The following is a 72,089-nucleotide window of genomic DNA, read 5'->3' as shown; positions in this document are numbered from 1 at the left end:
TGCCCCACCCCAAGGTCCCCCAGACCCACCTTGTCTTTTCCCAGTGCTCTACCCCTTTCCCATGTTAGTTGGCATGTTCCTGATATATTACATGAGAGTTGTGCTATTAAGTTGGCACTTTTCTAGGACCAAATCAGAGGAAAGGTGAAAGGGAGAAGTGGGTGGTCTTGCCCATATGTTAATATTTGGACACCCCAAAACAGCAGCCATGGGATAAGAGGACGTGTCCTTTGATGCTTCTTTAAACTAAGAACAGGAAGCAGAGAGTAGGAATAAATGGATAGTTCTTAAAATGCAGGGAAGTAAGGAGTGAGACCTTTTCAGGGATCTCCATTTGTACTAGTGCTGCTTAACTTATAAATTATCTGTAATCAATGGGGAGCAGTGAACTAGTCAAGTCTGCAAAAAACAACCCCAAATTATTCACAGTGAAGAAAACTCAAGCAGACTGTGAGCAACTCCAGAAAGTGTTTAAAGCTGTGGAAGTGTAAAATTATTCATTCACAATAGGCATTTATATATATATCTTAGCACCATACGGTAATATGCACTGCTGAGATGTGAACTTGCTATGGCTACCCCAGAAAGAGATCTTGGGGTCATGGGAATAGCTCAATAAAAACATCAACTCTTTGTGGAGTAGCGATGAAGCAGGCAAAGTCTATGTTAAGGATTACAAAAGGACTGAAAATAAAACTGACAGTATCACAATTCCGTATATAAATCTATGGTGTGGCATCACTTAGAATTATGTTTATAGTTCCGGTCACTCCATCTCGAGAAGGATATTGCCTACCTAGAAAGGTGTGAAGAGGGCAACCCAAATGGTCAAGGAGGTGACACGAAATCCCAATGAAAAAATGGCCATTTGCTGCTTTTTAATTTAGAAAGGAAGAAAGACTATTAAAGGAAGACATAATAGAGGTTTATAGAGGAACGGATAGTGTGGCAGTAGTTAGTAAGGAATTATTTATTATTTTCCCATCTCTCCGTAGCACTTGAGGTCACCAGTTGAGATTGATGGAAAGTACTGTTCAGAATAAGACAAAGGGAAGTTCTTATTTATGCAATGTATATTGCAAAAGTTTGTTGCGTCAAGATGTAGTGATGGCACCTGGCTTAGGTTGCGTATAGATGGGAATTGGTGCTGCTTGTGCACGCAATTATTATTTTTTTGCAGTATCATGGAATTGGAGGATAGGGCTACCAATGACTGCTAGCCATATTGACTGTGCTCAGCCTCTGCTGTCAAAGGCGGTATGCCTTTAAACACCAGTTGCTGAGAACTCAGGTCCTACTTGCAGGTTTACCATAAGAAACTTTTTGGCCACTATGGCAACGGGATGCTGCACTAGAAGGGCCTTTGCTGTGATTCAGGAAGGCTATTCTTACCTTCACACAGCGTCTTCATCAAAAAGCCAGCCCATGGTCTTTTTTTACATTTAATTTGGATTTTTATCACACTTATGCCATCCATAGGGCACTTCCAGGCTGTTTTGTGAGTTCACTTTTTTAAAAAAAGCATTTTTCCCTTTTTTGTAAATAATCTTTTATTGGTTTTACAATTTCAAAAAGGGGTGGGGGTGGGAATGAGAAACACAAAATATCCAACATATAAGAACTATAACATATAAGAATATAAGAACTAAAAAAAAAAAATCTTTTTGGAGGTTCTCTTTAACCTCCTGACTTCCCTCCCTTTCCTTTCCTGGTTCATTGAATATATATATATTTTCTGCATAATTATACTTAAATCTCTTTTTTCTAGGTTTTCTAGGTGGGCTAGGTGGGCAGGAGCTGGGACCGAGCAACGGGAGCTCACCCTGTCATGGGGATTCGAACCGCCGACCTTCTGATTGGCAAGCCCTAGGCTCTGTGGTTTAACCCACAGTGCCACCTGCGTCCACATCTGAATATATATACCTACACAAATTTAGGGTATGTAAGGAATCATTCACACACACACCTGTACACACACCACAACACACACCTGTACACATACCAATGAGTTTGATGGCATGTATGTCAAAGAAAGGGTAGGGATCCTGAGTCCAGGATCTTCCAAAACCACGAAATCTCTGAGTTGCCAGCTGCTGTGAAACAGTAACAATACCAGTGCTGGAGGGTGAGCCTAGCCCACCACACACTGCTGCATTCACACGCACCCAGCTGCTAGTTACTAAACAGAAAACAGAAAACCCTGCATCATGTTAATTGGACTCATGCTATTAATATCACATAGAGTTGTGAGGGATCCCCCCTCCTCACTGCTTTACCATCTGAGGCTCTCCCTGTGCTTCTCTACAAACAGAAGAAAACCTCGAGTGTCCAAATTGGACTTGTCTCCAGAGTACCTCAGGCGCTGCGTTCGAAACCTATGGCCACCAGTGGGAAGTCCCTCCCATGGACCCCTACGGCTACAGTGTGCCTCTCCCTTAGGCAACTATGTGGCTCCTTCAGCTTCGCTAACCAGCCCTTTGTATGACAGGAGAAAAGGCAAACAGTTTCCTCTTCCCCAGGAAAGCTTTGTTCTCCCCTCTTTGTCACACCTCTGAAGGTACTGAGACACTGCCGAGTCAGTGAACGTTTAAGCACATTTAACTTCAATATTTAACTTATAAACATGAGTTTCTTTGGTTCTTAAAAGCACATATCTTCTTTTTATTTAACACAGACTTGTTACTACAGCTCCTGCATCCCTCTCTTAACACTCCACTCCCCACCAACTCCCTAACTCCCAACTGCCAACCACCTAACTGACCAAACCGCTCCTCTCTCCTTTTAAACTGGGAACAGTCCCGCCCCCATCAGAATGTTATGTCAGTCAGGCTGGAGGTGGATTAACTCTTTTCCAGTCAGGTAGGAATAAATATTTCAAAACTGTGTCAATCCGTTACAAGAGTCTGGCACTGAACCTGGAAATTTTTCAGGAAAGAAATTACATCTTAAAACAAAAAACAAGCCCCTTAATGTGCATGGCAGACCACCAATAGCATGTCAACAGCAGAATTTGATGAAGCTCAGCAACCTGTAAAGTCGGGGCCTAAGAAACAGGAATGAATGACAACTTTCCATGCATTGCTTGCTTATGCAATAAGACATGAGCCCCATGTTGGGCAAAAGGTTCCTGCCTTGCAAGGGGTTGGACTAGATGAACTTTGTGCTCCCTCCCAACTCTACAATTCTATTATTCTCTGTTGCCCTAATGAAGGATGCTTCCAGACTGTCACTGTTTTGGGGTGAGATTCAATCACATGATGCTGGCATGTTCAGGCTGCCTGGTTATAGTTGGTTGGGAGTTCTTGTTCAACAAACATGCTCCCCCCCCCAAAAAAAAATACCGTAATAAACCACCCCACAAAAAGCAGACTTGTTACTTCAAGGAAAGTGTTGGGGAAATGTGTTGGAAAGTGTGGAATAATACTTGTTTGGTGTCACATCATATTAACTCCCCACAAGCAAATGAGAATGAATGCTCAATAAATAGCCAGTGTTGTCTAAGCTCCCTGCAAACTTTGTGCAAACAAAACTTCAGCCATTACAGAACACAGCAGGCCACCTCATTATCAGGTTCCGAGAGCATTCAGATACCTTTACTTGTGCAGCAAGAGATTTATTCTCCTTTCCTTTCTGATTCTGCCATCCATCCGCCTCCTAGGTAAAGGTAAAGGGACCTCTAACCATTAAGTCCAGTCACGGACGACTCTGGGGTTGCGGCGCTCATCTCGCTTTACTGCCCGAGGGAGCTGGCGTTTGTCTGCAGACAGCTTCTAGGTCATGTGGCCAGCATGACTAAGCTGCTTCTGGTGAACCAGAGCAGCGCACGGAAATGCCGTTTACCTTCCCGCTGGAGCGGTACCTATTTATCTACTTGCACTTGGACGTGCTTTCAAACTGCTCGGTTGGCAGGAGCTGGGACCGAACAACAGGAGCTCATCCCGCCGTGGGGATTTGAACCGCCAACCTTCTGATCGGCAAGCCCTAGGCTCTGTGGTTTAGACCACAGCGCCTCCCGCATCCCTTATCCTCCTCCTAGCTTCTTGTAATTTACCAGGGTTCCACTTATGCCACACAGCAAGCAGAGAAGTAGGGTTGGCAACAGAGCTAAGGAGGGTGCGTTGGCGAGAGAAACCATGGTGGGTTTTGAATGTAGACTTGCTAAGCACTATGTCTTTCCTCAAGCATCTGTCCTGTCTCCTACACAGAGTGTTCACACATTACCTTCAGTGAGTGTGCAATGTGTGTTTCTCTGCACAAAATGGTTGAGCTATAGACTTGTACACTTATTTGCATGCAATTCAACAAGTGTACAGTTTATGTACCTGTGCCCACAGCAGCTGAGCTCTACAAAATCAACAAGCATATCTTCTTTGACAGAAGCACATGTGTAGAGTCAGCTTGTACCTGTCTCCATTGCATCGTGTGGACAAATTTGCAGTGCTGCAGACCAAAGTGTGTATGCACACATGCATGTGCTGTTGTGTATCTGCGTGGCGGCAAAGATGAACAATTAATACTAACAATAATGTCTCAGCCACGTCAATGATCCCCGATGCTGATGTAGTTACACAGCACGCCAAACCGTTTAAGCACTAAATAAATGCACGCGCACACTCAAAAACCCATCTGTTTGAAATGAAAGTGAATCAGACATGCAGAGAAAGAAGCGGAATATTTGCGAAATGATTTAAACAAAACCAAAAACAAGAAGTAAATCCAGGGAATTACCTGCTTCCCCCCACCCCTCTCTGCCTCCAATATGATGTACTGTGTAGTTTACGAGGGAAGAAAAGTAAAGATCGATTCCTGGCAATATCTGATGTACTTCTGTGTAATAAACTGTCCCACAATTATATGAACAAGGTGGTGGAGAGAGTGGTGAGGGATATTTGTGTGTGCGTGTGCATGTGTCTCCAAATAAACTGAATTTGTTTCATCCTGTCAGGCCTGGTTCAATATTATGATACCGGAGTGTCTCTAGTGTTTATCCCTACAGGACAGTGAACTTATTTTCTTATCAAACCCTAAGGCAGGCATCAACATGGCGAAGACGTTTGCCTTTGTTTTTCTCCTTCAGCCCAGCAAGCTCCTTAGTATGCGAGGCCAGCGATTTTCCCTCCCAGGGTTCCTCCTCCCTCTATTTTCTTTACAAGGATGGTGGTGGTGTATCACACAAGGGAGATAAGTTGCAGCTCACTCCTCTCTCTCTCTCTCTCTCTCTCTCTCTCTCTCTCTCTCTCTCTCACACACACACACACACACACCCCTCCTCTCCCTCGCAAATGCAAACGAGCGAAATGTCTCACGCCTGTTCCAAAAGATGGCATTTTTATTACTGCACTGGATTAACCTGCACAAGTGCACACAAGGCTGAATCTGTCTCGGGGAGAATCTGACTCCCCATCTCCCTCCCCCTCCCGCCCTTCCCCTCCAGCCCTCCAGGCCTTGCCTAGCTAGCTACGCATTTATGCAACCCAGAGAACACAGGTTGATTGGAAAGGTCTCTCTCCTTGATAACAACAATTCAATGTGCCTTGACATTTTAATAGCCTGCCGACGTGGTGAACACAATCGAGCTGAGCAGTGAAGCAAAAATCATTAGATAAGCAAGATAATCTAAACGAAAAATCAGCCTTGACCAGGTTCCCATTTCGACGGGCACCTTGCTGACTGCATGGCTAGGTAGCATTATGGTTATTTATACAGCACTTTAACCGTGCAAAGTGCTCTACAATCTTTCATCTTTACCTGCCTCTTCAGGGAAGATGCACTTTGTATTATTCTGTTATACAGACTGAGAGTTGAGTCCCACTCTGCCATTTTAAGCTGTGTTTTAACCAGGGTTGAGGCCCGGGATCTCCTTCCAAAGTCTAGGTTCCGTCATGAAAATGTGAAGTGATCCTAGAAAACATCTCTGAGCGTATGAAGAATGTATTTTCCTCACTCCCATAATAGCAGCTGTATTCAGTCAGCACTCTGGGAGCAGAGGAAAGGCTTTCCGTAGTGAAGGACCTACCAAGGAGGCAGCTAGCATGCAAAAAGTCACAGATTAAAATCCTACTTAAAATGGCAATCTCGGGTAGCAAAACCAAGAACCACCGAAACCTGTGATCATGGAAAGGTCACTGAACCTAGGACTCTCTGCATGGAAAACAGATGTTACACCACTGAGCCAATTGATTCTTGTTGCTGGGGGAGAATTGTGGCTCAGTGGTGCAACATCTGTTTTCCATGCAGAGAGTCCTAGGTTCAGTTCCTGGCCTCTGCTTGATACCCTGGACCAGGCACCCCCAAACTTCGGCCCTCCAGATGTTTTGGTCTACAATTCCCATCATCCTTGACCACTGGTCCTCATAGCTAGGGATCATGGAAGTTGTAGGCCAAAACATCTGGAGGGCCGCAGTTTGGGGGTGCCTGCCCTGGACAATGGCTGCCGGTCAGTGTAGGCACTCCTGAACTAGATTGACCAATGGTCTGACTTGGTATGAGGACCCATGGCCCTATCACTATCCCATATCATTATAGGAAAAGAAAAGAACAAACACGGATCTGTTAATCGGATCACATGGCCTTTCGTCACCTTCGCCTTGAATGTAGGGATATTCATTGAGACTTTTCCTGGGATGCCTCAAGAGGCCAGCAAGCATCATATTCTTCCCAGGGGAGAGGAGGGGCAGCAAAGAAATGTCAGAGCTTTATTAAAAGAACGCAAACACACACACACACACAGAGAGAGAGAGAAACTTGAATGTACACACCCAGAGACACGCACACCAATCATAGACCTATGTCAATTTCTTAGTCCTCTCCGTCCCCCCCCCCAACTACCTCCCCACCTTTTCCATAGGAGTGAGATGCTGACTTTGCAGCCTATTCACTTTATGAATACGACCCTCAGAGGGAAGAAACCCTCTCGCAAGCCCAGAACTATGTTATCATCGTTATTAAGGAACTTAAAAAGGAGCGAGGAAGAGAAGACACCGCTGGAATTGCAGGCTGATTGTGATTGATGTGTTCCTATTAGCTCCTCAGTGTTATCTCTCTGGATGGCAAGAACAGCCACTGGCTTGTAACACAACAGATTACCTGCGTTTTCAGCCCTAGACGGATGTTTAAATAAAATATAGTCCCTTTTAGCGAGAAGCTCATTTTCTCACCGAGGCTCCCAGCCTATTTCATGTCAGCTCTGATTCGCTGCGGCTCTCCTCAGTAAACATGTCTTATCATTAATAATTCTTTACAAGCACAATTTCAGGGAGGCTCTTTGTGTGTGTGTGTGTGTGTGTGTGTGTGTGTGTGTGGACTGTGCATCTGTTGGTCTCTCCGCCGCATCTTGATATCAGTTTGGGAGCCCAAGGTGCTTCTCTTTCAGAATTTCACCTGCCTTGCCAAAAATGATTGATTACCCCTCGCAGACTGGGTGTCCAGCTATACCCAACAAATGACTTTGGCCCCTAACAGCAGGCCTTGGCCAGATAGAAATCAATATTTCACCATTAAAATCTATCAAATAAGAGTTAAGGCACCATCTGTCCCTGCCGCCTTTCCATGGTGTGTGAACATTAAATCCGACACTTGTAGTACATGAGTAATCAATATATAGTAGTTCACAGATCATTTGTGGTCCCCTTTTAGCAGTGATGGATGCTTGGAATAGTAGTGATTCATTTTGTCACACCATTAAACAAGATTCTGTCCAGTTCCTTCCTGATTTCATTTAGAGGATCATTCTTCACAGTTCATATGAGAGGAACGGTTTTACCAATCTGCCTCTATTTCAATAAGTCACTTTATAGAGATTTTGTGTCCTGCAGACTGTAAAAATTCTGGAGAGATAGTACAAACATACCTCTAAAACTATTCACTGCATGACATATGCATAAAGTGTGAAAAACTGAATGTAAATATGTTTACCTCTTTATCTACAAATATTGGTTTTAACTCTCCCTGCGCCGAGAGAGGCTGGAGGAATGTGCAGTCGAGAACTAGAGGCAGAATCTGAAGCCGGGAACGGCAAAATGATCAAAATAATGATTAAAATAATTGTCAGCTCAATTACACAGATTTATGGATAGCTTTTCCTTAAGCACTAAAAGTGGAGGATAGCATTTGTGTCTGTTTCTCTTGGCATTTTGTGCGCTTATAATTACTGTCTGTTTTCATGGAATATCTTGTACTGGCAAGCATACAAATGCCATTTATTTCTGCATGGATTTGCATTTTGGGCCCTCCCCATCCACAGGGCTCAAGACAGGTTAATTTATAGAAGTAAAGAGAATATGGATTTGAAAATCAGTTGAAACAAAATGGATGTTAACATTTTGCCCAATTATGAGCGTAGTCCTTGGCTAGGAAACACCAGGCAACATTTTGCAAATCCTTTTTTTAATGAGCTGCAGAGGGAGCGTGCAAGGCTAAGACTGACATCTTGTAGCCAAGGCTCAGCTTTAATCCATAAAAGCACACTTTAGCCCAGTTCAAACATAAATAATAATTGCTGTGGAATGGTCCTTACATTCAGACCATCTGAACCTTGTGTGGGAAGGCGTTTCTTTGAAAGAAAATCACAGCCACGTGTGACTGTGCCACACATTGTGGTCTCTTCCAGACTTCTGCTTGTCTGGGAAACTTTCTCCTGGGGAAACCTGATATTTACCACTGAATGGGAGCGAACACCAGTTGGCTTTTCCACAAATTGTTGTTCAATTGCTCCAATTCTGTGCTAAAAAAAAAAAGAGGTTTTTTCTAGCTAAAGTGGCTGGGCACACGAAAATCCACTCGGACTCATGCTTTCAAGGTACAGGACAAGTGGAATTGCGGGCAAGCCCCTGTTAGTGTTCAGGAGACCAACACTGGAAAGAGAGCCCCAATCACATTGGACTCCAAATGGAAGACTCTCCAAGTTACTTCAGCAAATAGGACATTTACTTGCAGATTGCCCAGCCTCAAACTACAGTAATGACTGCAGGGCAATGTCATTAATTCAGTGAGGACACTTGGAAGCAAGTCATTTGAGGACAGCCGCTGAAGGCTTTGCTAGACGTGCATCCATAACAAAATTTTACAAGGGCAAGACTAATCTCAGCCTTAAGAAAGGTTCCATTGCCTCTTTCTCATTTATTTCAGTAGAAGGGTCTAAATCTGCACATGCAAAGTCACGGGTGTGTAAATGGGCTTCCTCCATGGAAATGAATGGGTTCCAGTATACGATTGTACTCTGCCTAGCTGAATGGCAGAAAGTGTTACAACAATTTGTACGTTCACACAAGCCGTAAGGGCACCTAAATAGAATTCAAATCATCATCTGCTTACCTGGCCATTGTGGTGCAGTAGATAATAATTTCCACCCAGGTCACAAATGAAAGGGATTTTAATCTATATGTTCTGCATTTCAAAGCTGGAGAAACTCTTTTCCATATATCACGACGCAAGTCACCATCTTGGTTCTTTCCGTGGCTATATCCACACTGTGATTAAATTAGGAATGTTATAGACTTCTAGAATCTCATGGCCAGCCTCCATTGAACTTGGTCCAATCCTACCTCCTTGCAGTCCCCCTCCGCCACACCCTGAGTGTTTTCAGACTTGTTACTCTCTTTTGCTGACATCCTTGGTACATTATATTACAGTGGTACCTCGGTTTAAGTACACAATTGGTTCCGGAAGTCTGTACTTAACCTGAAGCAAACCTTCCCATTGAAAGTAATGGAAAGTGGATTAATCCGTTCCAGACGGGTCCGCGGAGTACTCAACCTGAAGTGTACTTAACCCGAGGTATGAGTGTAATTGGTTCCAGAAGTCTGTACTTAACCTGAAGCGTACTTAACCTGAAGTGAACCTTCCCATTGAAAGTAATAGAAAGTGGATTAATCCGTTCCAGATGGGTCCGTGGAGTACTTAAACTGAAAGTACTCAAACCAAGGCGTACTTAAACCAAGGTATGACTGTAGTTGCCCACCTTTATCTGGAAAATGGTAACATCCCTCTTGCCACAATGTTGACAAGAGCTGCACCTGCTGAATTTCTGCCTGCCTTGCAGCTGTTAAATCTTCCATCGGCAGGGCAGAAATCTTATTATATGGCCTTCAAGCCTTTATAAAACTGTTCCTGCTTAATGAGTTAACACCATTACTATTCTTATTGTAGCACCATCGATGTACCAGAGACAAACACATTCTCTGCAGTGCTGGTGACTATGCATGATAAATAGGAGCTGTGTTTAGAACTGTTTCACTCTGGTTTAGATGAGCCATAATTACAAAAAAAGAAAACTAAACTATTTATGTATGCCTCCTACTAAATGGCGCACACATTGTTTATCAGGAGCCATTTCACGACACCGAATTTCTCCAAATGATGCAGAAAGAATAGCCATTACCAGGCAATAAATGTGGTGAGCGTCAGGGCAAGTCCTGCCATTAGGCAGAGGGAAGCAGCTGACTCGGGTAGCTGATTGGAAGTGTCACGAAACCTGCTATTGTTATTACTAGGAGTGTAATTTCCCTGGTGCAGAGGAGGAGCAGAAAGAATGCACTTGTGGGATATTCTTCCTCAGAAGCCTAAAATAATCTGGCCAGCTTTGGATACCCTGCACTTTGACCTAAGGAGACGGAGCGGGGGCACAATTTTCTGCTCAGGCAGCAAAAAAGGGCTGGCCCTCATGAGCACCCAGCAGTCCTCTCCACAATTACTGCTGCTGGAAATACGACCATATTCATGGAGATTGTTGCCGGTTCACCACAAATGCTACCCAGCCCACAGTAACCTATGCAGTTGCATACAGAAATTCGCATTCACCCTCAGCGTTGTGAAGTGGCTCCTCATCGGCAAAGTATATCGCATCTGTAGCTGTCCCAAAGAGTTGGTGGAGCTCTTGCTTGGGGCATCTTCACCGTCTCCATATTGAATTTGACCAAAACCATTTCCCATAGACATTTCATCTGAAGCACCCCCAGTTGTTTAATGGAGAGGGTGCTATATCTGCATATGAGTTCCTCCTTCTGTTTCAAAGGATTGTGTTGCATTATGTTATATTTATCCTGTGGCTTGCTTGATTTCCACACTGAGTTCTTGTCAGCATTTCAGTTGTATCTGTCAGGACACATCCCAAGTGCTTCCACTTGCATTATCCACTTTCTTTATACTCATCCTCTGCTCTTCTTCAAATCATCTGGTACTATTACTTCTTGATGGGATCATATAGGTCATTTTTCATTCATTCAGCTTAAGTCCTGCTCTTCCCATTCCTTCATGCAGTTGGTGAAACATGTGTTTGATATCTCTTTCTTATTTGCCAAGAAGGGAAAATAGCTTGACATGAGTGTTTAACAAATATATTGCCAGGAAATGGGGTTTGTGGAATATGCCTTTGATCATCCACACAACTCATAATATTTGCTCCCGGATCATCCAAGATGGTCTATATCTCATTAATGAATTTCTGCTTTAAAAGAAATCCATACCAGTGGGACACTTTTTGTGAAGTTTTTTTTTTTTTTTTTTTACAAATCTGAAAATTATGGCAGAGGTGTGGAACCTCAAGCCAGCAGGTTGAATGTGGCCTTCATTGCCTTTCCATCTGGCCCTTGGGACTTTCCCCTAGCCACACCTCCTCTCTAGGCCACACCTCTTACAAGTCCTTCTTTGCACCCTCCTTGAGTGTCATTGGCTGAAACGTGCCCTTAAACTTTGAGTGCCCTTGAGCTTCCTGCTTGCATGTATGAAGGAGGGCACATGATATAGCTGAGAACTACATCATAGTAGAGAAATGTTCAAATGTGCCAGCAACAAGACCAATTCTTTCTACTTTATGTCAAAATGAAGATAGTCCCAGCAGCTCCAGAACATTTTTACCCCTGCCCCAGGAATCTTCCATTTGCAGCATTCTGTTCTGGAAAATCTATTTGTTATCCAGTGCTTCAGAGGAACGTGGGTGGCGCTGTGGTGTAAATCACTGAGCCTTGGGCTTGCCGATCAGAAGGTCAGTGGTTCAAATCCCCATGAGCTCCCATTGTTCAGTCCCAGCTCCTGTCCACCTAGCAGTTCGAAAGCACGCCAAAGTGCAAGTAGATAAATAGGTACCGTTCTGGTGGGAAGGTAAAGGGTGTTTCCATGTGCTTCTCTGGTTTTGCCAGAAGTGGCTTATTCATGTTGGCCACATGACCTGGAAGCTGTACTCCGGCTCCCTCGGCCAATAAAGCAAGATGAGTGCTGCAACCCGAGAGTCGTTTGCAACTGGACTTAACTGTCAGGGGTCCTTTACCTTTAAAGTGCTTCAGAACTTGTATTTTTTTTTATTTAAAAATGTAGGTCAGACATAGGACCAAACTAGATGATGAACATCTATGTTCATTCATTTACTGTGGTAAGGTAATTGCAGCACCAGGGAGGGAGGGCTGGGCAGTGTCAGGACCAGAGTTTAACAAGCTTTCTTAGCACCATTTAAGAAAAAGCAACTCAACACCCTCAAACTCACCCTGTGGTCCCACAGTTACTATTTATATTTTTTTAATCTAATTAACATTGTGTCTAGTTGGGCCCATAGCCTGAGATGTCATGGAGTAAGACTTGAGGACATATTTCCAGTGGTAAGGCTAAAGAGGACACCCTACAGACATGCTGTTAAACATAAGAACAGTGCAGGGATCCCAGGAGTGTGAGAGTGTAGGCTTGTCTGAACCTATACAAAGATGGGCTCCTCTTTTCAAATGTTGCACCAAGGGCATCAAGTGTCCGGGTGCAAATATCTCTAGAGATATACGCTCTGGTATACCAAGGCAGTCAACGATGATAAGAATGTCAGGCAGAGGTGAAAAGGTCCCAATTGCTTGGCTTATAACATGTACAATTGTATGTCTCTTAAGAATAAGTAGCTTCTAAGTGTGTTGGGAATAGGGCCAGCCCTACCATTAGGCAATTGCTTCAGATGGCAGACGCTAGGGGGGAGGGCAGCAGTAGCAGCCTGCCCGCCATTCCTTCTGACCCCCCTGGCTATTCTCCTTTGTTGGATATCAGAGCTGTGTTTGCCACAGGCTCGTCTTACACCCCTCAAACTATCTGGCTACCCTCAGCTGTGCTGGAAGAAGCTATCCCATTGCTAGTGTGGAAGTCAGCTGCTGGGCTGGGGTGCCATCTTGGCCTTGGCCCAGTTTACCTGAAGGAGTGTCTCCACCCCCATCATTCAGCCTGGATATTGAGGTCTAGCTCTGAGCACTGGCGGAGGAAGAGGAGTGGGGAGGAGTGGGGTGCCATCGCGGCTGTCCCCTGCCTGCACTGGGCGCCACTCCCCAGGACACATGCCATGCCCCCTGGGATACGCACCACGCCCCTGCGGGCAGTGCGCCCCGCCCCTGGGATGCACACCAGTCCCTCCCCGCCTGCTCTCCTCTCCCCCCCCTCCGGTGCTGGAGCATGACAGTCCGCCACTGGTTCTGAGAGCCTTTTGGTGGTTCTCTCCCTGCGAGAAGTGAAGCTACAGGGAACCAGGCAGAGGGCCTTCTCGGTAGTGGTGCCCGCCCTGTGGAATGCCCTCCCATCAGATGTCAAGGAAATAAACAACTATCTGACTTTTAGAAGGCACCTGATGGCAGCCCTGTTTAGGGAAGTTTTTTACTGTTTGAAGTTTTATCATGTTTTTAATATTGTGTTGGGAGCTGCCCAGAGTGGCTGGGGATACCCACCCAGATGGTCCTGGTATAAATAATAAATCATCATCATCATCATCACTTTGTGTCAGGCGACATAATGTCCTTGGCCAGCTCTGATTGGTCATAATTCAATGTCCTTTCCCCCTGCCAAGGGGGGAGGAGAGTTTCTGACAAATATAAGATGCTGCCATTTACTGAATCAGATCCTTGGCCCATCTGGCTCTGTGTTAGCTACTAAGCTGTGATCTAAGGACCACCAATGGTCCATGAACTTCACTTAGGTGGCCTGCAGCATGTCTGTGGATTTGTGATTGAAGACAGGAGATGGCATGTCCGTCACATGAAATATTCAAAATGGTTTTTATTGTATTTATTTATTGCTCCTTTTATTACTTATACTGTACTGCATTTATTGTATGGCAATTGTATTACAAATTGCAATGCAACGGAAGATGTGAGAAATAAAAGAGGTGAAAAAATGCAATTAAAAATCATACACCACCTGGCACAGCATATTGCAATGGCTACAACAGGCAGAAAAATAATTTAGTGGTCCACCAAGACCCTCAGCAACTTACAAGGGGTGTGTGTGTGTGTGTGTGTGTGTGTGTGAGAGAGAGAGAGAGAGAGAGAGAGAGAGAGAGAGAGAGAGAGATGGGGGACAGATTGGGAGCCACATGTTTGTCCTGACTACTGGTGGCTCTCCGGTGTTTCAGGCTCAAGGTCTTTCTCAGCCCTATCTGGAGAAAATGGGGGCCAAATCTGAGGCTATCTGCGTGTAGAGGAGAGGCTCTGTCCCTTCCCCAATTCCAGGAGGGGTGCACAGCCTGTCACTTGGTTCTTCTGCTTGCTGAGAACTGTCCTCCTGCAAGTTTAAAAACCATAGGTCTAGGCTGCCTGTTGGAAAAATATTGTGTGGCAACAACATAAAAGCCCTCTCTGTCCTCCTCCTCCTCCTCCTCCTCCTCCTCCTCCTTCTTCTTCTTCTTCATAACTTGGCAAGGAGTGCCACATTTAGGCACCCATGTGCTTACTAAGAACAAATACCTGCAATGATTTTTTTTGGCTACTGAACAGTGTAGCCTACAACTCCCTTGCTGTAAATCTTCCTGTAACTACAAAAGCCTGCTGGTGGTGCTGGTTGGAGAGGTTGCAAGGTAACAAGACTAATCAGGACTTCACTGTGAAAGCAAATACATCCAATTAACAGCTATTAAAGAAGAATTTTATGGCACCATGCACAGTGAAGGCCATTATATCTAGTGGAAATTAATCTTAATTATTTGTACCCGTGTACATACATGCAGAGGGAAGCAACACACATTAATCTACATTAAATGTAATACATCGTCGGTGTATTATCTATTCAGAGTCAGAATTGACTGCTGGGCCCTGCATATGTATCGACGGTGCTAAGCCACGTAATTGAAGTGCAGCATGTTCCAAAGACACAATTTGTTCCGTGCGTAATAAATCAACGCTTAGAATCTTTTACATAATTAAAAACAAAAGCTCCTCCAAAATACAACAGTATAGGCAAATCTCTTTCAGAAAGCTGAGAGGAGAAACAGATGTTATAGAGGTTCACGATACACTTTTAAGGAGGCCCTGAGCACATATAAATCTGTGTTTCTCGGAGGTTTTTAATAGCAGCAATTAGTAAGCCCAAAACATTGTGGTTCTATATATACCATGTGGCCGATATTGCTCAATCATGATAGCCAGGATTATAGGATTATCTGCTTGGCACTTTCCAGGGGGTTAGTTATGTTGTCTGCAAGCTGAGAGGCTATGTCACACACACACACACACACACGAAAAAATGAATGAGGTGTTTCTTGCTTTAGATTCTCACCTAATGATCAGACACATGCACAAACAGATGTTCAGGATTCAGAAGCCTGGGTAAATAGGATGCAATAAACTCCAGCTGTTTTGCTCTTCTGTTGCAATGTTCAAGGACATTCCTCTTACCAGGAAGTAGGCTTAGTGTTTACAGAGAACAAAAGACAAAATCAATTTTCATTGATTATTTCTTTGGAGGATAGTCTCTGATGCTACCGGTCCTCTCTCCTCCCCCTCCGCACGTCACACACAACATTGAAGATCATATTATATACCCAATCCCTAAAGTGCCAAACTGGTGAAAATGTCCTTTGTTGCAATAGAGCTTTCGCAAGCAAATGCTATGTAACAGGGACATAAGAAGAATCCTGACGAATCAGACCAAAGGTCTACCCAGTTGTGCATTCTGATTCCTAAAGTGGCCAATCAGAGGAGCATGCTATCAGGGTGCGACAGACAACAACCTTGTGGCTTGTTTCCAGAGGAATACTGCCTCTGGACTTGGTTTCCTTTAGCTATTGCGGCTAATAGCCATTGATAGACCCATCCTTCATCAATTCATCTACAGTGGAACCTCAGTTCTTGTTCATGTGAAGAGTGAAGGATCCTTGCAGTAAGTGAAGTATAAAGGTAAAGGTAAAGGGACCCCTGACCATTAGGTACAGTTGTGACCGACTCTGGGGTTGCGGCACTCATCTCGCGTTATTGGCCGAGGTAGCTGGTGTACAGCTTCCGGGTCATGTGGCCAGCATGACTAAGCCACATCTGGCGAACCTACTTACACTTTGACGTACTTTCGAACTGCTAGGTTGGCAGAAGCAGGGACCGAGCATTGGGAGCTCACCCCGTAGCGGGGATTCGAACCGCCGACCTTCTGATCGGCAAGCCCTAGGCTCAGTGGTTTAACCCACAGTGCCACCCACATCCCATGTGAAGTATACCTGTATAAAAATATAATTATTTGAACTTTCTCCTAAGTATATAAAGTATAGGCTTGCCCATGCAGAAATGAGTAAGAAAGCAAGATTCTTTACTTGCACTGAAGAAGTAAATAGGTCTGTGTGAGCAAAGGGAAGCAAACCTCAACCAGATTTAGCTGAAAATATCTCAATCCACTTAGATTAGTTTTGAAGAAATATCACTGCAGGAAGCTTTGTTGTACTTCAAGACTTTCTTTGCTTTGTTTGGTTCTTCTGTTCATATTTTTAAACACTTCAGTTTTCCTTTTTAACTGCAAAATCAATTGATGGTGATGATGCTTAGCACTTATTTACATAGTGCTTTTGGGTGTTTAGCGTGCTTTCTTTGTGTGCATTATCTGTAATCCTTTTGACAGTATTGTTATCCTTCTTTTGAAGATGAGGGCAGGAGGCAAAGGTTAAGAGAAAGAGTTTTTATGCACCTAAGGCCACATTTCTCTCTTTCTTAGGATTACCTGGTTAATTTTTAAGATCCTCCTAGGCAGACATTTTAAGCCTGAAAAAGAGGGTGTGTCCGGAAAATCCAGACATATGGCAACCCTAGGCAATCATAAACCTCTGTGCCAAAGATTACTTAAAACAGCCTTCCCAAACCTGATGCTCTCCATCATCCCTGATCAATTGGGGAAGACTGCTTTACAACATTGTGGGCTGTATTCATCAAAAATAAGGATTCAGTGCTTGCTTCCTATTTTTTTAAATAGAACTGGAGATATCAAAGACAGCCAGGTGGTGTTTTCTTACCCCTTTACAATACCCCTTTGTGTATTGTAAGCCAGTTGCAAGTAGGTAGAATTCAGACGTGTGTGTGTGTGTGTTTAATAGAACTACAAGATACACCAACTGGAGTTGGGTGCAAAATAGTGGGTCAGATGGGCAGAAGCATGCAAAGAATGAAGAAACAGGGTGTCTCTGAGCACATCCAAACCCTAGGAATTTGTGTCTATGTTAAAGGCGTTCCCATGAGGCCTTGCACACTAAAATCCAAGCATTATTTCTTTAGCAACTTATGTCACAAACAAGTGGGGTGGACTTTTTAGTTGTTGCTGGTCATCCAGAGATCTGCCAATAGATCCTGACCTACCTTCTGTGCAGCTCTGGTTTGAGAAAGGAACACAGCCTGTCCTGCAACTCAGGAACGCTTCAAAATGGAGGCTATATGCCCATTCCCTAAAACAATGGTGAAGCCAGTTTGAAGGTGAGCAGAGTTGTATTGTGGGATTCCTAATGAAGAAGAGAACTTGCAGTGTGGGAGAACAGGTGAATCTGCCCATAAAGAAGTGAAGGCTCAATATCAGCCTTCACCTTTCACTCAAGCTGCTCTGCTGCAGCTATCGTTTTTGGAAGCAGCAGCTGCTGCTACTACATTTCCCCATGAGGCTCCCCTTATTTAATCCTAGTTGAAAAGTAACTGAGCTAAGCCAATTGCATTGCGATCTGGAGGTTTCCACAGTGGTCTCTGGCAGCCACCAAATCCAGTTGTAGCAGGTACATGAGAAATCGGGGACCCTTGATAAGCAAGCTTGGCATTTCAGAGCACAGAAAAGCAATAGCTTGTACCAATTTCATAGGAAAGGGCAGGGCTGGTGAATTAAGAAAGAGAGGAAGTATAATTTCACCAGGCTCAAATGATCAGCATATGTCAGCTGCCCATACCTGATTGCAATCATGTAGTGATGTAGAAACCTAATTCCATAAACCTTTTTATGGTGATATTTGTTCTGCTACAAATCGATTGAAACCTCGTTATGGGTACAGACTGTCCATTGGGGCAAATGGTGCACTGCCCCACCAAGCTCAGCCTGCCCTTGGCCAGCCAAGACCTGCTTCCTTACACAGGCACTGGCTGTCAGTCTTCTCCGTAGTCTCAGGGTTGCTGTTGGAAAGCTCAGCAGGTAAAATGTAGGCTGGGCGAGTTTACTGTTAGGTGGATTTGTAGTTGATTGACTCAGTGAACCCAAAGAGTGCTCAGTAATGGTTCCTCATCATCCTGGAAAAAAGTGACAAGTGGGTTGCCACAACTAATCGGTGCAACAAATTGATAATAAAGCCAGAACCTTGACTTCAGAATTCCAGCAGGAAAAGTGAGTTAAGCCCTCCATTCTGACATCAACCTTGTACTAGTTACAAAGGTACTGTTCAGGGAGTGGGGAGGGGGAAAGAAGGTTTAAGTTTGTCAGCCCATCACCACCTCCTCAACCTGGCTCTGGTTGTTTGCCTACCCTGTTTGCAGGATGCTTCAGGGTTTAAAGATCTAATTCTCCCCTACAACACTGCAATTTGGGCTCGAGACCTCTGGATATTGGTCATGTGCCAGTTATGCTGCTCCCTCTCCAAATTATGCTTTAAATAAATGTTTGCAACAAACAAAGCCCAAACTCTCTCTCTCTCACACACACACACTATATTTCAATGTTATTTTCTTTAAATATGTAGATCCTCATTCTTTCCGCCGTAAACTATTTTGCCATTTTGACTGAAGTTCGTGGAAATTTGGCAAGACAGAGAGAATTTATTGGCCATAAATACACTTGGATTTTCTAAGCTTTCAGGCTGCACAAACCCCACTTTTACAAACTCCAGAAACTTGTCACTGCAAGCCAATCACCAAACCACTAAAGTTACTGACACAGAGTGTTAAAAGCCTCTGTAATTCATTACATTCCACAGAGCCACCGAAAGCTGGTCAGAAAGCTCTAAAGTGCTGATAGCCAAAGTTAAAGCCTTTCATAATTCATTTTATTACACCAGCGGTGTGTATTAGTGAAGCCATTTTTCATTTTAAAGTCATGTAAAACCTTGAGAACTTCCCGAAACTCTAAAAAGATCTCTGCGAGAGGAAGCTTATGTAGAGAAGCAGGAGGAGTGAATCTTGCAGAGACATGTATATAGAAACATCAATCTGCAGCGACAGAAAAGACCTTTCCCCATTCTTATTCCTGTTGAGCAGTGGCTGACAGCTACATTGGATGTTAGGCCAATCTTGGGCAAAGCACACTTCCCCCCACACCCCTCTCACTTGATAGCCACTGGCAGCATATTCATAAAAACTATGTGACTTGCTCTTCGCTGGATGCCTTCCCTTGGCAGGCAAAGAGAAGCTGCAGGAAAAATGTAGGTGGCAAAGCCTGTGGGTTTCTGGATGTTTCCTGTCCATCCATCTTTCAGTCGGGGAACATAAAGGCGCCATGCAGCGAGCACAAAGTTGTAGATGGATTGAGGGCCCACAGGCCAAATATAGCTCTTTGGCAAGGCACATGCTTTGGTTGCAGAACGTCCCGGGTTCAATCCTGGGCACCTTCTATTGAAAAGCCAGGTAGCATATAATGCCTGAGCCTGGAGAGCCGCTGCCAGTCAGAGGAGACCAGTGATTTTACTCAAAATGTGTTGGTGTCATTTGCTTGTAGATACATACTTCTGGTGGGCTTTAGGAGACACTTCTTTACAGTAGGAGGAGCATAGCTGCCAAGTTATCCCTTTTTTTAAGGGATTTTCCTTTATGCTGAATAGGCTTCCTCGCGAGAAAAGGGAAAACTTGGCAGCTATGAGGAGGAGTTCAGCCACGGAAGCAGTCAACTGGGGAACAGCTCACTCTTCCTTCAAGCAATGGCTGGACATCTATTGAGGATGCTCAAGCCCTGGATGTCAGGTATTGGCTAGAGGGGTTACAAGCTTGTATATAAGACATAGCCAACATAGAATCATAGAGTTGGAATAGACCACAAGGGCCATCCAGTCCAACCCCCTGCCAAGCAGGAAACACCATCAAAGCATTCCTGACAGATGGCTGTCAAGACTCCGCTTAAAGACCTCCAAAGAAGGAGACTCCACCACACTCCTTGGCAGCAAATTCCACTGCCAAACAGCTCTTACTGTCAGGAAGTTCTTCCTAAGGTTTAGGTGGAATCTTCTTTCTTGTACAGTAGTTTGAATCCATTGCTCCGTGTCCACTTCTCTGGAGCATCAGAAAACAACCTTTCTCCCCCCCTCTATATGGCATCCTTTAATATATTTGAACATGGCTATCATATCACCCCTTAACATGGTGCCCTTCAGATGTTGCTGAACTCCAGCTCCCACCATCCCTGGGCATTGGCCATACTGGTTGAGGATTATGGAAACTGGAAGTCCAACAACATCTGGGGAACACCCCATTGGTGATCCTTTCTCTATATTCAACAGGTCCAGTGGTACCTATTTTCCTGCCATGGTTATAAAACAATTTTTTTGCTTTAGATGCAGACATTCTAAACAAAGTGGTCACCACTTGCTATTGATGCTGTGTCAAAGATTTTCCTGCATGTCCCCTGCCCCCGCGGCATCCTGCACCAATTAATGAGAAAATAAATTGCATTCAGAAATGATCAAAGGGAAGGGGAAAGTTCGGTCAAATTCTTATGAGTGGAGTGTGTTTTTTTCTTTTCTTTTCTTGAGCAAGCTTACTTTCAGGATGGCTAAAGGGCTATTTGTGAGATTCCTTCCTTTCCTACTGCAAATCATCTCTCCAGTGGTCTGCACTCTGCAACCTTTCTGTCCTTGGATGGGCTTTTCTAAGAGCACAGGAAGGTGGGGAGGTTGTTTACAATATGCAACTGACTACTTTCCCCCTCCCCACCAGTCAATTTGCATCGGTTTTCTGTTGCATTGAAATGAAAGGAGTTGGGATAATGTAATGACAACATAACTTAGGTAATTTACATAATTATGTAATGCAATTTATGTAATTACACCACAGTGGACAGGGAGACAAATAATGTTTTTGGTGGAAGATGAACTGCAGTGCAGTGGAAACAGTGTTGCATGTGACAAATACAAGTCAGAATGGAAAATGATGTCTTCTTGCATCCCTACCTGCACCAAAGCAAGATAAAACTTCTCCCCTGTACTAAGTACAATTCCCCCCCCCCCCATTTGTATTGGTTTTCATATAAATACAAGAACAACATATAACTACAGTAACTTGTCCTGTGGTACATTAAGTTTCATATGCACTACACAGTACACAAGCAATATGTTTATTTATGCATTATCAGTTCAAGTATCCTCTCCACAGAGATTCTTGTGTTCTGGGTGGAATAAAAGTATCTTCTGTCTCATTTATAAAGTGCAATTTTAAATTGTTCTATGTGCACCACTTGGTTATTCTGCAGTTAAGTGGTTTATAAATTATTCTAAATAAATAAATACATTTCAGTGCTTTTGTTCATCTCCCGTGTGCTGTTCCACAAGCATATTGTCTCCTTGCTAACTTATTTACAAAAGCTGGTCAAATGTCTCAGCCGAAGTGTTTTTTTCCAGGAAGAACATTCCATTTGAATCATATGGTGAGCTACCATATTTAATCAATCAGAATGATTGACAAGAACAATAGCTAGATCTCCCAGCAGTTGCTTCTACTCTTTCATTCTTATTCCAGTTTCATTGCTCAATGAAATCCATATGGGGTGTGTTGGTGTGGGCGTTTAAAGAGACCTTTTTCTGTGCTTCCAGTGTAATGTAATAACACTTCAACTGAAACACACACCCTCAAACTACAATGGTGACGCCAAAGTGTGGGAAAAGTTGGTTTGAGGAGGAGAAATCATTCAAGGCGTGCAACAAATAATAAAGTTTTATGGAACATGTAGGTACAAGATAGCCTGTGGTGCAAAATAAGAATGCTTGAGGATTAGCACTGGAAGGTGGGGCTGGAATCGCTGTGCAGGGATACGGGTCAGTTGTGAATGCTTCAGGAAGTCAGAAATAGCTCAATTATACAGCACCAGGCTTTGCATGAATAAGGTCTCGGGTTCATTCCCTGGAATTTCCAGATCAATAAATTCAGATAAGGGTGCCAAAAGCAAAGAAGCTGCCTGACACCTTGGAGAGCTCCTACTAGTTAGGGGGAGATCATTGAGACAGGTGGTCTCAGGAGCATGCAAAAGATATGAAGACCTCTTCAAACTGGTGGTGGAGGAGAGTTTGCAGGTGTATTCTACCACATGCCATTGACCCAATAACAGTGCATCAGTGGTGGATTTATACCAAACTGCAAATAAAGCATCATTGTGCTTTATTTGTTTGGTTCAGGGAGTTCCACATAGGAAACGCCAGAATGCAATGGTCTGGCAACAATATCATCTGGGTTCTCTCTAAAAAGTAAGTGAACACAGGGCATCATTTCCAGGCTAAACAGTTAGTTCAAAGGCAACCTGAAAGAGAGAGGCAAATTAACATGGCTGCCCAACACACTGCCATGTTTTGCTGCATAACGGTGGCTGGCTCTTCATAGGATGGCCACATTCATGAGACAAAACAATGGGTCTTATTTCAGCTGGTCTGCATGATACACATATTAAAAAGACATCGGCCACAATGCTCCCCTCAGCTTTCTCTCATGCCTGAACACCGTGTTCAGACATTTACGTGACTAGTGCAATGGAGGGATTTTATGTATGAAAAGGCTTTTGTGGGTGCCCACTGTCTGGCCCAGCCATTTTATATGCATTCCTGACGCTGAGGGAGACCTCAGTGCTTCACACAAAAGGACCTGCCTTTAAGAACTTGTCGTAAAAGCACAGATACAGTTGAAAGAGACTTTACATGTCCTCGTTCAGCATGCTGGAACCACTAGACCTCAAACAGTCTCTGCCAAATGGAAGTCTAGCAAGAGGATTTCATAACTTTTCTAACGTTTGTTCAATTGCTCAACAGCTCCGGTAGCTAGAAAAAAGGCTCAGTTACCTCAAACTATCCTGTTTCTCCACTTTGTCTCTCCCAGCCCACCCTGTTTAAATACCCTGTTTCTCATATTTTAAGACATACCCATAAAATAAGCCATAGCAGGATTTTCAAGCATTCAAGGAATATAAGCCATACCCCGAAAATAAGACATAGTGATAGGCGCAGCAGCAATGCTGGCCGCGGCAGGAGGAGGAGGAAAAAAATAAGACATCCCTTGAAAATAAGCCATGGTGTGTTTTTTTGAGGAAAAAATAAATATAAGACATGTCTTATAATATGAGAAACACGGTAATACAGATTAGAGAAGCACAAACTGCCTGCAATATAACCTTCCATTGTTCTCCAGTGTGCCTTTCCTATGCTTGGCACTTAATGCTGTGTGCAGGATGCTGTCAGATGGCACTGAGGAGATTGCAGCTTCACTTTCTGAATCGCCAGCTGAATTTCTGCATTTTAGATTGCTGTTAAAGACAACCAAAGAGCAAAATAAAAAAGTCCCCTGCTTCTTCCGCTTCTTACAGTTGCCGCTTCCTGAGAAGGCTTCTTTACCTTTGAGGGTAAAGACGCACATAGAATTTTAAGAACCTAAGAAGAGCCTTGCAGGATCAGACCAAAGGCCTATCTAGTCCAGGATTCTGTTTTCCACAGTGGCCAACCTGCTACCACTGGGAAATCCAGCAATTGCCCTCCTCTACTGTCTAGGAACATGGGTGGTGCTGTGGGTTAAACCACAGAGCCTAGGGCTTGCCAATAAGAAGGTCAGCAGTTCAAATCCCCGTGATGGGGTGAGCTCTCATTTCTTGGTCCCTGCTCCTGCCAACCTAGCAGTTTGAAAGCATGTCAAAGTGCAAGTAGATAAATAGATGTGTATTAGTGAAGGTAAGGTAAACGGCGTTTCCGTGTGCTGCTCTGGTTCGCCAGAAGTGGCTTAGTCATGCTGGCCACATCAGGGTCGGCCCTACGGCCAGGCTGGGTGGCGCAGGGCACCACAGCACCAGCCCGCCAGGAGGGCGCTGCGAGCTGCGCCCGCCTGCTGGCCAGCCAGTCCGCCGGTCCGCCGTGCAGCTGCGCCCATGGCACCTCCGCTGTGCCTGCCCGCCCGCCGGGCAGCAGCACCTGTAGCAGCCGCACGGCGCACGGCGCACGGCGCACGGCGCACGGCGCACGGCGCCCACCCACCCACCACGCTAGGAAATGGGGTGGAAGGGCACCGGAGGGATCCGGCGCACCACGGCGCCAGGGGCACTTAAGACGGCCCTGGGCCACATGACCCGGAAGCTGTATGTCAGCTCCCTCGGCCAATAGAGCGAGATGAGCACCGCAACCCCAGAGTCAGTCATGGCTGGACCTAATGGTCAGGGGTCCCTTTACCTTTACCTTTACTGTTGCTTCCCACTGACTGCTATTTGGATCTTGGATATTGGAGGCAGTATGCTCTCTAGTAGCTACCGTATTGTTCTAGGAAAGGGTTTGGTTTGGAGGATGCCTGTGCGTCCCAAATATACCTGTGGTTTTCTGTCTACAAGAAGGAACTGCTGAACTGGTCAAACCAGTTTCTTAGTTAAGCCCATGGGCCCAGCTGGCCCAGCTAAGCTCCCCGATCTGCATCACTCCATCACTCAACTGAGTGATAATGCTATCCAGAAGGGGGGTGCAGGAATACAGAAATGCCCACAAGTAAAGAAGAGTCATTCCGTTGTCTGGAGAGGTCATTTCCTGGTTCTCATGGGAAAGCTGTTTTCAACGGAGTCCGGCGACAGGAGCACACGACTGTATTAAAGCAGCACCAGATGTCGGAATTTTGTGCCCCCTAAAAATTTGGTGCCCAGGACAACCCCCCCTGTGCTCCCCAAGATACACCACTGGCCACTGGCCTGAGCCAGTAGGGCTCTTCTTGTGTGACTTCATGGGAGCACACTGTTTCCCAGGCACCATTCCTCACCTGGAAAAACAGAGCTAATGATCACCTTTAAAAGGATTGAGATTAGATATTATTATTTGCACACAATGGCTGGAGTCCTAAGAATGGACACCTGAAATGAGTATCCTTGAAATCTGTGAAATCCTTGAAATTTAATAAAATGTAAATTTATTATATATCCCACCTTTCTTCAATCTTTCTTCAATCATAGAACTCAAGGCTGCTTCTTCTTCTTCTTCTTCTTCTTCTTCTTCTTCTTCTTCTTCCTCCTCCTCCTCCTCCTCCTCCTCCTCCTCCTCCTCCTCCTCCTCCTCCTCCTCCTCTTCTTCTTTGGCAATCACTCGTAGCTGAGTAAGATTGTCTTCCATAAACACGGTTTTAACAATCTAGGAGCTCCATTCGACCTTCCATTCAGACCCAGAGCCATTCATACACAGCGGCTTTCACCGACCTGGTGCCCTCCTGGACTCCAATTCCCACAGTCAATGGGCAGGGCTGATAGGAGATGTCCTGTACTCTGAAATATGAAGTATCCCTGCCTGGGGGAGGCTAAGCTACATCATATGCCTTCAAGCCATTCTGGAGCCATGATTGGTCTCTTGGGCTACAATACTTGGGAATAAAGCCCCATTGGACTCAGTGGAGTGTACTTCTGAGTAGACATGCAGAGGACTGACCTGCCAAGTTTTTATTGAAGATCAATCAACTTGATGAGCTGAAAACTCGGAAAAGAGAAGTACCACAGTCTAGAGGTGCTAATAGCATTTGCAATGGGGAACAGCACAGAGGCTTGTGGGTATAGTCAGGGGGGGAAACCCCAGCACTGTTTAAGATGAAAACAGTTATCTCAAGATGCCACATTTATCCCATGGGAGGCTGCAAGAGACAACACAGATGGAATGGAATGCCTGGGGTGGGTGGGGAGGGGGTCTTCCGAAAGCAGAAGCAGCAGGGAAACAGTGAGTCTGAACACACAGTGTTGGCCAAGAGTTTCTGAAAGTCTTGCAAGCCTCCTCAGCAACCCTATTGCTGTGGCGTTGCATCTGCTGTTTTCTTTGCCCTGGGCAGTTCTGAGGATTTGGCTACTATCACTATATGAGACTTTAATAAGACAGTTTTTCTCCTGCGACTTGAGCTGATCTTTGTTCCCGCAGCCTCCTGGCGATTTTCACAGATGATAGATGATGCTGTAAACGGAGTGTGCAGAAAAGAGCAACCTTCCTGTTGCAGACAAATTACTTTCTCGCTTCCATAGGCCGCATGCTTGTTATTTTTTCCTCTCCCCACCCTCCAACCTCCCTTTGCAATCTGTATCGGGGGTGAAACGTTACATAATAAGTGATTAAAGATCAATGATGACTAAGAAGGTAAGTGATCAAATATTTCACCGGATAGACACGTCCACATCATTTATCTCACTTTTCTCGGGGAAGAATTCATTCCAAATTCCTCAGCTATTAGTCGAAGGCAAATGCAATCTCAGATTCAATTAGTGATTTCCCCTCCACCTTAGGAGCTCCTCTGGGCTCAGTTTAAGCAAAGATTTGCAAAGCGTCGGCTCTAGAACCTATTTGCAATGCTAAGACGCTTTCGAAGCATTGGAACCGGGTACCTGAAAGAACACCATATGCAAAATGGGTTTTCCACCCTGAATAGCCAGAGTGATCTTTACCCATCTGGTATTATGGGACAGAAATTAAGAATCAGACTACAAGAAATGTTCTGTTTTTCTTTTAGAAAATTGCATTTTGTTGGTTGAAGAAATAGCTGAACTCAGTCAAAACACCGAGGTACTGGGGAAACATCTAAGTTGTCTTCATAACCTTCAGAATCAGTAGTTTAGCTAGGGCTGGACCTCCAGGCTGAAGTCTATCCCCCACCCTAAATGCCCACACAGAGAATGGCAGGTGATTGTTAATAAAAGGCTCCCTTAGGCAACCAAAACTAAGGAAGACTTCACAAGTATGCCAGGGCAACTGATGCCAGTCACCAGGATTTTTTCCCCCTTATCTTTCTTCTTCTTCTTTTTAATTTTACTGTACTGTTGGGGAGGGCAGCAAGGTATGTACATGCTCACTTTGTTATTTTTACTTAAAAATTTACTATCCTTTTTCCAACAAAATGGCCTTGATTTTCAAGTATGCCTATTTACACATTACAAACTTAAAACACACCTAACTTGTGCTTTTTCCTCAAAGCAGATCAAAGCTGGTTGGGGATACATCAAAATGCAGTATTCCCTAAGAAACGACTGGACAAATAATGATGTGTGTATACCACTTCCCAAACCAGCAGTGGGCATGAACTGGATACAAACCAAACGGGATGCAGAGCAAGCAGGAGTGTGCGCACAGTCTGGAGGTGTCTAGCACCAGGGCAGCAGAACCAAAACCCATTTTATTCCTCTAGTCATGATGGTACACTGATTTGTGGTGCTGTTATGATATGCAACTGCAGGCACTCAGAGTGAGTCCTTCCTTCCTTCCTTCCTTCCTTCCTTCCTTCCTTCCTTCCTTCCTTCCTTCCTTCCTTCCTTCCTTCCTTCCTTCCTTGGGATCCAAAGGGAGTCCAAAGGAGCTTGGTGGGGAAGGAAGTTTACAATCGCAAACAATTTAATTAGGAACCAAGAGAACCAGAAGTAAAGGTCATGGGCATGTACAGAGTGTGCCTCCCTTCCCAGTAAGAAGCTTCTGTATGGCATTGTTATTATGTTCACTATTTTTGCTTCCTTATTTTTTTATATTCTACGATTCCTATTAATGCTGATTGGTGATTTAAAAAACATGATTATATAGTGATATCTATTGACTTTCTTTCACTTACATCCCTAAGAATTTGGGCTGGTGTCAACGTCAATTTTGCAAGCTCATCCAGGGGTCAGTGAACTCAGAGGTTTGGAAAAACCCTGCTCAAAACATTTATTCAGCTTACTAGAGTTCGCTGGCACTGTAGTTCTCTAATGTTTATGGATGGCAGCAAGATGGCATTGGGACCTTATGCTTTTGCAGGGCTTAAAGGATCCTCACACACCCTGACAGTTCTGTAAATGCTCCAGTGAGTCTTCCCTAGATCACAGCTGACTTTAGCTGCTTAAAGGAGCTATCAGTGTGCCATATTTCGGCTCTGGTGTGAATACCTTGCAGGCGTAATGCAACAGTATCAGCCCAGCACCATGTTAAAAACTGCTTCTGGCTACATGTCAGCAGTAAAATAAAATAAAAAGCTACAGCAACAAGCTGTAGCATGTGCTTCCCAGATGCCTCAAATATTTGGATATCGCCTAGGCCTTAGAAGGATTGCAACAACTCCAATCACCGCTCTAAAATTTGGTCAGGAGGAAAAGAAAAGATGAAGTACACGGTGTTCTAAAAACATCACTAGCAAACACTCCCAGATATCTTTCCCCCCTGAAATATGTCCCCCTAAAGGCCTTTGCATATGAAAAATTAATAATGCTTTCATGTTATTATAAAGCACCTGAAGTTTCATTATTATATCTGACAGAACAGCAGGTGTTAACAGCTGGAAAGAACGAGAGTGTGGGGAGCTGAAAGGAACCAGATGTGGCATTCGCTTGGGTTTTGATGTTTATTTGAATAGGCCTTCAACTAATGTGCTCAATTTTGAAAGATCTCCTACCAGCTTTTGTTGGTTCCCTAATGCAGGGCATCAAATTGTATCCTTCCCCGCTAACTCTTTTTTTTTATTGTACTTCCACTTGTAAAAAGCACATTTGCTAATCTCTCGGGGAAACAGCATTTCTCATATAGCAAACTCAGGGGGCCATTGGAAAGCAATTCCAGCCAGTAGCTTCATCAAGGAATGTCTACAAACAGAAGGGTCCAGCAGGAGACTGGGTACCAAGTGCCTTTGCCCTTGCTTGGAAATGATGACAGCCAGGTCACATCCTCTACCTCCGACACTTAAAGGGCATTTAATGCCACTTTAACAACCATACCTTCCCCCTCAAAGAATCCCGGGAACTGTAGCTCACTCCTCACAGAGCTATGATTCCCAGCACTCTAGCAAAGTACAGTTCCCAGGATTTTAGAGGAAGGCATGAGGCTGTTGAGAGTTGGATAAGAGTGTTTTAAACACATAAACTGCCCCATGAGCCTTGGGTGAAGGGTGTATATAAATTTGATTGATTGATTGATTGATTTTTTGGGCTTTTTCTTGCTGGTTTATTTTTTTATTTTTGTATAATTTTCATTCAGTTTTCGTATTTTACATTTTAGAATATTTATTTGAACAACCTTAAAATACTGCCTTCCCTTCTTCTCCTTCATGGATCAATTTGCATGCCCTGCATATTTTACGTCAACTACTAAGCCATTCAGTATTCCATTTTCACATTCATCAAAACTTATTCACACTGTTGAATTTATCTTAATGCTGCCAGCGTTTTCAAATGTACCCAATTTTCACCCATATATTCATTAAATGTTTTCCAATCTTCTTTAAACATATATTATTCTTGTTCTCTTATTCTATAAATTAAGTTTGAGAGCTGCACGTAGTCCATCAGATTAAGTTGCCATTCTTCTTTAGTTGGGACCTCACTCGTTTTCCATTTTTGGGCTAACAAAACACAGGCCACAGAGGTAGCATACATAAATAGCCTTTTTTCAACACCTGGGAATTTCCATCTGAATTAATCAATTAAGCCTACGGAATGGATATGAAGACAGTCCAGGAGAGCAGGAGAAATGGTTATGACTCATGGGAGAAGCAAAACCCCATTTGGGCCAAATTCAACCAAGGGGTTCCCCAGTGGAACCCACATGGTAGACTTCCACTATCACAATGGTGCTCTCTCCGCACCCTCGTGCTTACCCTATGCTGATGGAATTTGGCTGTGCTCTGGGATGGGGTGGGGTAGGGGTGTCAGAAGAGTCCCCAGACAAGTGCATGGGGTGGGGGGAGATTGTTCCATAGGACAAGCAGAAATGTTTGCGCTGATGCAACATTTGGAAAAGCGTAACTCCCATTGGGTTGCATTTCTCTCGTTGGGTTTCATATATACAGGAAAGGGGTTCCTGAACATGTAGCATCCCAAGCCCACTTGAAAGTATATCTTGGATAAGGATTAACATTGATATCTACCGATTTAGTCAGTTGTTGCAAAAAAACAACAACCCAAAAACCCAAACCTTAGCAATCTTAGCAACAACTTCCTTGTTTATCTATTCTCTCTCTCTGAAATATTTTTATGTGGTTTTACAAATATACAATTAGAATCATACCACACACACATCCATAATTAAAAGATTCCTCTGAATCTCTGCACTTCCCACCTTCCCCTCCATGGGTTCTGTTGTCAAACCTTTTCTACTGCATCTTTTTCAGTAATCCGTGTTTTTTATAACGTCATTATCTCCATAGTACTCCTTACGATACAAGTGTTATTGAAATCCTGCTAATGTTTTCACCTGCTTACAGTGGTCTCCAAGATAAATTATTTTAAAAATCCCCCATTCCTTGTTGAAGTTTCGGTCTTCTTGGTTCCTGAGCTTTCCGGTCAATTGTGCCATTTCGGCATGGTCCAACAGTTCAATTTGCCGTTCTTCTCTGGCAGGGACTTTTATCTTCTTCCCATCTCTTGTTTATCTATTCTCATGGTGCAGTCGTGCCTCTGCTTTGCATCACTGGACAACCCTGCTTATTTTGCCCTAAGCCTAACCCTTTCCTATCATATGTAGCCCTGCCTGTTCTCCGCCTGTTTGCCCCAGGAGAGGGACGAGAAAAATGGCTGGACCTCGGGACCTAAGGTTGTACCCTCCTTAGGTACAACTCAAAGCATCTGCACAGGCAGAGGAAAGCATGACACCACAGCACCACATTGCACACAATTTCAGCCGGCCCTGTATTGCAGGAAGCTCCTTTGTGGCCACACCGAGAGAGAGAGAGAGAGGGGGGGGGGGAGAGGGAGAGAGAGAGAGAGATGGTCCATTGTAATGCCCCCCCTCCACCAGCTCTGAATGGAAGTAGGTGGATCTGGCTCATTGACTTCCCCTTCTCCAGAAAGCAAATGAAGAAGGCAGCAGATGGTTTCTTTGCAATAATTCCACATATGAGTAAATTGCTTTCCACGTTTCTCGTTCTGTACAAAATTCATATAAGGCGGTAAGAGTGTGAGTGTGTGTGTGTGTGTGTGTGTGTGTGTGTGTGTGTGTGAACCGGAACCAGAATTGATGGTGAGTGAATTTGGGTATGATATGACAGGGGCCATGTTGTAAGATAACAGATCCCCTTTTTTGCAGAAGAAAGCGGAGAAACACAATAAGCACGGTTCCCGCTATTCAATTAATTTCCATGAGAAAGTCCTGTTCATAAAGGGAAGAAATTCTCCAGGACAGATGGTGCTTCGCTCTCAATATCGCTGCTCAGAGCAGGGTAATCTTTGATACTGAGGCAATAAAACAGCCCCTTCGCTGTAAACAGAGTAACTGCGATTCTTATTTACAAAATCAATCAAGGCTTATTAAGGTTCAAAGCAGCCCTTAACCCCCAGCGTCTTAAAAAATGGCAGCCATTTCCCTGATAATTCAGCTGTCAATTATCTACTGCAATTTGTGCAGGTCCCTGTCTAACTACGTTACATTTTGCAAAGCGTTGCTATGGGGCCCTTGCTAACCCCAGAAAGAAGCTGCGGAAGTCTACCATCTCAGAGTTCCTTTGTCTTCCATGCCTTTAATTTCCTTGTTTTTATCGTTGCCAATTTCTTAACTGACTCGGTTCCTAACCTGCACCTCGATCAGCAACTGTGCCTGCAGAAATCAAACAGGTGAAGTGTTTCCAATGGCTGGTTCTCTGGTATCAGACTACCGGTACTTATAGCTTTGCAACTTTCCAACCTGCCAGCAGCAACTTCTGTTCCAGCACAAACCGCGCCGGGCCAAGGGGGGAGGTTGTTTTTTTAATCAGGATCACAGTGTAGGGAGGAAGGTGCAATGCTTCTTCTCTGGCACCAAAACCCCAGTCCTGAAAGGTTGTCTCCCAACCTCTCAATTTCTTCTTAAAAGACATGAAATGCAAGTATACATTTCTCATATCATCTTGCTTGGCCCTGAATATATTAGTTGCAAATCGAAGTTTTCTTTTCTTTCTTTTTTTTCAGATATTGCAAAGTCTAGAAAGTTATTGCATTCCCACGCTGAAGTTAAACTGCTTATTTTCCCAAACAGAATTTAGAATACTAAATAATAATATAATAAATAAATAATAAATAATATAATGGTAAATAAATCAATCAATAAATAATAAACACCTTCTTTGTTTTAATTGTACTGGATGAACAAAGGAAAAAATCTTTTGTCAATCCTGGAATTTTCTTCCTGAATGTATGAGCTGAAAATGTACATACAAGCTTGTTTTCAAGTGAGCATTACCTACATGGCAGAAGCCACTATTTAATAGTAGCTGAGATAGCGAGTTACTGGGCTTGGCATTGTGACAAAAATGGCTTTGAAAAGAAACCTCTTTTTTAAAGTTTGTCAAATAGGGACCCAAACCCGCATGATTTCCCTTCACTTGGATGTAGTAGAACTTTTGGAGGCTGTTTATTATTTTCTGGATGTATTAGTCGCTTTTCCTGCAAATAGTAGTTCAATGTGATTTGCAAACATACATTAAAACTGAGAAAAAACTAAAATAGAGTAAAAGCCAAACTTACTTTTGGACTTGCCTTGCTTATGAGTTGGCCAAGAGATGTTTGTGAGTTTCCTTTAACCTTACGCTACAGATCATTTCGCCAGTGGTCTGTACTTTACAGCTTTCTCAAGTGTGCGTGCGCCAATGAAATCTTTGGAGAAGATATTATAAGGTAACACCTCCCAGGACACTTTTTCAGACCAGGAAGAGTTGGCAGCCAAGGAAATGGCAAAGTGCTGGAGGAACATTTACAAGAAAGAAACACACACATAAGGTAAACTCAATACCTCACATTGACTTAAATTCTAAAGAATTTCTGAAATGCCCAGGAAATTGAGAAAGAAAAAAATGGACTCCCCCCCCCCCCCCCGAGGAATAAAAGCTTTGAGAAATCGGAGGATAGATTTTGGCACACTAGGAGAGGATCAGCAAGAGAGAGGGATGCTTAATTCTTTCACACATAATTTATCTACACACAACCCCATCTCAATTAACCTGCTTTTCCAGTCAAGGAGACAAAGAAATGAGCAGTGCTAAAGCAGGAAAGGGTCTGCCTCTAACCTCAGCCTCTGACTTTTAATGAGGATAAAATGTTAAGATGAATTATGGAATTGCCCAACTTGTGCAATTTGGTCTACACACCTATATGGTTCAAGAATGTGAACAACAAGCTATGACCTGTAATTAGCATCTTTCTTATTTTATGCTGTGTTGGAATGTTTTAATTTCTTACTCTCTGTGCCTTTGGGTAAAAAGGCACCAGAGTCAATTAGCTGACCGGCCAACTCACTTTGTGCTTATTTATGTACTTGCTCTGTTCATCTTCTCATCCGTTTCAGACATTTGTAGAAGTACAGCTTAAAAGGAAACTTTCCTTAGGATTTTTCCCCCCTATAGCAGCGTGAGAAACACCACAGAATGTGCCTCTAAGTAACACAAAAGAAATATTTCTTTGCCCAAAGATAGTTGCCCGTTCCTTGTATCCCGAGAGGGTTTTGTCTTCCTTCGCCATAATTTATTGCACACTGTCTCAGACTCTGCAGAAGTTTCATGAGGAAAACTTTTTACCATGAACAGCTACTACCCTTGAGAATACACTGACTTTATGGCAGCATTAGGTATCCCTGTCACCAGGATATACTGCCGAGAAGAATACATTTTAAAGATGGCAATATGCCATTCACTATCTATTTAATTCTTTTGGATTCTTAAATGGACCTATTCCCATGACCCCATTCTACCATAGTCCCCTTTCTAGCTATGGTACTTCAAGGGAGTCAAAGACTAAGGACATTTTTACAGGTAAGGTTAGGAATATTCTTTTAATGTAACACGTCACCCAAGGTTGTTCACGCAGGAGAGGCAGTGGTAGTGATGTGTGCTTTAAAAAAAACCTATATATAAGCTACAGTCTTCATCCAAACCACCTTATGTGAAAATCCTAGATTTAAGCAGGGCTTGTGAGAAGAGTCAAAAATCTTTGGCTGTTGATTGAAATCACATCCAACTTGCCTGCTTCGACAAAAGCACTTCAGGGAGAATTCACTTCTAGTGAGACATTGTGCAAACATCCATCCATAGGGGAATGTCGTAGGACAACAGATGCCACGCTCTACATACAGTCCCATACTTACTAGATGGATCTGCAATCACATATGTTGCTAACAACTTGGTAAAAGGTAAAGGGACCCCTGACCATTAGGTCCAGTCGCGACCGACTCTGGGGTTGCGCGCTCATCTCGCATTATTGGCCGAGGGAGCCGGCGTTTTAGCTTCCAGGTCATGTGGCCAGCATGACAAAACCGCTTCTGGCAAACCAGAGCAGCACATGGAAATGCCGTTTACCTTCCCGCTGTTGCGGTTCCTATTTATCTACTTGCATTTTGACGTGCTTTCGAACTGCTAGGTTGGCAGGAGCTGGGACCGAGCAACGGGAGCTCACCCCGTCACAGGGATTCGAACCGCCGACCTTCTGATCAGCAAGCCCTAGGCTCAGTGGTTTAACCACAGCGCCACCTGGGACCCTAACAACTTGGTACCACTACATTAAAAAAATGTTCAGTACAAATCCAGAGAGACGACAGACTTCCTCCAGGTTTAAGAGAGGACAAAAATGTCCTCTCTCTGATTTGTACTGAACATTTTTTTAATGTAGTGGTTCAGGTTGAATTGTACAAAGCTGTTTTAAACTACACAAATAATTTCATGGATAGTTGCGGAAGACAACACTGATATAGCACAATGGCTGAAAGTGGGACCTGTGGCCCTATAAGCCTCAAGTTCAGGGGCTGCTAACTCGTAGTGCTACAGATGTTGCTGGAACTCCAGCTTCCATCAGCCTCAACCAGCACGGCTAATGGTCAGGGAAGATGGGAGTTGTAGTACAGGCACACCAAACTAGAATGGCTGTTGATTCAAGGTTGCCTCAGCCATAACTTCATGAGCCAGCCTTCCTCCTCAGGCTTCACCCTCACCTTTGAATGGCAACATGGGAGTGACAATACTGACCTGTCTGAAAGGATGGTGTTGCTATTCCATATATAACTTATTTGAAGCCCTTTTACACTACAATAAACAAAATAACTGGAAATTAAAGTATCTCATAACAAATTATGACTCTGTTAGTCAAGATTTGGAAGAGGAAAGTAATTTTCTTTAGATGAACTTGTCCCGATATTCTTCATTCTTGCCTTTTCAATGTACCTTTTTTTTTTTAGTTAGTTTTGTTTCTTCACTTAATTCTCTCACATCCACTGCCCTCACCATAGTTGGAGGGTTTGGATCTTAAAAGGGCCAATGGTGCAGCAATCATCTTGACTCATGGCAATTTCTGATTTATGTGTATTAACGGGCTTGTTTCCTTGTAGCATTTCAGGTGTTCCATAACCATTAAGCCAGGATTCTAATTTGATCTTTGAAACAGGATAATTATCAATTATTGCTTCTTGAAAAACGAAAAAGAAACCGGTTCAACAAGGCTGTAATTATATTTAATACATGTTTTGCTTTTAACAGCAATTTGAAGTAAACATCGTCAACCTTTACAATTCACAACTAGTGAAGAGTTTATAGTGCTTATAAAGTTGTATCTAAAATATATCTTAGTCATCCTCTACAGAACATTTTGAAGACAGTCTAATATTATAATTACATATTATACAGTAGCTGCTTCTTCCCACCACTGTAATTAAGGCATTCCCATTACAAACCTCTCCTCCCAAAATTCTAGTACTGGCTAGTAGGTACATAAAAATCAACACATGTTTTGTTAAATGAAAAGCTACTCATCAACAGAAAAGCAGTAGTCCACAAGAATGACTTTGGGGTGACGTTGCATCATTGGCTGAAAGACATGGAAGAGTCGCTCAACTTATTCCAAGTGGCATTTTCAAACTGACCATGTGTTATCTCTCACTGACTGACACAACAGTGCAAGGCATGGTATACAAGGATGCCTGGTGAGTAGTTACAATATACAAAAGGTTCTATTCTCCATGTTCACGTTAATATACAAAGGATGAGATAAATATATGAAGATGTATGGAAGATTTAACACCACACTTGAACTTTTTCAGCAAGGTGGATGAAAACCTTCCCCATCCCCCTCATTACTGCTGGGTACAAAGAACACATGACACAAAAGCAAGCAAGATTTGTAAGTGGCAAATCTGTTAAGTCCTCCAAAGTTTGCAGAGTCTGTTACAGAATACAGTGGTATTCATAACATTCAATGAACATAGCCATGAACAGCCATCTTTTTTAGCTATTACATGCCATATTGTGAACTGAGGTGCCACACAATTGCTCCTCGTGCCTTCATAATTCTTTTCACATTTCGTGTCAACTAGATTTAAAAACTACAACAACTGTGGGAAACGAGAGACCTGCTGTACTCCCAAGGCCATCTACTCTCAACAAGAGTTGCCCTAGACTATACATGTGAAACAGAAGGTGATCTCCTTTATAACTACTAGCTCTCTGCTGATATGCTCCAAGCTCACCTATCTATGGGAAGGCCCTGGAGAATACAAGCAATGACTAGAAACTTCAAAGTAAGAGATCTCTTGTACAGTTCACATAAAAAGCTCCACATATCTTACTGGTCTGTTGCTTAATTTAGTCATGCTACTGTTTTCCAAGGGCCAAATTGCCAGATTTAAGACTTCAAAATATACTCATGCCACAATTTTAACAAACACTTTAAACAGTTGGGTTGACCCATAAATATTAATCAGCAGGATAACAGGTGCAGTTGCAAGCTATGCCGGAATACTTAGCTCTCTGTTGACTCAATTTTAAAGTATCTCCACAATCCCAAGTGACATTTGTACCATTCAAGGAAATGCTTCAAAATTAAATCATATAAAAATACACAAAGTGTTTGCATTTCAGTGTGGAGGAGGGCATATAAGGAGATACACTAAAGCGCAAGTGCTTTCTCCGTAACATTAAGTCCATATGATGACACTGGAAACATTTCAGTGCTGCGGTGGGAAGCTACAACACCAAGTGGGAAGTCTGAGCTACTGATATTTTGCATATTATTTGCTTTTGCGCTTTTTCTTTTCTTTCCTTTTTTCTTTAAGTCTTACTGATTGCACATTTTCCTTCCGACATCTTCTTGTCCCAAGCTTTCATTGCATATTCTTCATATATTAGCATGCAAGCCTTAAAAACGCTGCTTAGTTAGTTTCTCTGTTCCACATTTTTTTTCATGAACACAACAATATACATTATTAAAGAAAAACAAAACGTTTTGTCTAAACACATCAGTTCTTTGGACCAAGCCCTTTCGAGTCACTGTAACACATTTTCTAAAAAAAACAAAAAACTTTTACATAATATTTCTTTTAAAAGGAAAATGTTCTTTAAAAGAATACGAGCAGCTCTCTAAAGCTAAATGAACGACGATGATAGAAGTAATGAAACTGGTCAAGTTTAGAACAGATTCAACTTATGCTTTTTACTTAGAATCAACAACTTTAGGGCTTCATTACAAGTAAGGCATTTTCCCTTTCTGCCACACCCCCAACCTCAATGGACACCTCTAATAAGAGTGTGCCAAGGTTACATCATACTCTGGCCTTCTTCGAGTCTGTTTAACCAAGCACAATCTAATGCAGGGATGGGAAACAATTTCCATCATCCCTCACCACTGCCTACGCTAGCTGGGGCTGATGGAAGCTGGAGTCCAACAACACCTGAAGGGTAAGGGGCTCCCAATCCCTGAACTATTGGGATCCTTTCATGTTTGCTGTAGCATACAACAATTATCCACTCATCCATTCTTTTCAATGGGGCCTGCATAGGAGAAGTTCACAGCAGATTGTGTCTTCTATCATCAGAATGCATGCGAGAATCCAAGCTTATGCATATGGTGGAAGAGTGAAACCTCCAACAAGTAAACAGAGGCTGATTTCACTGAATTTATAGAAGTTCGGGTTTTCCTATCATCCACAGATGACTTATTTTCAGGTGGTGTCAGGAGCATCACTCCATCTCAGCCACGTCTGCACTCGCAGCAGTGTTACTGCTGGTGTTGCATGAAGAGTCCTACAACAGAATGCACCTATTTACTGAGGAACATGACAGGCATGGACAGCATGACTGCAGCAGAAGCCTCACCTGTACGTATGCAGAATAGTTTAGATTGGCTTTACATCCAATATACAATCAACCCCATGACACGGAACAAGTTGGTTGTGTATAACTGTACCTGACATACAACTAACCTGTTGATTTTTTGGGTGGGGTGGGGTAGGGAAAAGTGAAGTCACAGCCTTGAATTATATTTCTTATTTACTGTCCTTAATGCCTTTTCAGGCCACCTTTACATCACTCTGGCCTGAATAATAAAATAGAAACACTCTAATAACATTTAATCTCCCAAGTTGTCCAGGGAAAGGTAAAAAAAAAAAGGAATGCAACCAAAAGAGAGAGAGAGGGAGGGAGGGAGGGAGGGAGGGAGAGGGAGAGGGAGAGGGAGAGGGAGAGGGAGAGGGAGAGAGAGAGAGAGAGAGAGAGAGAGAGAGAGAGAGAGAGAGAGAGAGAGAGTTTGGTTTGGCACAGGAACATTATGCAAATAAGAGAATGGTATATGGCAAGACTAGCTTACTTTATAAAGTAAAGGCTCCTATCTAAAAACCAACACCTTGTCCAGCATGTTGCATTCCAGCAGAATTTCACACTGATCAGATACCAAGATGCCGGGATTTTCAAGTGAATTACAGACGTAGCAATCACAGATTGCAGTAAAAAGTGCCTTTTGCAGGTGGAACAGGCCAAGGGGGACAGCGAGTGAGAGCAGAAGAAGACACAAGGGAGGGTGACGGCTGTTTTGAAACACTATAAAGTACTCCTTGGTGCCAGTTCTTCCAGGTCTGTCATTCATCCTCCTTGAGAAAGGTATGCTTTGCTCTTTTTCAGTCCTGATGAGACTTTTCTGCAACAACTTTGCATTCGTACTACAAAATAAAAACACATAAGTTAAGTGGCAAGTGTCTCCAAGAATGACATGCACACAATAAAAATCGAGAACAAGAGATGCAAATGAGTGGAGCTCAGCATGGTCAATTTTCTGGGAGCCCAGCTTTCCACCTTATTCCTACAATCTGCAGGCTGAATCCAACGTTGTGTTGAGCCGACTTCCACTCACGCAGCAGGACTTCATGATCCTGTCATGCCCTCTGCAGCTTTCCCCACCCCCTACCAAACTTCTCTAGGTCTCCCAGCCATCCAGAGCAGGTTTTGAGGGCATGTTGTGGGGTAGGTTTACAGGGGTAGATGAGAAGATGAAGTCTCATTATGCAAGGGGGAGTTCTGCTCATGCACAGACAGCATCAGGTACACCCTGGGTTTTTTCCTACAAGGCACTGTGAACGGAATAGCGACTGTAGTTAAGTGGAGAACATGGCAGGGTTGGAAAGCACAGGTACTGCTTCCTGAACAGCAGTACAGTTATCTGGATGCGGCCTGCAAAGGATGGCTCACACATCTAAAGGTAGACAAGATTATTCACAAGTATGCTGCAAATAATCCCAGCACTGACAGACTTAACTTACCATTGCCAGCTGCCTGCCAATGTTCCCCATAGTTATTCCACCAGCAAAAAATATACAGGGTAACCAGGAACGCACATAAAGGAAGTCAGGAGATGTGTATCTAGGGAGAGACAGAGTCATGGTTAGGCCTGAAACAATGCACAAAGAAACAGGAAAACTCCGACACTCTGACGCTGTCGCCTGGGCTCAAGACTGCACTGGTACAAGTAACAGCTTGTGCTAATGCAACCGACACAGTCCCGTTTCTGAAAAATGAGGCACGGCCTGCTCACTGTGCATTGAAGCTTTGCAAAAAGACCCATAAGCAGCAATGCCCGGGACACCAGCCCTTGCCCAGCAGAGCTGATGGCAGATCTTCCACTGGAATCAGCACAACACCTTAAGTCCAGCCCACAATGCCAGAATGGGGCAGTGGAAGTCAATGCAGCCAGGCCCCTCCGCTTGTTCCCTGACCCCATGCTGCACCTCCATGTGACGCCAGGTTCCTTCCCTAGCTCCAAGTTTGAGATTGGAAAGGTAGCAATAGGGTTGTTGTTTTGGCCCTAGGCGCTTTGGCTAAGCTGCTCATAGGACATTGGCAATGAAACTGCCAAAACACCCCTAAGCTTTTCCCTTGACCTTGTAAGCTGGGAAGAGGGCAAGCACCTGCTGCAAGGTTGGGAACACAAGTGTGGGGTCCTGCTTGTGGTCATGCTGCTTGAACACCTCTCCCCTTCTATTTCTTCTTTTTAAACAGAGCAGGCCAGTGTAGAAGCACACAGTCCCAAAGCCAAAAGCATGCAAATTCCCGCACCTCAGATGCGATCTTGCACACCTCTGGGACATGTCCATTCTGTAGGGATTGATGCACGCTGGGCAAGGAGTCGGAATAGTTTTTTAGTATTTCATCGGCACCAACCCGATACCTCCTCTAATATCCTAGCATTACAATCGCCTTACTGAACAGAAAACACTTACTGATAAACTCCATTGTAGACGAGAAGCTGAGTCACCAATGTGGCAAGAAATGCAATTCCTATTCCCAGGCCGAAGCCACTTCGAGATCGATCGAACGTCCACCACAGCCCAATTGAAAGCGCAGCAAGTGTGAGGGACAACTGGATGTTGTTGGCAAAATCCACTTTCTGTGAGCGTCGTTAAGGAACAGTTTTGGAAGATCAGCGGAACACTGACTAATTGTTTTGGGGTTTTGCCTCAAAGGGATTGCCAGTAAGCATCACACAGCTCTGATTTTCCTGACACTGAACAGCTTTCCGAAAATCAGATCTAACTGGAACATCCCAGGCTGACCATTTGCAGCACTCTTAGGACTAGACCAAAGGCATGATGTTTCAAATGCATCTTTAGTAGGTATGCAATTACTCATGAGTGGGTGTTGTCTGGCAAAAGTACCTTCCTTGGGATAGCCACCTTGCTAAAAGTTTACATGCACCCTGTCATTAGCGAGAACTCCTGTGTCACGAGAATGTTATTTCTTAATACTTTATTGCTTCTCGCTGCTGTTTTATGGCCAAGCTTTCTTCAGCCACACTGGATTTTTTATTGTGTTTATTAAGTTATTTTAAACATGTAGCTTGAAACTGTTGTAAATCACCCTGAGTTAACAATGGAAGGGCAAATAATAAATTCACTGCCACGCCGGGGAGTGCACCAGGCATGCAATCCCAGTGAAGTGAGCAGGGCAGCTGTTGTTTAGCTTTTGGCCTCCTAGAAAAAAGTTTGGATGCGGCTGCCAACTTCATTACCATAGAGAAGGATACAGCACTGGCATGATTTATACCAACAAAGACCGCTACACACCGCATCACACTGGACCATTCCCTCTTAAATTTGTGTGGCTCTCCCAGGTGTCGATCCATGCAGGGGTACAATAACCCAATCACAGCTGTAAATAACAACAACAACAAAAGCGAAAGGAACAATTATGACTTCTGCCAAATTTGCCATTCGCTGACACTCCCTAAATTGGCTGATATCACACTGGAAACCATTCGTTACATTACTAGTTAATTTTATGAAACTGTATTTTTTTACAAATGGAAAGCTTTCCACAGATGGAAATACGCTAGCAAAAAAAAAAAAAATTCGCCACTGCCCGTGCCTTTAACCTTGTTGAATGCCCTCCAGATGCTTTGTACTAGAACTTCCATTAGCCCCAGGCAATGTGGGGAACCATTGTGCTGGTTTTGACCTATAAAGCCTCATGCAGCTCACTTTCAAGGATTACCTGTCCCCACATGAACCAAGTCAGACTGTGTTCATCACCTGAGGCCCTTCTCCATGTGCACCCACTGAGAGAGGTGCAGAGGGTGGAAACATGAAAGGAAGCCTTTTGACTGATAGCATCCTGCTTGTGAAACACTCTCCCCCAGGAGGCATGCCTGGCACCACTGCTATGTATTTTCAGGCACCAGGCAAAAACATCTCTTTGAACCCAGGCTTTAGCCCAGGCATCCCCAAACTTCGGCCCTCCAGATGTTTTGGACTACAATTCTCATCTTCCCCGACCACTGGTCCTGTTAGCTAGGGATCATGGGAGTTGTAGGCCAAAACATCTGGAGGGCCACAGTTTGGGGGTGCCTGCTTTAGCCCCTTAATTTGGAGGGTTTTAGCTATCTGTGGCCTCTTTTAGTGGGGTGGGGTGTTTGAGACATATATGGATGTGTTTTTAGGTTCTCATTCTCTTTGGTTCCTAATACAGTGGTACCTCGGGTTACGAACTTAATTCGTTCCGGAAGTCCGTTCTTAACCCGAAACTGTTCTTAACCTGAGGTGCGCTTTCTCTAATGGGGCCTTCGGCTGCTGCTGGCGAGCGATTTCCGTTCTCATCCTGGGGCAAAGTTTGCAACCGGTGGTAACTACTTCCGGGTTACTGGAGTTTGTAACCTGAAGCGTTTGTAACCTGAAGTGTTTGCAACCCGAGGTACCACTGTATCCAGTTTTAATGTTTGTACCATTTTTGCAAGCTGCTTCGAGTCACCTTTGTGGGAAAAGTGGCTAATAAAAGCAAACAACAACAACAACAACAACATCAAACAACAAACAACAACAACAAACAACAGTGTGGGATGCTAGGAGCTGTACTCTAAACCTCCAGAGGGACCAGGTTGGAGAAGGATGGCAAAAGACAATCAAGCCAAACAAATGCTTGTGTCTAGAATTGCCATTCTAGGTATAAAATAAAAATGAAGCAAATGGTGCAGGAAAATGCTCAAGGATTTCAGATGGGCAAAAAATATTTTTTTAAAAAAAGGAACGATGATAGGCAGGCAGTTTATAGAGATAAAACGAGTCTCTAACTGTGACCAAAATATTCCAAGCGCACAACCCCCCACCCCCACCCCCGGAGAAAAGAAAGCTAACACATTCAGACAATTTACACAGACAATTCCTTTCAAATCTGAATCCTCTGTGAAATCTGTGGTGTATTAACTCCATGAGAAGGTACAAAAGGAAGAAGTGTGGTATCTGAAGAAGTGTGCATGCACACGAAAGCTCATACCAAAATAAAAACTTAGTTGGTCTTTAAGGTGCTACTGAAGGAATTTTTTTATTTTACAAAAGGAAAGTAATTAGATGATGCAAGATACGTAGCCTTGAAGATTATCTTCAGCAGCAACAACAAAAATCTGTTTCCTAGACAATAGATAGGTTTATTGACCTGTATCAGAATCTGACAAGCAGCACCCCAGGAAAATATTGGCATATTATGGGAGGTTTACTGACAATAGAACCTTCCCCTAGTGTTGCCCCGACTCCACTGCCAAGAGGTTTCCGCTGATAAAAAGATCTTATGCAGCAACTGAATTCATTAAAGTATTGGCTGAATAAGTGGTAGGGAGACTGGAAAGGTATGTACCCTACCCTGCCACAGAAATCTAGATGCCATTGTACTACGGCAGCCTTACCCAACCTGAGGTTCTCCAGATGTTTTGGGCTATAACTCTCATCAGCCCCCACCAGCAGTTTGGCTTACAGAAATTCCGCTCATTCAAAAGAATTCAGCACACCATGCTACTTACTTAAGGCGAGCATTGCCTTGCAAAATTTAAGAACACTTCTACGATAAATCAGATTTTCAAAATGCATTTGGACCACCAAATGGGAATTGAAATCAGATATTATTATTTTTAAATGAAGTTGGATCACTGAATGGAAACTGACTGCCCATGACTGCTGTTTCTTTCCTAAACTGCAGCCATGGGAGGGGAGGTGAAATCCGGACTGGGACTGCGGAAGTGAAGTGTTGGCGTCCCCTCCCACCAGCCCTGGTCCAGATTAGCTAGGCCTCCCTCTCTGCCTAGGGCCAGTCATGTGGTTGATGCAGGGCCGGATTTAGGTTTGATGAGGCCCTAAGCTACTGAAGGTCATGGGGCCCTTTATATGTCCAGCTGTCCAGTTTGTCAACAACAAATTGTCGCTGTTTTTTGTCTTGAATATATGCTATATGGTAATTTATGGGCCTAATGGGTATCTAAAGCCATTTGCACATGTTGCCATGCAACCAGTCCATGCAGAATGTAGGCACCCTATATATAGGTAAAGGTAAAGTTACCCCTGACCATTAGGTCCAGGAGTGGACGCTCTGGGGTTGTGGCGCTCATCTCACTCTATAGGCCGAGGGAGCAGGTGTTTGTCTGCAGACAGCTTCCAGGTCATGTGGCCAGCATGACTAAGCCGCTTCTGGCAAACCAGAGCAGCGCACAGAAACGGTGTTTACCTTCCCGCCAGAGCGGTTCCTATTTATCTACTTGCACTCTGACGTGCTTTCGAACTGCTAGGTGGGCAGGAGCTGGGACTGAGCAATGGGAGCTCACCCCGTCGCGGGGATTCGAACCGCCGACCTTCTGATCAAGTCCTAGGCTCTGTGGTTTAGACCACACTACCACCTATATATAAATATGAGCAAACAAATGATATTTGAGGGAGCAAGCTAACAGGCAGGGCCTATTACTTACATCATAGGAGCCTATACAACACAAAACACTGTTGCTGTATGTAGGTTTTATTTTATGTTTTTTATCTTACATTTTGGAAATTTACATCCAGGTTTTATTCCCTTTAAATTTTTTTTTGGGGGGGGGGCAAAGAGAGTGGGGCCCTAAGCTATAGCTTGTTTAGCTTATACATAAATCTGGCACTGTCATTGGCTCATTAGAAGCAATGACAAATGGAGAATGCCTGGCACTCTTTCCTCTGCCAGAATCTAAGACATCCCAGCAAGCTAATCCCTACTAGCAGCAAGTAGGGGAGCTGTAACTGGGTAGCACAGTTGCATGAATCCAGCATCTGCATATTCTCCGATGTGCACGCATGAGTTCTCAGAACAGGGCCAGCTCTTCATAGCCCCCCGGTGGCGCATTGCACCATGGCGGGGGGCTGGTAAGGTGGGCGCCGGCTTGGCAAGGAGGGCCAATCGCGCCCTGCGAGGGCGGGGCGGGCGGCGGAGCGATCTCCGCCCCTCAGCACCAGGGCGCGCGATCTGCTCAAGACGGCCCTGTCTCAGAACATCAGGTTCCTATGTGGAAAGTCGGGGCTACATGATGCACCTCCCACATCCGTGACTCTCAGTCCACCTCATTCTCCATGGCTCAGCAGAGGAGACAGGGAAGTGCATAGAAGCAAAAGGTTCACCTAGACCTCATGTTCCTCGTAATGACCGTTGCCCGGTTCATGTCCACAGGTCTCTTGGAGGAAAGGAGGAAGAAACGCCAAATGGTGCTTCTGTGCACTGAATAAATCCCGTGATGTTTTCCCTGATAAGGTTTCCCTCTGGCTGCATTTGTTCCGACATACCTGATGCTGTTCCACAGCAAAGCGGTACCCACCAAGCCGAGGAGAAGACGCTGGTGATCACATCCGGTGGAAACAAGGTGACGTTTCTTTGAATTTGTAGCAAGTTTAATACTAGAGCAAGAAAGACACCAATTAAAAACAGGACTATTCCGCGGATCATCAAGTTCAGGCTGTGGCTGGTCACCGAAGAAATGTACGGACCGCACTTCTTTGGGATGGATGGCTGCGTATCATCGTCATCTGCCATGGCCGCCTGTACTTACAGCAAAATGCAACGCATATGTTGGGAGAGAAGGGAGGATGGCCAAGAAGCTTGAAGCAATACTATTTTTCTTAATTCAGGGTGTACTCCAATTCCTGTGCAAAACAAAACAAACAAACAATATAATTATGGAGCACCCACATATATTCGAAGAAGGCTGCGGCAGCATGGCATTAACTCATGAAGACTTATACTAGCCAAATTCTGCAGCTTTCAATCCTTGTGCTACTGTACAAGGAATAAGTGGCCGGTAGATTCAACCCATTCCAAAGATGCTTCTGAGCAGAAAACAAGCACAGCCGCTCTGGGTACGTGTCTCAGCCACTCACTAAAATACAGAGGCATCAGGTTCTGTAATGAATGCACACTAATGTGTGTGAGCAAGAAAGGCTTGAGAGCATATATATATGCTATAAAAATAAGTTGCTGATATAAAGATAAATGTAGCATCACCTTAAAACATGCATAAGGAGGTGCTTTTCTATATGAAAAAATTAACACCCAGATATTCAGCTTAATTGGGAAGTATTCACAGCTTTCATTTATTTTAGTACAATAAAATTCTACTCCTCATTTGTGAATAAAAGCTTTAAATCCTGGGGTGGTATGCACCCAGGTTTTATTCAGAGTAGACCTATTGACACCCATGGACCTAACTTACCCATGCTCATTTATTTCAATAGGTCTACTCTATGTAAGACTTTGCTGAGTAACAACCATAACCGCCATCTCCCTAGAAGGAAGTTGCAGAAAACAAAATGGGAATAAAATGATTTTTACTAAACTTTCTGGTTCATCACCACTGCTTCAGGAATTATTTATTCTTGACAAAACTGATACTAGGACTTTTGATCTCTATTGCTGAAAGATTCAAGACCCGTCTCCCCAAAAGATGAGAAATGAACATGGAATGTCACAGGCAGCCAAACATTCATAGGGTAATGGTGAATCACAGAAGTAGCATAGCCTGTTTTCTCTTCTTTTGTTTTCTTTTAGCCAAAGCCTGGCACACATCATGTTACTACAAACATAAACATACAAAGTAGATGTGGCAACGTCCCAAAGAGGTGCTTCCACAAATTTCTGTGATAATAAGTTATTGGAGATTGCATAATAAACTCCACAACCTACGGTAGCTTTAAGTTGAACTTATCAGGAATAGAATCAGAGTAGCTGCACAGATAGTACAATGGCTAGGGTGTCGCTTTGATGGGGAAAGAAGACGCAGCAGTGTCGCTCCTTAGAAGTCAATGGAATTGTGTGCCTGATAATCGAATGATGACAACTTCAGTAACTGACTTGGTTAGATCAATATGCAAACAAAAGAATGGAAACACACCCAGGCATTATTAGGTGTTGCTGTGTGCCTCTCCTCTCCCCACAAAAACATCATTGAGTAAAGGGGCTTTGAAAGGTGTCCTCGATGAAGTGTGCATGCACACGAAAGCTCATACCAAAATTAAAACTTAGTTGGTCTTTAAGGTGCTACTGAAGGAATTTTTTATTAGGTTTTGTTAAGACATACAGTGCTACGGTCAGGTGAGTTCAAGGGGTGCTTGCGCAACTTTCTTTGCACACTTAACGCCGCGCCAGAAGAACAGAATATGCAGAGAAAATGACTAAGGTATGCTTTGAAATCAGAAACCTGGCTGGGCAAACTTGCGTAACTCCAAAGCTGGTGCCCTATGTGGTAGAACAGAAAAAGGGAGCCTTTCAGTGAGTGTGCATGTATATCTGAAGCACTTCATAGGAATAGGGGAGCTGTCTTCCCGGATCAGACTAAAGAGATATCAATTCTAACATCCTATTTCCAACAGGAGCCAGCTAGGTGCTGACAAGCAGGACAGGGAATGAAACAGTCAACCCAAACCCTTTGGTGCTCAGTATTATTATGTTATTATTTCTTGTTTCATCTATGAGTCGCTTCCCATGAGGCATCCCAAAGTGATTCACAGTATAATAAAAACAAGTTTTAAATCTGATACAGAGGTAAAGATCTCTATTTTGAATGTTTGCTGAAACAGGAATGTCTTTAGCACTTACTGAATGACAACAGAGGAGTTGCCTCTCTGATATGTAGCAGACATAGATATGTCCCAAAGGGGAGATGCTCCCATCCTAATTCTGGCCCGATTCTGAAATGAACCTCTTTGATAGGGTGGTACCTGCAGGATTCCCTCTTTGGAAGGGCACAGTGATCAGTTGGTTACGTAGGGGATGAATCAATGTTTCAGTTATCCTTGTTTAGATAGCATCGTTCAGAAAACAGAACTCACTGTGTAGGTGGTGTCTTGAGCTCCATGGTGAGGTATGCTGCATGTATAGGCAAACCCCTCTCAAATTTTTGCAGCGTTTCTAAGCTTAACTCCATTCAATTGCTTGGAAAAGCAGAAGTCACCCACAGAAGCTTCAGCTGAGCCACACAATCAACTCTTACTCTGAACTCATAACCTAAGCCTTCAAAAAGCATTTCTTGTGCCCTTTTCTATATTTTGCCCCCAATGTCTTAGCCATCTGCCTTCCCTCAAGGCTTTTCATCCAACTGACCACAAGCTCTTCAAAATCAAAAATATTACCACCAAAAGATGGACCGCTGAAAGCATGGGTGCTGTGTTGACAATTGATGCATTCTTTCAGAACCTGCACACTAGATGTGGGCAAAGATCCACCACCACCTATTGCTTCCCACCTGCGTATCTGGTGCAAAGGGATCCCAAAGGATTCCATATACTGTAAGCTATACAGAACCTTGCTAGACTACCTTTGTGGAAGTGGGTTGAAGAGTGATTGCAACTTCCTTTTTTCATTTTTTACTATGCTCAGTTGGCAATTTGTTGGGTGCAGAAGTGCAGGCCAGCAGCAGTACTCCGCACCTGCAGGCAGTTCTGTGTGCTCCGAGAATCTGCTGAATAAGAGGTGGTATAGGAGAAACAAGCAGTCTCTTGCTGCTACATCTCCTCCACTTGCTTATGAATAAGCGCCATCAAAAGATGCAAACGATTGGCAGCTTCAGAATGTGCAAAACAACGCTTCTGGGGGAGGGTTTCCCCCTCCCTTTAACGTTCCAGTTGACTAAGCTGTCAGTCAAAATACTTGTTATACATGAATGTGACACTGGAACCATGTAGAACAAGGTATTTGATTGACAGGTTGGAAAAAGAGGTGTCTGAAAAAGGAATTCTGCCAGTCTGATCCAGAGGGTGTGTAGGGAGAGCTAGTGAGGAGTGTGGAATTTTCTTGAGTACCTGATGTAGAAGGCATAGAAGTAGGCCTTACTTATGTGATCATGTGGGTGGTTGTTTCTGTTTTGTTTCGAAGGCTGATTTCCCCACTCCCAACTCTGCAATTTATGCAGCCTAAGCTTTCCTCTGGTCCAGAATGACCTTGTCATAACATTCTTTGCTCTGGTGACCATCAGGTCTCACTTTTAGTTAATTGCCATCTCTGTGCAGACTTCCTATAGTAGTTCCCTATCACTTGCAGTTCTCTTCACAGTTCAATAGTCAGGTTGCCTACTGATCTAGGCAACCACAGGTACATTACAGTGTTTTGCTACAAAGCAGGAAACAGAGTTTTCAGACTCTGCTATTGGGTTTTGGAAGGTCCTCTATTGTTTGAAACCTGTGTACATTCAAGACTGCATCCAGAACCTCATTCTGGGTTTATAGTCAGACATCAAACGCAGTTCTGAGGCCATGTGCCAATGACATAAATAAGCGGGCAATGCCTTGGCCTGATGGCACAGTCCCCAATATAGGTAGAAAAATACCACAAAACAGCTATAAAATAAAAAGTTTTTTAAAAAGATCCAAGGGAAGCTACAACAGCAGTCCAAAAAAATTTTTTTTAACGCCAAATCAGTTAAAACCAATTCAAATATATTTGCAAGGGAGCTTGCAGGACAGAGGCCTGTATAAATAAAAATGTATTTTGCCTGCTCCTCGTCAATTGAAAGCTAAGCCAAGTGTTCGTTCCCCACCAACAATTTTTTGTAAATCCCCTAAAGCAGACATGACAAGGCCGTCAGTCATTTTTCAGTTATTTTACATATAAAACAGAACGGTCTTACATTTTCTGGGGGATTGTTGTTGTTGTTTAGTCGTGTCCAACTCTTCGTGACCCCATGGACCAGAGCACGCCAGGCACTCCTGTCTTTGCTGGGGGATAGGGGACACAATAAAGTATTTACAACAGCTCAATAGATTTCTGTGCAGAGACTATTGCCCAGGCAGGACCTTTTGTGGCTGCATATGGGGTCCTGTTTTCTGTGATGCCCACCTCCTTATCAACTCTCAACTTGGCTTCTTGCCACTGTGCTAGGTATAGTTACCCTCACATAAGAGTTATCTTCTCTCCAGAATGCCAGCAAGAAGAATTTTTCTATTTTGCGTGAGTAGCCTACATGCCAGAACCCTATATAAACGCAGGCCATCAGATAACTGAATGTGGTGCAGAGGAAGAGCTCTCATCACAGAGAATGGCTGGCTAAGCAGCAGCACACATGGCACCATGAAAGTGAAACAAGTAAAAGGTGTAGGGCAAGAAGGGAAAAGAGGGCTTAGATGCACTTGCAGAGATCCTCTCCGCATGCATATGGAAGGTTCTATGGACTAAGGAAGGACAAATTTGTATATTTCCTGCCTGGGTTAATTTTGCACATGTTCATTCACAAACTCATTCCTGCTTTAAAATGCTGTTGTTGTTGTTTAGTCATTTAGTCATGTCCGACTCTTCGTGACCCCATGGACCATAGCACCCCAGGCACTCCTGTCTTGCACTGCCTCCCGCAGTTTGGTCAAACTCATGTTCGTAGCTTCGCGAACACTGTCCAACCATCTCGTCCTCTGTCGTCCCCTTCTCCTAGTGCCCTCAATCTTTCCCAACATCAGGGTCTTTTAAAATGCTATTTGCTTTTAAACAATCTGCCAAACGTATTTGTATTAATTTATAGAATCATAGAGTTGGAAGAGACCACAAGGGCCACCCAGTCCAACCCCCTGCCAAGCAGGAAACACCATCAAAGCATTCCTGACATATTTTATCTCACTGTGTGCATTTCTAAACATGTTTTATCCTAAAATAACTCATTTGGTTTGTTGTTGTTGAGCCAAGAACTGCATCACAAAATTTGGAGAAATACAAACTCCAAAGGATAATTAGTCCAATCTGCAAGGAAACACAAATCAGGCCAGTTCACACTGGAATTCACAGAAACTGAATTGTAGCTGCACCCCGAGATACCTTTAATTTATAAATCAATTTCTCAAAAATGAGACTAAAGATGACTCGACTATTAACTATTACAATACTTAACTATATTAACTCTTCTTGAGCAATGCACCAGTATCACACAAATTTATGGTTAGGTGGCACATAAAGCAAGGTAAGAAAAGATCTCCTGTATTGAAGCAACTCTTGCAAAGCTCCCTTGTGAAGGTATTGCACCATCAGTGGCCTTGAAAAATGAAAGCATTTTCAAAAGAAATACTCAGTCTGGAATGTTCACAAATTATTCCAACCTTTTCTGAGACGATGGGGAGCAAATATCCTAAACAACAAGATTTAGCAGATTTCCTATTGATTTTAAATGAAATGATTTTAAATTGCATTCTGTATGAACAACACAAACACACCTCCTTTGTACAGTACCACAATAACTAGACTCACAAATATGAGTCTGCTTATTTTTGTTTGGTTTGTTATTTCAACCATTATTTGTGGTTGCCATGCCAGGTAGCACCATGCAAGGTATTTTCTCTTCCTGGTGAGGTTTGCTACGGCCTTTGGCCAGGAGCCAAGTGACTATCTTGTTCTCAGTGTACATTACAGGGGCACTGCAAGCAGATTTAGTGGATCCTATTTATACAGCCATTGACCACACAATAGCAGATTCAAAACAAATGCACAGATTGACCTGTATGGGCAGCTATCTGTAGGCAACCACTTCAATGAAATTGCCATTACCATGCTTCTACAACCCCTCAAGAAACTTGGTGATGGTACAACTCAGCTTGGTGAGTTCCAGAGAGGACACATAGCCATGTGGTAGCTTACCTCATGTGGTTCCATCTATAGTCACCTAGTAAGGCATGGTTGAAATGTAAGAGCAATAATGATGGACAAATAAAAATTGTCTAACACTGCAGGCCAACCCTGAGACAGGAACAATCTACATACGCACAGGAAGGACTTGAATATATTTCTACTGCCGCTGGTGATGCAGATTGACGTTGCTTTTAAATCCCTCAAGTTAATAAATAAAAAAACCTGAACAAACTCTCCCCCACCTCACTTTATTCTTAGATGGAATTGATAAGAGCTTGATATAAACCTTGTACATAATTATACATCCTTGAAGAAATAAAACTAGAATAAGTGTGTGTGTGTTTGGGGGGGGGGGAATGTGAAGATACCTTTTCAAAAAGCAGAAAATTTGTTGCATCAAAAAAACAGAAAACAAAGAAAGCGCCTGAATACTAAAACCCACACTACATCCACTCCCTGTTATGTCTTCTGTGACGTAGTCAGTGACCTGATGAAGGGCCTTGTCCTAAAGGGATGACCTCTACTGCAGGAAGCAATCTGGTGGACATTGTGTTGCAGTTAGTTGGGAGCACTGAGCTAGGACCAGGTTCAAACCTCCTTTCAGGCATGGACTCACTGGGTGGTGATGGGATGAAATTTGGGCAGGCAGGGGAAGTTTGGCAAAACGACATCATTTTGCCTTGCACTTCCTTTTATGCACACAGGTGGGATAGAAATAAAAACAGCACGCAAGAAGAAACCTTCATTTCTGGCTTCGATGTAGGCTAGCTACTTCCTGAACTGGATGGTCTTTGAACCAGCCAATTTGGGCTGTCCCAAGTTCAGGTTTGGCTGGTTAGAGCTACTGAAGATAATGGAGCCCTTTATATGTCCAGCTGTCCTTTGTCAACAACAAATTGCCGCTGTTTTTTGTGTTGAATATATGCTATAGCAGGCACCCCCAAACAGCAGCCCTCCAGACTTTTGGCCTACAACTCCCATGATCCCTAGCTAAGAAGACCAGTGGTCAGGGATGATGGGAATTGTAGTCCAAAACGACTGGAGGGCCGAAGTTTGGGGATGCCTGTGCTATAGGGTAATTTATGGACCTGATAGGTCCATACACAACACAATTTGTTTTTTATTTGTTTTTATTTGTTTTTATCTTATATTTTGGAAATGTACATCCAGTTGTTTTTTCCTTTAATTTTTTTTGGGGGGGTCCCAAGAGAGTGGGGCCCCTAAGCTATAGCTGGCTTAGCTTATCCGGCACTGGGTGTGGGTGTCTGGAAAGACAACAGGTTCCCTGCGCCTTGTCTTGGCTCTCGACCTGGCGATTCAGCTGCGATCCCTGGTTTGCAGGGGGTTGGACTAGATGACCCTTGGGGGAATCCCCTCCCAACCCTACAACTCTCTCTACGAAAACATGTGTCGTTCTCTCCGGCTTGACAGGAGGGCAAGGAGCAGCAAGCACCCTTTGCAAAAGTAGCGCCGTCTAGACGGGTGGTGGTGGTGGCGGCGGCATGACAATCACCCCTAAGGCTGACCGTCTGTCTGACTGTCTGTCTGTCTCCCTCTGACTGACAGGCGTCAGGAGCCGCTAAACTCCGTCACCTTAAACCAGGAGAGGCAGGAGGGGTGCGGGGAAGGCTCTACAGCTGCCTATTAGGTATAGATATACGTAGACATAGAGACATGTGGGAGCCCCCCGCCCCCTCTGCTGCGGCTGCTGCATCCCCTCCGAAGCGCCCTCCCCGCTCGCCGGCTGCAGCCCCGCGGCCGAGTCCCGCTCCCTCTCCGCCCGCCCCGCCGCCGCCACCGCCGCAAACACGCCGAGTTCTCTACTCACTCTGCCTCCGCCATCTTCTCCCTCCCCTGCCTGCCTGCCTGCTAGTCTCCGCCTCCCGCGTCTCCTCTAACCCGGCAGCGGGCTCGCCTTGCCGACGACGACGACGACACCTGACTCGGGGGAAAGCCGCTTCCGCCGAGCCGCGGAGGCTGCAGGGAAGTCCGGGGCCCGAGAGCCCGGGAGACCGGGCGTGGGGGTGGGGTTGGGCGCGGGTTGGTTTGCTTGCTTGAGCGGGGCGAGAGAAGAAATTCGAGTAAACTCTTCCATCATTATCATCATTATTATTAGACAGATATGCTAGCTTCAAAGTAGGAAAGAGTGGTTGTGTCTGCGTTTGGGTCCTGTCGCATTTTCTGAGCCATGCGAATTTAAATTGCTGCGCAGGGAAATACGCAGCGGGTTAGATTTATAACTGGTCGTCCGTTTTAAAACTTAATGTATATTTTTACCCGGATTTGGATGCAACAGAATTCGCTCCTTTGCCCATAGTGGTCAATCGTTGGACCATTAATTGTTTGCTAAAAGTAAAAGTTAGCAATGCTATTTATACTGTATTTAAAACTGAATGGTTATTGCACCCAATTCCATACAACACCTTTATTGGCATATAGGTTATTGCACCCAAAGCTAACAGCAGTGCTGTAGCCAACTCTCTCTTTTTTTTCCTTGGCAGACCCCTTGAGAGAAGTATGGTACTGTAGCTTTTCCTTCATCACATCAGCATCTTCACAAGCAAAATTGCTGCTTGGCCAGCAGTTGTTAAACTCCTAAGGGCCCTGCCTGGAAAATGAAACAAAATAGCAAGCCTAAAATGTTTACAATAAAAATTGAAATCGAAGTAAGTTGTATAATGTTCCTCCACAAAACTGCATTGTGCTGTATTTTTAAATTCATCAGAATAATAAAGAGCAACTGCCAATTGGATAATTGTTATTCATTACTTATTCTTTACACATGGAAAGAAACTTTACAGTTTCTTTAGAATATTATCCCATCCCAAGGACAACTGTTCAGTATTCCCCTTTTTAAAACAAAAACTAGGGCTGTAGGTTTTATTGATTGACAAATTAAATCAATTTAAAGAAATCTGCCATGCAAAAACAATTACTAATGGATGCCTACAATAGTGAAGATTGGGTATTTATGGTTCTGGCTACTATTTCATTTGACCTGTCAGATTTATTGCAGGATAAGAGAATTCCTTTCCTAAGGTGTAGTGACCTTTTCTGGTGAAGATAAGCTTTCTTGCACATCACTCCTGCCTGAGGCTAGAGACTCTCACATATGCAATAAGTATACAGTGGTACCTCTACTTACGAATGTTTCTACTTACGAATGGAGCTCCGTCCGCCATCTTGGATGCAGTTTAGATAGGATTTTTTCTACTTACGAATTTTTAGAATTTCTTCTCCCAATGTATTCATATGGGATTCAACTTACAAATTTTTTCGACTTACAAATGTGCGTTCGGAACGCATTAAATTCATAAGTAGAGGTACCACTGTACCTCAAAATCTTAATTCAGGAGATGTGTGTCTTTTCAAGGTACTGCTACTATTTCATTGCTTAACTGAGTGGAGTTACAGTGGAACAGTTGTCTTGGAGCCAGTTCACGGTGCTTCCCAGATGTGTACTTACCACAATTCCACAAATTTGTATATGAAGGAAGCATGTATCAAGGATGGGACACTATGGATTGCGCCAAGAAGAAGTGACTCTTGCCACAGCAAGTACTTGTGAATTCTGCCATGGACACCAGGACAAATAGGGCTGCCATATTTTCCCCTGCATGAAACACTTTGCTGCATAACATGCAGAAACCAACAGGTGCGACTTATTCTAGATTGTGATGGATTGCTGGAATACACTCCTGGTGAATTTTGCCTGTGTTGCATCTATTCAAGTAAAGTGGATGACAGCCTTACAAGTGTGAACAGCTTTTGTGAGAGTGTGGCTGGAGTAGATTTGGCACAGTTGGGTGTCATTCATCAGAGGGGCAGGCCGTTGGCTGAAGTGCAACACGTCTAAGGGTCAGGAGATCAAACTGAGTCAAGTTCAGTACTTAAAGAATGAAACATTCGGCATGGTAGCAGGTTTAAGGAACACAGCCAAACCCAGAAGATAGCAATAGAGCCTGCAGCAGCAGTCAGGCATCAAAAAAGTAGGGTGACGATGGTAACCACCCTCAAAGGCTTGTAGATTGCTGCAGTGACAGGCCCACTGTGGCACGATGCAAGTATTTTAACACTTCAGTGCTAGCTAATGGCTTTATAGCCCTCAATTCTTCAGTAAGCTAGGGGGTTTGGCCTCCCTGGCACACAGGGGCAGGTCGTCATGAACCAAGACACACTTGCAAAGGTGACCTAGCCATAGCTACCTCAATTTTGAGCAGGCCATTTTATCTGTCAATGACAAAATAATACATTTATATTTTCTGCCAGATTTTTAGACTGCCCTTCCAACATACATAATGACCTCACGATGATTTCCAAAAAAAACACAGATCCTATTTAACATAAAAGAACAGTAAGACTACTTCATAGAATCATAGAATCATAGAGTTGGAAGAGACCACAAGGGCCATCCAGTCCAACCCCCTGCCAAGCAGGAAACACCATCAAAGCATTCCTGACAGATGGCTGTCAAGCCTCTGCTTAAAGACCTCCAAAGAAGGAGACTCCACCACACTCCTTGGCAGCAAATTCCACTGCCGAACAGCTCTTACTGTCAGGAAGTTCTTCCTAATGTTTAGGTGGAATTTTCTTTCTTGTAGTTTGAATCCGTTGCTCCGTGTCCGCTTCTCTGGAGCAGCAGAAAACAACCTTTCTCCCTCCTCTATATGACATCCTTTTATATATTTGAACATGGTTATCATATCACCCCTTAACCTTCTCTTCTCCAGGCTAAAGATACCCAGCTCCCTAAGCCGTTCCTCATAAGGCATTGTTTCCAGGCCTTTGACCATTTTGGTTGCCCTCTTCTGGACACGTTCCAGCTTATCAGTATCCTTCTTGAACTGTGGTGCCCAGAACTGGACACAGTACTCCAGGTGAGGTCTGACCAGAGCAGAATACAGTGGTACTATTACTTCCCTTGATCTAGATGCTATACTCCTATTGATGCAGCCCAGAATTGCATTGGCTTTTTTAGCTGCTGCATCACACTGCTGACTCATGTCAAGTTTGTGGTCTACCAAGACTCCTAGATCCTTTTCACATGTACTGCTCTCAAGCCAGGTGTCTCCCATCCTGTATTTGTGCCTTTCATTTTTTTTGCCCAAGTGTAGTACTTTACATTTCTCCTTGTTAAAATTCATCTTGTTTGCTTTGGCCCAGTTGTCTAATCTGTTACGGTCATTCTGAAGTGTGATCCTGTCCTCTGGGGTGTTAGCCACCCCTCCCAATTTGGTGTCATCTGCAAACTTGCTCAGGATGCCCTCAAGCCCATCATCCAAGTCATTGATAAAGATGTTGAACAAGACTGGGCCCAAGACAGAACCCTGTGGCACCCCACTAGTCACTACTCTCCAGGATGAGGAGGAGCCATTGATGAGCACCCTTTGGGTTCGGTCAGTAAGCCAGTTACAAATCCACTGAATGGTAGCATTGTCTAGCCCACATTTTACCAGCTTCTTTACAAGAATATCATGGGGCACCTTGTCAAAGGCCTTGCTGAAATCAAGATAGGCTACATCCACAGCGTTCCCTTCATCTACCAGGCTTGTAATTCTGTCAAAAAATGAGATCAGATTAGTCTGACATGACTTATTTTTCAGGAACCCATGCTGACTTTTAGTGATCACAGAGTTTCTTTCTAGGTGCTCACAGACTGTTTGCTTAATGATCTGCTCTAGAATCTTTCCTGGTATTGATGTCAGGCTGACTGGGCGGTAATTGTTTGGGTCCTCTCTTTTCCCCTTTTTGAAAATAGGGACAACATTTGCCCTCCTCCAGTCTGCTGGAACTTCGCCTGTTCTCCAGGAATTTTCAAAGATTATTGCCAGTGGTTCTGAAATCACCTCTGCCAGTTCTTTTAATACTCTTGGATGTAGTTCATCTGGCCCTGGAGACTTGAATACATCTAAACTTGCCAAGTATTCTTGTACTACCTCCTTACTTATTCTGGGCTGTGTTTCCCCTGCTGAATCATCTGCTCCATATTCTTCAGGTTGAGCGTTTTTTTCTTTCTTGGAGAAGACTGAGGCAAAGAAGGCATTGAGGAGTTCTGCCCTTTCTCTGTCCCCTGTTTGCATTTCACCATCTTCTCCTCTGAGTGACCCCACTGTTTCCTTGTTTCCTTCAGCTGAGCCTAATCATTAGTAAAATGCAGCAGTGCAGGAAAAACCCCAAATCGTTAAAACACACATTTACTAATTTCCTCCAAAGGCTTGCAAGAACAAAGTTTTCCTGGTTACGCAACAGACTTTGGTAAAGTGGGTGCACTTGAGGCCCTTTTAAGTAGTCTATGTGAAATAACAGAATATAGTGTTTGGGGCAAGGGAGCTGAGATTGAGTGTGGGCACAGAAAATAGCAATGTGTTGATTTGGGGGAGAAGTGTCATTTCCAGTGAAACAGCATAGCACATTGACACAGAAGAAGAACAAGATACAGTAGTCTCTTTACACAGGCCACAGAATAAATAAAAGAAATGAAGGCAATAGTGGATTTGTTCCTGGGAAATAAACAGGTTTCTGGGTAAAGTAAACAAAGTTAGGTTAACTTTAGGCAAGATGAATGCCATACTGTATATTTGCAGGGACATCAGAGTTGTTCTGCCTTCAGCTCTACATGGGATTGCTGTGGCAAGGTTTCTACCTTTCCGCAGGATTATCCTTGGTAGCAGAGTGGTGCCTAAAAGACAATGGCTCAAAGCTATCCCCACACCCGTGAGGTTTCAGTGCCTCAAGAGTTCTGCTTCTAAGGGCGTTGGTGTGGTAGTATCTGATTGCATTTGGGGGCCTTCTGCATACTCCTCTTCAACAGACTGTTGGTCCCTTTCAGAGTGGGCCAGCTTCATTTGTACAAACTCTCACAGCTTATTTGCCATTGAAATTAGCTGCAGGTCAGCCCTCCTAAGACAATGTTTCAAAAATTGGGAGGGGAATGGGGTTGCTTGTGCTATCCCCACTACCAACCTCCACATGTTCAGATGAAAATCTGTGCGAAGCAGTGTTCTTCAGCCTTGAGTCCCCACATGTTGTTGGGACGATGGGAGTTGTAGTTCAACAATATCTGAGGAGGACCTATGGTTGAAAACCAGTGGCATAGACAGCTGGCAGGGTTGGCCCAATGACCCAAGACACTTAGCTACCTGAGGTGAAGGTAGTTGACTAGACTGCAGTATGAGTCACAACAGCACTCAGATCTAGGTAGGAGGAAGCTAGCTCTAGATTTGCAGTGTGGAATAATCAAAACGTGAAATCTACTATTTGCCTTCACCATACTTCATTGGGTATTGCATCATAATTATAAAAAGCATTTGTATGGTGTCAGTCAGACTTAAAAAGGGTCCCCAAGGCAGTTAACAATACAGTGGTACCTCAGGTTAAGTACTTAATTGCTTCCGGAAGTCCGTACTTAACCTGAAGCGTACTTAACCTGAAGCTAACTTTCCCATTGAAGAAGTGTGCATGCACACGAAAGCTCATACCTAAGACAAACTTATTTGGTCTCTAAGGTGCTACTGGAAGGATTTTTTTATTTTGTTTTGACTGCGTCAGACCAACACGGCTACCTACCTGTAACTTTCCCATTGAAAGTAATGGAAAGTGGATCAATCCGTTCCAGACGGGTCCGTGGTGTACTTATACTGAATGCAGCAAATGCTTGGCAGAATAAAAATGCCAGGTTACAACAATCCTAACCCCCCCCCCCCCAAAAAAATCTGCTGGCTGCAGGAGGTTAAGACTGAGCAGAGACACCTCTGGCAGCAGAGGAGAATGCATACAGATATCTCTATGGGCCTAATGATACCACTGATGTGGGACATTCCAGGGTGGGGTGGAGGCCCCTTCGTTTATGGGAATGGGCTCCCCCTGTACACCAGCCCAGAAGTGGCACAACTATTTCTTCCCTTACTAGAACAGGAGGGGGGGCATTAGAAAACACTCATGTACAAAGGGAAGGGAGCCAGATTCCTGCACACACACCTCCATTGCTTCCCCACCATGACCTGGTGTGGCTTTAGAAGTGACAGACAACCTGCCACTTCACACATGCTAAGCTACAATCCAATATATGTTTACCTGGGACCGATGGAACTTAATGGCACTTCTGAATAGACATGTATAATAGAACTGCACTGTTAACCCGGCACTTGTGGCCAATTATCGCCCAGTCTCAAATCTACCATTCTTGGGCAAGGTGATTGAGCGAGTGGTTGCTGAACAACTCCAAGCACGCCTGGGGGATGCAGACCATTTGGATCCCTTCCAATCGGGATCCAGGCCTCATCATGGGACTGAAACTGCCTTGGTCGCGCTGGTTGATGATCTCCGGCAGGCTAGGGACAAAGGTGAGAGCTGTTTCCTAGTTCTGCTGGATCTCTCAGCGGCCTTTGATACAATCGACCATAACATCCTTCTGGACCGTCTAGAGGGGTTGGGAGTTGGGGGGACTGTTATACAGTGGTTCCGCTCCTTCCTTCAGAAAGTGGTGGGGGGGATGAGTGTTCAGACCCCTGGGCTCTCACTTGTGGGCTACCTCAGGGTTCCGTCCTCTCCCCCATGCTTTTTAACATTTATATGAAGCCACTGGGAGAGATCATCAGGGAGTTTGGGCTGGGTGTTCATCAGTATGTGGATGACACCCAACTCTATCTCTCTTTTAAATCAGAACCAGTGAAGGCGGTGCATGCTCTAGTTATCTCCCGCTTGGACTACTGCAATGCGCTCTACATGGAGCTACCTTTGAAGATGACCCGGAAACTGCAATTAATCCAGAATGCGGCAGCTAGACTGGTAACTGGGAGTGGCCGCCGAGACCACATAACACCGGTCCTAAGAGACCTACATTGGCTCCCAGTACGTTTCTGAGCACAATTCAAAGTGTTGGTGCTGACCTTTAAAGCCCTAAATGGCCTCGGTCCAGTATACCTGAAGGAGCATCTCCACCCCCATCGTTTACCCCAGACACTGAGATCCAGCGCTGAGGGCCTTCTGGCGGTTCCCTCACTGCGAGAAGCAAAGCTACAGGGAGAGGGCCTTTTCGGTAGTGGCGCCCGCCCTGTGGAACGCCCTCCCATCGGAGGTCAAGGAGATAAACAACTACCTGACATTTAGAAAACACCTGAAGGCAGCCCTGTTTAGGGAAGTTTTTAATCTGTGATATTTTAATGTATTTTGGTATTGTTGGAAGCCGCCCAGAGTGGTGGGGGGAGACCCAACCAGATGGGTGGGGTAATAATAATAATAATAATAATAATAATAATAATAATAATAATAATAATCCTCCACCCCACCCCACCAGGAAAAAAAATCGCCAATGAAGGTGTCCTTATAACCTCCCTTCGAGAGGTGGTATCAGTCTGAATATTTTTACTTTTAGCCTATATACTGCTCTAAAGCCACACAGTTATTAAAATATCTATCCTTGTTCCTTTGAATAGCACCGTTTGAATATGTCATTCCTGTTGGATATTCAGAATTTGGCATACAACATGGGGGTGGGATACATGTGTTGCTTGTTTAAAAGCAGCTCTTGTAAACATTCAGCCTTTTAATTTCTGCCAAATCTTAAAGGAAACTGTAAGAACCAGAATAGCTGTTCCAACGCGTATGCAAAAGGGACGTAATAAAAGCTGGTAATGTCCAGTGTGTAGGAACATGGTTGTACATAAAGGGAGACAGCACACGGCTAACTGTTCCAGCAACTCGGCAAGAGTGCAGCCTACAAGAGATAAGTCATATAAAATTGGTTTTTCAACGAGGCTGACATGTTAGAGAGTAAAGATAAAGAAACAGCTGTAGCATCAAATCATCAGCTCACATCGCCAGCTATAGAGGCAGAATACACAATTTGAGTTGCATTGACTTATTTTATCATTTATGAAAGATTACCGGATAGTCAGTTGGAAAGACTAGAGTTCTTTGTTTATCTGTAGGCCAGGCATTAGTCATGCACAGCTCACCCTTTTCTGATCATGCAACCTGTGTTTAATTTCATATTTGGAATCCTCTCAAATCCACACCCATTAATTTTTATTTGTTAGTTTGTCTTGCTACTTACATCCTGCCTTTAGATAGATGATAGCTAGATAGATAGATAGATAGATAGATAGATAGATAGATATCAGGAAGCATAGGCAGGTTATTCACACAGGTTTAGCTGATGAATAAACAGGGCCAGCCAAAGATATTTTTTTGCACCTGAGGCAAACCACAATGGTGCTATCCCTCTGCATCAGGGAAAAAAGGGGTGAGTAATGATCTACATTGGGAACTACTGGGGAATAAAGATCTACATTGGGATCTACTGCCTGTGGTTCCTGGCGTCTGAGGCAGCTTGCCTCACGGGTAGGATGGCCCTGTGAATAAACATGCACCTGGCTTGGTCCATACCTCCCTAATCACAAAGAAATGTGTTAATGGGGCCCTCAGAGGTTCGGGGCGGGGTGACCCAGGAGAGGACATTCTTTGTGGTAGCCCTCAATTGTGGAATTCACTGCCCACAGTGGTGTTTCTTGTGTTTTTAATATTTTGTTGGGAGCCATTGAGAGTGCTTGTGGCAACCCAGTCAGATGTGCAGCATATAAATAAAATAATAATAATAATTCCTTCATTTACAGCTTTCCCTTTGTGCTCAAGTTGCACCTCTTTAGCCTGGCCTTTCATAGTTGAGAGATATATTTTTAGGAGACATGTGACTGCAATTTGTTTTAAACTGTTCTCAGTACTGCACTTTGTATTGCTATAGCCTGCCCTGCAACTTTCTGGTGAAGAGTAAGTAGCTAACAACAACAGCAGGAACAACAACAACTTGTTAACCAATGTAGGTGTACATGTGTCTAACACTGCATGGGATCAGGCTGCCTGCCTCCTGTAATCAAAACTTTAAAATAAATAAATACCAGCAAATGGAGCAAAGAAGCAAATGGGTGCTTCTTGAGTCTGCCATTCTAGGCTGAGCTGTGTCACAGCTGCACAATTTAATTTTTAATTAACCACTCTGGTTATCTGAATCAAAGAAGGTGGAACGATCTGAGGGGGGGGGGGACCAAGCTGAACATTCTGGGTGGTGCTCTTGCCCAATTCCCATTCACTGAAATCCAAGTTGCACAGGAGAACTTCCAGCAGACGACGCCTTTTGTTTTGTTACGTAAATCTCCACTTTGACAAATAGAAGTAATTGGGCAACTTTTGCCATCAAGAAAAAATTTTCTTGATTTATTGGAGCAAGGGATACTAGCACCATCCATAGCTGCCAAGTTATTTCTTTTTTTTAAGGGATTTTCCCTTATGTTGAATAGGCTTCCTTGCGAGAAAAGGGAAAACTTGGCAGCTATGGCACCGTCATCAAGAATATTCCGTTAAGAATGAAAGGTGCATGTTGAGTAAGCTTAAAGAGTTTATTCAATTCAAAGCCACAAAAGCCACTGTTATCTAAAACCCTTACCAGGTTTCGGCTTGGGAGCAGTCACTGAAAAAGCACAAATTAATAAATGGAGATAAATGTAGGGTTATAGGCAAATGTCATGTCATAGATTTACCTACCAACAAGACACTGGCAAGGTTTAGGTCAGGGGTTAATGAAAGACATCCAAAGGTCATTTGGTGATTATATGAGAGCATGGGTTTAATAGGGTGCCGAGACGACAGACACTGACAGAAGATTTATACCGGAGGTGATGACACTACTACGGATACTGCTGATAAAAAGAGCCCCAATATTGGACTGAACAGAATGATGAATGGCACCCCCGTCTATTCACACTTCTCATTATAAGCTTTTTCACTCTTGGTGGCACTTAGCTGCATTTATTTACTGTGCTTTGAAGGTGCAGGGCAATAGCCCAGTATATCTAATGTGTTTAAATGGAGACTTGCCATAAAAAAAAAATGAAACAAGAGATAAGATTAGGCCATTGAATAATTGCACAGCTTTCCTGCAGAGATTATATTCACTAGCGCTAACATTATTTTTTTTCCCCCTCCTAATGTTCTGAGTTGTGAGGAGAGCTCAAGTGAATTAATTTTCTAAGGCAGAAGGTCAAAGGAAAATAAACTGATAAGCATTATGCCTGCTATAGAATATGACTTTACAATATTCCCTCACCCTCAATTGTCAGATAGCGGCTACGAGATAATACGCTAAAAGTATATAAGCATATTTTTCACTGCGCCATATGTGCAGTTTGGCTTGTCCTTGGATGCTGTTTTTCTTTGTGTGCCTTGGCAAAAGGGAAGATCAAAGAAGTCGGCGCAAAATGTCAAATAATGAAAATAATGATTAAAAAAAACTTGGAGAATTGATCTGGGCCGTGTGTGTGTGTGTGTGTGTGTGTGTGTGTGTGTGTGTGTCCAAATAAGACCTGATGAATAACACACAGTGTCCCAAGAAACTCCTTTTCAAGTAGTTATGTATTTATCAAACTGCTGGAGTGTGTCGTCTGTGAATAAGACCTATCAGCTTTCCAGGAAAAGGAACACTAGGAAGAGTCATAAGTACTGCAAATGACCAGCCTTACAAAAAGATTACTTATTTAGCAAATTGGATTTCTATCCTGCCAGCTCAGGGCAGGTAACACAGCACTACAACTGACACTCAGTAAAGCTGATAAATTAAAACTCTAAATATTTTTATACAGAATTTAAATTATCCTAAACCAGCTTAACCCCAATCATCAAAAGGCTGGGATTCCCCCAAGATACGTAGGCTTGTCCTTTGATAAGTGTGTATGGGAAGAGTATCCCACTGTTGTGAAAAGGCAAAAAATAAGTTATATTTCAGGCTGAAGACAAGGCAATAAGTATCCCCACCAGCAGCAGAAAGATGAAGTGGAATAGAATCTTAAGGTGGCAACGTTTATTCCACTGTCCTCTCTGGTGAACAGGTTTGGCAAGTTTCTAATAGCGCTTCAAAACCCTGCACAACCTATTCAACAAGACAGGTAGGGGTGGGGTAAAGGCATGAATAAACTGAGCACATCATGGACAATGCGCTATCATCTTCAACTAAAAACGTTCAGTATCCGAGGCAGTATGACCCTCGGGGACCATTCCAACTCTACAAATCTGTGATTCTATGAGACCTAGGATTTGAGGATTTGGCTGTTGTTAAGAGGTATCAGAGCGAGAACTAGGAACCCCAAAATTCAAAAAACCAAATACTCTTGTTACCCTATGTTAAAAGCCATTGGGGCTAGAGGTCTTGAGTGTTATCTGGGCTGTAAAGTGTCCACTGTGTTCCCAGTGGCCTCCCCTGAACTGGAAGAAATAGAAAGAACACTGGCTTGCTTGCCAGTTCATATCGTGGCTTTGGCTACAGGTGCATTGCCAGCTGAAAATGCAGTTACATCGTTCTTGTTCTTAATTCAGATCAAAGCATAGCTGCCAAGTTTTCCCTTTTCTCGTGAGGAAGCCTATTCAGCATAAGGGAATTTCCCTTAAAAAAAGGGAGAACTTGGCAGCTATGGGTCAAAGCAGGTTAGGAGGAAATGCGTCCAGAGCCAGTGAGAGTCAGTGCGGTGCAGTGCTTAGAGTGTTGGACCGGGGCTATCAGGGTTCAAATACCCACTCAGCCTAACCTACCTCACAGAGTTGCTGTGGGGATGAACTGAGGAAGGGCAGAACCATGTTCGCCACCTTGAGCTTCTGGGGGGGGGGAGAGAGTGGGATAAATACAATAAATAATAAATAAAACACAGCATTTCCTAAGAAACTACAGGACAGCTAGCAGGATAGATATGAACTGTGATTACCTTTATATGCACAAACCCAAACCGGCAGTGGTAGCGCGCTGGGTGCAGAGTAAGTGTCTGTGTGTACACTGCCTTTGTTTGGATAATAATACTATTATTGTGTCGAAGCCCCAGCTCTTGACTCCTGGTTTGTGATTCTTGGCTTCTGACTCCTGGCTCCTATTCACCACCCAGCACCGCCGGTAATTAAGGTTGTCAGCTGATTAACACTTTAGCTTTCAGCCAATTAAATAGCTTGTTAACTGACTAATATAGATGTTGCAATATATCAATAAAGGTGATATTTTGAGTACGGTATATTTCAATTAAGAGTTCTCTTGACCAAACCGCGCACACTAGAACGAATCATTCCCAGGCAAATCATTTTGTGCACACCGCCTGAGTCATACTACTGCACCTAGATTGTCTACAAGGATGCAGTTAGAGCTGATTTGAAAATTCTCACAGTGAAACTTGCAATTAATGATTTAGTAGGTGAGTATGTGCATGTTTTGATCAGCTGGGAAGTGATTCTCTCCCCCCCCCCCCCTTCATTCTATCCATGGGTTGGATTTGAATCACTTATTGGCCAGCAGGTAGGTGATCAGGCATAAAACGCAGTCTTGCACAAAGTTAGGCCACTGGCGCTTGTAGTGCAATGTTGTCGACTAGCAGTTGTGAGCACGCCAGACATTTAAAGTAAATTCCACCCCTCCCAAGAAGCTACAGTTCCCAGCACTCTTAACAAACTACAGTTCTCAGGATTCTTTGGCAGCGATGTTTTCAATCAGGGCCGGATTTTAGGTTTGATGAGGCCCTAAGCTACTGAAGGTAATGGGGCCCTTTATATGCCCAGCTGTCCTTTGTCAACAACAAATTGTCGCTGTTTTTTGTGTGTTGAATATATGCTATATGGCAATTTATGGACCTAACAGGTATCCAAAGCCATTTGCACATAACAAAATATATATTTTATCAAAGTAATTGTTGAACTGAAATACAATTAAGAAGTATATTAACAGTGAAATAATTATTAAGCTACATCATAGGAGCCTACACAACACAAAACACTATTGCTGTATGTAGGTTTTATTTTGTTTGTTTTTTATCTTATATTTTGGAAATGTACATCCAGGGGGTTTTTTTCCTTTAAATTTTTTTGGGGGCGCCCAAGAGAGTGGGGCCCTAAGCTACAGCTTGTTTAGCTTATACATAAATCTGGCACTGCTTTCAATGTATGATATGAATGCAGCCAAAGTCTCAAGCAGCAGTTTTTCTCCATGACTTGATGCCCTAGATTGAACCTGGGGTGTTCTGGGTGCATAGCATTTGCACTACCTCTGGGCTATCCCCGCTTTCAAATGTGTGTCTCTGCACATGCTCCAAAAACACCTTGTTGTTAGTTGAATTAAGCCTTAGCACTGAGATTGGTCTCTGAAACTAAATTGTGGCTCAAGGAAAGCTCGGAGTCATACTGACCAAACTGACTGACGCTTTCAAGCTGACTGCTAATATGACCGGGGATATATATGTAGAGCCCGATATGATTTTGGAAACATCCAAGAGAATTCGATTAAAGCAAAAATGTTGCCTTTCGTTGCATAAAATGGCCAGGGGTAGGGTTCTGTGAGATGCTTGCCACACCGCATGCCAAGAAGACTGCACCAAAATTTCAGCTTTTCTAAGGGAGGCGTTTCCGGCTACAGTAGGGAGAGCTGGATAATTTATAGGTTAACATTTTCTTTTTATGCGAATAGCATTTTTTCTCATTTATAGTTAATTAGGTTAAGCATGCATGGGGAGCGAGGGAGGAAAGGCTTTCAGATAGGATCTAAATGATTAGTAATTTGAATAAAGTAAAAGAAACCTCGAAAAGATGTAGCTCTTGCATATATTAAATATGCGCTGTAACTAGCAGGGGCATCAGATAGGAATTTTAAAAGACTCCATGTTAATTACAATGCTCACATAAGATACATGGCACATTTTTTATTTTATTTTGCTCATTCATTGTTATTTTTTAAATGCTAGGAATAATTAGACTTCGCTCGAACAGGGGAGGTTATTTCTCTATATGTCTTTGGGTGATACCTTTCACATATATTTCCAGTCCCAAGAATGTTATTGATATGCACAAGATAACTTCACACGGTAGGGTGCTGGGGGCAGGGTGGGATCACGTTGAGATTTTAAATGGGTTTTTCACCCAGATCTACCCTAAATGGTGCCAGCTTGGGGCTGGTTTCATATGTTTGCTAAGTGATGTATGGAGGGATGCATTTGGACTGCATACACACAATTTATTCTAGAATCAATGGAGACTGAAGCACTTGGTTTTTCTAAGCAGTCCAATCACAACCTAGATCTATTGCATTTTTTATTTTTTATTTTTGCCCCTGAAAATGGCTTCTTGTTTGGTGCTATTTTTCTAGAAAAAGAGGTGCTGGGATTCACAATGAACTCCTCCCTTCTTCTCTTAAAATGGCAATGGAGCATAGCTGCCAAGTCTCCCGTTTTTCGCAGGAAACCAACGTACAGTCATACCTCGGTTTAAGTACGCCTCAGTTTGAGTATTTTCAGTTTAAGTACTCTGCAGACCTGTTTGGAACGGATTAATCCACTTTCCATTACTTTCAATGGGAAAGTTTGCTTCTGGTTAAGTACGCTTCAGGTTAAGTACAGACTTCCGGAACCAATTACACTCATACTTCGGGTTAAGTACGCTTCAGGTTGAGTACTCCACGGACCCGTCTGGAACAGATTAATCCACTTTCCATTACTTTCAATGGGAAAGTTTGCTTCAGGTTAAGTACAGACTTCCGGAACCAATTGTGTTTGTAAACCGAGGTACCACTGTATTTTAAACCATTTCCGGCTGGCAGCCCAGATTGGAAAAAATCCCGTAAATCCCCCGGATTTCCTACCTGCCAAGGAGGCTCCATTTTGGGTCCTGGCGCCGCCCGATTTCCAGTGCCCAGACATGGGTAGCGCGGCACCGGAAGTCGCTTCTACGCATGTCAGGACATGCGTAGAAGCGACATCCGGTGCTGCTCCGCCCATGCCTGGGCACTGAAAATTGGCACCGGAAGCTGCTTCTTCCGTGTTTCTCCAAAAATAAGACACCGTCTTATATTTATTTTTCCTCAAAAAAAACGGTGGCTTATTTTTGGGGTATGGCTTATTTTTGGAGAAACACGGTACGCATGTCCAGACATGCGTAGAAGCGACTTCCGGTGTCGTGCCGCTGCTGATCCCGCATTTTTCAGCGGGAGACTTGGCAGTTATGCAATGGAGTCCACCTGAGAGGTGTTGAAACTGAGTTCTGGTGAGTTCCAGCTGAAAAAAAGCCCAGGTCGTGTTAGATCCCATGGACTGCAAGAAGATCAAACCTATCCATTCTTAAGGAAATCAGCCCTGAGTGCTCCCTGGAAGGACAGATCGTGAAGCTGAGGCTCCAATACTTTGGCCACCTCATGAGAAGAGAAGAATCCTTGGAAAAGACCCTGATGTTGGGAAAGATGGAGGGCACTAGGAGAAGGGGACGACAGAGGACAAGGTGGTTGGACAGTGTTCTCGAAGCTACGAACATGAGTTTGACCAAACTGCGGGAGGCAGTGCAAGACAGGAGTGCCTGGCGTGCTATGGTCCATGGGGTCACGAAGAGTCGGACACGACTAAACGACTAAACAACAACAAAATCTGAGGCATTGTGCCTCTGAATACCAGATGTGCAGAATTACTGTTAGGTCCTGCTTGTGTGCTTCCTGCAGGCATTTGGTTGGCCACTGTGAGAACAGGATGCTGGACTGGGGGGGGGCATTGGCCTGATCCTGCAGGCTCTTCTTATGTGCACTCAATGATATTGATTCTGCATTACCTCACAGTGTGTCCATTTGAAAATAGATGTAGGAGCTCCTGGCAATGGGGAGTGAATGCATTGGGGAGCATAAACCGAGATCGCAAAACCACTTCCTTGTTCAATCACCTCGGGCATCTGCAGGGAGGAAAAGATGTAGATACAGTGGTACCTCGGGTTACAGGCGCTTCAGGTTACAGACTCCACTAAGCCAGAAATAGTACCTCGGGTTAAGAACTTGCTTCAGTTCCTCACCAGGTTTGCCAGTAGCAACACACAAGGCTTTCACCCTCCATGCAGTTCACACTGCACGGGAACTTCAGACCCAGACTCAAAATCCAGGTGTGCAACCATGTTTGCAGTGCGAGAGATTAAAGAGGCTGCACACCTGCATTTTGAACCATTGTTCTCTGAATTTCTCTTTGTACCAGTAAGGCCAAAACACATTGGATCTATTAGCCTTTTTTTTCTTGCCTACCCCATTGGGTTTTTGTTTTTTTGGCTCTGGCTTCCAATCACCCTGTAAAAGTACCAGCACCCATTAAGCACTTTTTCTTTCAGGCAGCTTTTGAAAGCGTATCTTTTTAAGGTAGCTTTCTCTTGCAAAGGGTGACTCAGCCCTTTCATACTGTGCTCTGTAGACTTTTGCAATTTTATGCTTTTTAAGATCTGCTTTTGAAATTGCTGTGTACACTATTATTTTTTGCTGCTTATGTTGCCTTTCTGATGTACATCAGTTTATAAAACCTTGCCTTAAAAACAGAACTATTTTAAAAGGGGGCAAAGGGAGGTGACATCTGCAAGTGAGTGCCAGCGTTTTAAACATGTAGGAAGGAAATACCTTACTTCTTTCTTTCTTTGTTGCATGGACAGTTGAAAAAAGTAGATATTATTCAGCAATTTGCAAGCAGCTTGCAGACACCAATGGGGCAGGGTCATTGCCTGTCTCTCTCTCCCCCCCCCCCCCCCCCCGGCCATCGCCCCTTTCTTCCCTTCCTCCTTTGGGCAGGTGGTCTAGTGGAACAGCAGCTGATCTCTCTTCCCTCCCCACCTCCCGCAATCTTTTTTTTTTCAAATTTAATTTTAATTGAATGCACTGCTAGGGATGCCTTAAATTGACTCTTTTGGTTTAAATTTCCTAGGGGAGCTTGCCCCAAGATCTCTATCCTAGTGATAACTTATTCTGGCCAATGCATTCAGTCCACATTTATTGTATAGCTTTCTCTCTCTACCCCCACCCCCCACCCCCTCTCCCCACTCGGCACCTTCTATGAACATTGCAGTTGTTGATGCCTGGGAAATTACTCAAGTGTGAAGTGTTTCAGTGTCTGTCACTTTCCTCATTAGGCTAGCAGGGCGGTTGGAGGGGGGGAGGGGAAGGAAAAGAAAGAGAAAGAGAAGGAAATATACCTATGACCCTGCCTTCATATGCTTATTAAAGCTGAGCGGTGCTGTGGGCCTATTGCCCCTTTTTAAAGATGTCTGCATTTAAAAAGAATGTTTATTTACCGGAAGGTGCAGAATGGCTTCTGTGTCGCAAAAGGACCCTCTGCTTATTGCATCCCCCAAAATAATGTTGTTTGTTTGCATTGCCTGACTCACGTAATTATCTCTGGCAGAGAAGCTTTGCAGGAGGATAACAGGGACACAGGCAGAAGGGCAGCCCCTTTTCTTAGTCTAAGCTGATCCAAACTTAGATATTGGCAGTAACAAGTTGCTACCCAGCTGTAGATGGGATGGAGGTGGACACTAGCCTGATGGGGGCTGCTAGGGTGGCCAACGGACTAAAACACAATGGCAAAGTTATGGGAGTTGAGATCTGTGCCTTGTGTGAGAGTTAAGCTCTACCCTTCAAAACTCTGTGCCAGCCAAGCAACAGTATTGATCCTTGAGAAGCAAAGGCCTGTGAGCTAACTAACCACCCTTTGACTCTAACTAACTTCTATGGAAAGGGGGCTTCCTTTGTGAGGAAATAATACAACACCTGTGACCTGTTGTTTGTTCCTTCTTAATGTACTGTTGTGTTTCATGAGCTGTGTCTGAAGTGAAGGGCACATGGCGTCATCTTTGGGAAGATCATAGCTTTATCTTGACAGTTCCTGAATCATGAATTGCCATTCAAAGAGATTGCTGTTGTCGAATTGACACCTGTTTACAGGAAGTTGATAACCAGATCTTCCTGGCAAACAGAGTAGTCTGAACCTTTTTTTTTTTTTGGAACTATAGGGTTTTTTCCAGGTCATGTATAAGATAGGAGCTTGTACCAGGGTCACAGATAGCTCATGAGGAGTATATTTTATATTAAACTTCTGCTATCTGCAGATGGCATGATCCATAGAAATAAACCAAGTAAAAATCTCGGATTAGCACCCATTGTTACCACAAATGTCAATGGTCACCTGTATTTAGCCACAGAAGTCTACAAGCACAATGATGCTATATTCCATTCTGTGTCACACACCCAGGGCTAAGGATGTCCTGTGGTCCCTGGAGATGTATGAGCATATACACACGCAGTGGCAGATTTAAGGCAGTGAGGACAGGTCCTCCTCACAGGGTGCCAAGCTGAGGGGGTGC

General features: G+C 43.8%; 1 protein-coding gene across 9 annotated transcripts; it reads right to left on the bottom strand.

Moving 5' to 3' along the window:
• Positions 1 to 35,736: 35,736 nt before the first annotated feature.
• Positions 35,737 to 53,824, bottom strand: INSIG2 (insulin induced gene 2). Of its 9 annotated transcripts, XM_088661990.1 has the most exons (9): positions 53,761 to 53,824; positions 49,957 to 50,044; positions 47,019 to 47,151; positions 45,889 to 45,982; positions 45,626 to 45,736; positions 41,590 to 41,714; positions 40,787 to 40,953; positions 39,830 to 39,929; positions 35,737 to 39,232 (listed from the first exon to the last, which is right to left on the bottom strand). In XM_088661990.1, the coding sequence occupies exons 6-9, from the start codon at positions 41,686 to 41,688 to the stop codon at positions 39,191 to 39,193; spliced, it is 408 nt and encodes a 135-aa protein (XP_088518116.1). In that variant the 5' UTR covers positions 41,689 to 41,714; positions 45,626 to 45,736; positions 45,889 to 45,982; positions 47,019 to 47,151; positions 49,957 to 50,044; positions 53,761 to 53,824; the 3' UTR covers positions 35,737 to 39,190. The 9 variants fall into 9 exon arrangements, with proteins under 9 accessions (XP_088518116.1, XP_088518102.1, XP_034985896.1 ...); XM_088661976.1 differs by having other exon boundaries at positions 45,626 to 45,982; XM_035130005.3 differs by lacking the exon at positions 47,019 to 47,151.
• Positions 53,825 to 72,089: the final 18,265 nt, after the last annotated feature.

The sequence above is a fragment of the Zootoca vivipara genome, chromosome 1, assembly GCF_965207765.1.
Source record: "Zootoca vivipara chromosome 1, rZooViv2.hap1.1, whole genome shotgun sequence".
Taxonomy (NCBI): Eukaryota; Metazoa; Chordata; class Lepidosauria; order Squamata; family Lacertidae; genus Zootoca; species Zootoca vivipara.
Note: the sequence above shows the minus strand (reverse complement) of the source record. Positions and strands in the feature narration are given on the sequence as shown.

Excerpts from the sequence above, each read along its gene's own strand:
- INSIG2 (XM_088661976.1), bottom strand. The coding sequence starts at position 45,872 with ATGGCAGATGACGATGATACGCAGCCATCCATCCCAAAGAAGTGCGGT. Across the intron at positions 40,954-41,589 it reads GTATAAATCATGCCAGTGCT|AAAGTGGATTTTGCCAACAA; the intron begins GTATCCTTCTCT and ends CGACGCTCACAG. Across the intron at positions 39,930-40,786 it reads GTCTACAATGGAGTTTATCA|ATACACATCTCCTGACTTCC; the intron begins GTAAGTGTTTTC and ends GTCTCTCCCTAG.